Raw genomic sequence first — 69927 nt, 5'->3', positions numbered from 1 at the left:
CGGGATGCTGTTGCGTTCTTGCATGAGTCGCTGGCGGAGCTGGCCCAGTTTGACCAGACGAGCCATTAACCGCGGGCAAGCCAGATCCAGCGCCAAATGCTTTCCTAACCATCTTGTTCCCGAGATTCTCTATATCCATTGGTTCGATGGTGAGATGGTCTGCTTGGAATTCTCCCTCTTCGAGTAGATAGTTGGCGTCGTACGCATCTCGGGGGAAGCGGGCAGGGACATGTTGGTCGTTTTGCTCTTCCGCAGTCGGCGCCCGGACGTCCTTTCGGTCCAGAAGGCCTCTCACAGACATTTTTTTTTGGGTGGTTTTGGCGCGCTTCAATGCGACGCGGTCAAGAGACCAAACAATCTTTTCCATGCCGGGGCTGCGCCAATGTGCACTCACTCGTCGTGGCATGGTGTTCGCATTGTCTTCCTTGAAGTCAGAGACTGCATCCGGGTCACGAAGTAAGTGTCCCAGAATCTTCTTATCTGGGTAGACTGCCAGAAAAGTGTCCGCACGCAGAGAGGCAATCTGAAATAAGTAAAACAAGGTATTATCTTGGTCAATCGGTGGTGATCAAGTCGGATGCAACATAGTTTTGGTACGTCATCTTACCTTCCTCTTTGTAGATCTCACGTACTGTGTGTGTTTCCTCTGCGCGGCAACTTCGACGGGGGTGAGTTGTACCTTTGCCCTGGTCAACCCTTGATTGGTGATCCACTGGAAAAAACGAGATTTAATGCCCGGGATCGATGATTCGGCAACATCAACATGGGTGCGCTTCGCCCACGGGAGCCAATTCCGGACCGTAATGTCCACCGCGACCGTGTTCCACAAGACATTGTGCGCAAACGCAGCATCCCAATTAAATGTGAAACGGTGAAATCCATGCTTGGCTAAGTCAGCTTCCATTTCCCTCTTCACGTGTAAGGAGACTGCCGAGCTGGCGGCAAAGGGAGCAGCGTGGAAGGTGACTGGCACAAGACGACTTTTGAGCTGGTCAATCACAGTTTTACGGATGTGTTTGATTTCCTGCTCATTCGCCTCCGGGTGTTTATCGGTCGCTTCTTTCAAACGCTGACTGAACGCGTCCTTGCGGCGCTCCCTCCACGAGTCCCAAGAGGCGAGTTCCTCTGCCGATACCGTTGCTCGAAGTTCTTGTGGCTTAGCATGAGGTGATAGGCCCATCATAGCCCAAGTAAAGGTCTGAAGACTACGCAAGACTCTCTCACGGTGATGAGGCTTCTCGTCTGCTGCCTGCGTTATAATGTTGGATAAATTTTGAGCTGTTTGTCGCTGCTGAGTGCGATTTTTGGCGGTCGTTCGGCGACGGTTGCTGCCCTCTGCTAGGGTTGCCAGTGGGACCTCTGCAAAGATAACATTGAAGCAAGCAATCCAATGGGTGTCAGATTGTTGAGTACACATTATAGTCAGAGAAAATGAGTTGATCACCTCCAGCGCGTCTTTCAGTGTGATCACCATTGTTCGCCTCATCCGTGAAGAAAACTTCATCGATATTCATGGTGAATTATCCCGAGGCCCCTCACCTGACGCTGGCTCAGGGATCAAACTATGGGTGGGTAGAATAGTGAAGGGTGCCCGCTCGAGAAGCCTAGAAGGTGTTCAGAGTAGATGAACAATTCCAGGGGGTATGTAGATGGATACTACAAGACAAACGAACATACAAATCAATGGGGGCCAACTGTTACTATGAAACCGCACAGGTTTGTAATACCTGATCGTCTGCCACAAAGGCGGGCTCACTGAAAATGGACACAATGCGGCGAAAGACGATCTGATGGGGTATCTTGGAGGCCATAGTTGTACACAAGTATGTAATGTGTACTGTATCGCTGGAGTTAGCCTCTCTACATAATCTTCTTCCTCATGTGGTTGCGCACATATTATGTACTTTAAAGTTGTCAGTGTCAAATCGCGGTCTTGTTATTCGCAAAACCGCGCTATTTTGAAGTGTTACAAATGGAGCCTTTGCCTCCACAGTGTACTAATGAATGTGAACGCCTGAGGCCTCCATCTGTGTCCGAGAGATTCGCGACTAGGGTTCCAACATTTTAATTCATTTCCGCCATTTATACAAGAAAACTTGCCCGATGTAACTTGTTTTTGTAGAGCAGGGCATGGGAAATGAGCCACTGAGCGATCGAGGTCATAGCCAATCTCTGGTGCCACCAAGCATACTACATATTTATTTACATATTTACATAGATGGCTGTCTCCAAAGAGGTAGGGCGCTGATCGTACAAATGTCGACCCAGGCGCCCTTTGAGTGCCGTACCGACTTTTGTAACCCACACTCCTTTTGCAAGAAGTAAACACAAACGCAACGCAAAAGTACACCCCTGCTGCGAATTCCCACTTTGGACGATCATCCAGCACAAGAACAGAGGCATCACGGTCCTCAGATTTGAATGGTCTTGGAATACGTACTCCGTCAATTTTGGCACCGCTTAACCGTGCCATCCACCTCTTAGCCCGCATTGGTGTGGCGAACGGTAGAAATTGGCTTATTTTACCAAGTTGCAACCCCACATGATGCTAAGGCTTCCCTGTTGCTGATCTGTTTAGTTGTACTGAGCAAGAGAAACTCGACTTGGATGATCGTCCAAATGCAACAAGGGTCTTGAATGCCGGTCACGGGTATGGTGATTGCCACGGCGGGATCTCATACGGCACTCGGACCGCTATACCTGGCTTTCTTATGTGCAAGCTCCCTTCGAAGTATCAGTTACGTACATTCTCACCCGACTGATGGGCCCTGAATATGCATATACATATATCCGTGCCCAACATGGCACCGCGCCACGTTGACTGACCAAATCGTCGCCAATGATCTGGCGCCGGGATGATTGTTGACTGCCAGTCTAAAGTGTGTTGACCATCGCTTTCCCCCCAGAGTAAGTCTGCTGCACTTCGAAATCCTCAGATCCAATCACCTCACCTCTCGCCCTCGTTTTGGACCGCTAACCTTGGAGTTTCTTATTTTCACAGCTTGGCAACACACAGCATGAGGTATTCATGTTGATTATCAGCCGGTGGTCCCTGCCCCATCCCTTTTACCCATGGCTCACCGATTACCTTTGCTCTTGCAACATGTTTATGCATGTATATTTTCCTTTCAGACTTTCAATTTTGTGGATTTATCATCCCTTTGAGCTGAACTCTTTTCCTTTGCTTTGTGTGCTAGCTTGGTAGATAGAATGATGATTGGATCATCATCTCGGCTACTTTTGTACTTTCTTAGGCGCACAGCTTCCTTTCACACAAAGTTTCCTGCTTGCTGACCCCACGCCATCGTGACCATGGCGTTAAGAGAATCATCATCTGTGAGTAGATTATCTTCGCGGCGACTTGTAATCTGCATTGGCTGCTGCAATCTCTCCCTCACCACCACCCAGTCCACAGTCCACAGGTATATCAAAGGCTTCACCCTCTGTCCGTCTCGACTCCGCTCCCCCCCCTCATACAATCTTCCCTAGCCTTCAACCTATCCCTCACTCAAAATCCCCTTGGCAATCTCCCATTTTTTGTCTACTTGCCATCCGTCAACATATTCTTGCGACTCAATGGACACAGCTCCTTCTCCCGACCCGTCATTCCCACCAAACCCATCCCTCCCGCCAAAGGAAAGTGCTCCAGATGCCCAACCAGACACCGGGAATGTCCAAGGCACTTCTGGTACGTATCTATCATACTGGCCTACCCCCTCCGATACGCCGTGCTCATTGTTGGTTTTGTTCTTGTGCAGCTTTGGATACGCTCAAAGGACCAGCCCCTTCTCTTGAAGCCTACGCGAACTTCAATTCAAGCGCGCCACCTACGCTCCTCCGCAGTGAGAGAAGGCAAGCCGGCAAACAGGAGTATGTTACCAGCTGCTCCAAGCTCGAGGAAATACTGCAGCAGGCGTTGGGTCTTTTGGAATCTATTCCGGTCCCACCAGCGACAATCATTTCCGGCCTTCAAAATATGCATGAGGAGTGCCGAAAAAGAAAGCAAGGTGAATCAAATCTTCTACTGACTCATTCCAGCTCATTCCCCACTGATCGTCTAGTGCTTACTTCGCAACTTCTTCCAGACGTGAGAGAGGGGAAGCCAATCCCTCCTGAGGATTTAATAGACCTGACCAACGAGCCCGACGACAAAAACAACATGGAAAAATTTGTTCAAAGATCCTCTGTGTCTAAACCATCCCAAAAACAAAGGCGCAAGGAGGACAACAAATTATCGGACAAAGACAACCTTTCCAATCAAATTCCCACCAAACCTTCTGATCCTTACCCGGCATTAGGCGAGCACAGTCAGAATGACCTTCGTGCTGGAAAAGATGTAGTCCCGCCTACCCAACATTGTAAGTTTTTCAATCATTGCTCTGCGTCATGCTCCAAGGTTCTAACAGGTCCTTTTGTCTCCACACCTTTTTTTAGCACCTCCAGATACTCAAGATACCGCTGGAGTCCCTCCTAGTCCTAATCCTGCAGGCTCATCGACCTCCACCAGCCTCGCCTTGACTGCGCCACACGTCCCTAGCACTCGATCATCAGTCATCTTGGCTAGTCAGGAGGCGGACCCGGGCACGTTCATACCCAGCTCAGCTGCACCCGAAATTCCAATCAATCCAGCCGCCCCAACTTCAACTGCAGATCTTCCCCCAAGCTCAATTGCCCAGCCCATTTCTAACTCGACTGGGCCGGTCGGGGTTACGAATCAACCTAACCTACCACCACCCCCCCCCCCCCCATGATCATTCTGAAGTCTGCCTCATCCAAGGACCCAAATACCGATGTTGCTGCTCCTTTGGATCCAAACCCTAAGCAACCCATAACTCCACCGGCCCCCAATACTCCTAGTTTCATCTTAGATGACGACACGAGGGCCGAAGTCCATGCGATCTTGACCACTTTCCAGGGTAATCTCAACCGTCAAAAGTTCAAGCAAGCCCACCTTGCCGTCCACGCATTCATCGATTGCCGAGCCAAATCTATGCACAAGTGGACCCCACCACCTGAATTACCTCAGTTTGCCTTGGTTCAGTCGGAATCCTCTCACGCTGCATGGCTGAAGGATATTCAAAAATATTGTAAGTCTTTCTCACACTTTGTCTGATGGTCCTTTTTCTTCACAGTCCAATCAGCTCATGTCTTCTTTTTTGACCCTAGTGGAAACTATATTATTACCGGTACATGATGAGCCTTGGTATGCGCCTCTCTTGATCAGCACCTCGAAGCTCAAGTCACTCAAACTGGCAGAGTTGAAAATACAAGGCCATGTCGAATATCCCCTCGCCCTGTTACTCCTTGAAATCCAAAAACCATCAAAGTTTATCTTGTCTCGATGGTCCAACTGCATTGCATCTGCCATCCAGTTGACTGCACAGGAACTTGCAGTTAAACCGGCCTCATTAAGCAACTTGAACCACGACAACCTGGACTCCCATCTGCGCATTCTCGAGTATCTCAATAGCTGCAAGACTTCTGCATCAACTTCAAATTCAGAAGACGGAAAGCTGCGCAATGACATGACACTTAAGCCATTGTATCAGTTACACGACTCGATAATCAACATTTTCATCACCTACTCAATCATTTGAGGGTCTGCGGTCGCCGACGTTGAACCGGACGCAACTTCCCCTGAAAGTCAAGCATTGGTCTTGCAAAAGAAGGAGCTGGACAAACATCGCTCACGACACAACTATACTCCTTTCTGCCTTTACCTCGTGGCCGGCGTGCGTGGTCTCATCTTGGCTCCCAACAACAGGCAGTTTGCCTCCGGTGCATCAGCTTTAGGTTTCTTGAGCGCGGTGGAACACATTTTCACCAAAAATTTTCCTCGACCCAAGGGCTTGGAACCAGTTTGGAAAAGGCTTGGCGCGTACATTGACAAACTTTTTATGGATTCTTTCCTCACCCCCAACTGCCTCTTTAATTTCCGCCAGCCCCAAATAATGCCACTCGCCCAAGCTATCACTTCCGACTTCCTTGCGTGTGTTGAAACCCAATTCCCGGCGCGTAACTTTAAGCTTCCTCGGGCTCTCACTGCTAAATGAGCAGTTTATTTGTGTATTTTTCCAACATATTGCCCCTGTCGAGAGCGCTCCATTTTTACCTGCGCTATCCCTTTGCCAAAATTATTACTTGCTGCTACAAATTGCTTGTATATATCGTGTTGCTCACTTGTGCCTACTGATATCTGAAATGTGTTGACTTTGCCTGACTGATGGTCTATTAGAAATACTACCCTATTTTTAATTCTAAATTTTCAAGTGGACCTGGATTGGCTGGCAAAGTCCTGGCCAAGTCCTTCTGCCTGTCTAAAAGGCTAGGTTAGTCTGAATGGGCAAGACTTCATTAGTTTTGACTATCAATAATATTTCTTACATTTTTGATGTACAGGCTCCGCACAGATGTACATAGCCAATTGTTTGCAGCTCCACAGATAGAACTTGAAGTCATGGAGAATGGTGGAAAACTTGCTCCAAAGGATGAACATGAAAATTGGAAACCTAAAACATGGTTCTGAAGTACGCAAGGCCTAATAGCAATAAAATCAGATGAAAAAAACAGTTAAATCATTCTTTCAGAAAAGCATCAAAACCACAAATTATACTAACTATGGGAACTGAAATGAATGATACAAACTAAAGATTAACAAAAAAATAACTTATGGGTAATTCATGAAGGTGATCAAAGACTTGAAGTTATAAGGCTTGGTGGAAAACAGACTCGAAAGGATGAATTTGAGAAAAGAAACACAAAAAAAAATCATAAGAGTGTGTAAAAACTAAAAGGTAAAAATTAAAATCAACTCTTTTGCAAGATTTAATTCTGTGTTTCAGTGGAAAGTAAATCCATAGAAAGCAAGAATATAGTAAAAGCGTGGTTATGAATGAGAAAAAATTGAATCTTGGTGGATGAGCAGTCTGCAGTCAGAATGGGGAGATCACAGTGGAAGAATGTCATATTTACTGATAAATGATACACTCAACTGCCTTTGTGGACTTGAAAACAAGTGGTGAAGTACCTCTGCAAGGAGAAAGTAAATTCAAGGATGATAACACAGCTAAAAAAATACTTAACAATTAGGCCAGAAGCTAGAAAAATAGTTGATGTGATGTTGAATTTACATCTTTATGGGGATTGAAATGAACAGCCCTCCCATCATTCATTGACAGCTAGTGCTGTGATGTATTTCAAAGAGGAAGCTGGTGAGATGCCATAGCCGGAATCAAAATTAATAATATCCCCACAACACACAAGATTCTATACACAAAACAGGTGAAATTTTCAGTGACACAGCTGTCTTTTGAGGGGTTATGCAGGGTAAAGGTTATAAATATTCATACAAGCTCTTGTAAGTCAAAATTTAGGAGGATATAAAAAACATAGAGGAAGCATATTCACCAGTTGTTCCAGTTTTGTTTGTTGTGTATACAAGTAGTTTTACATAGATGTTTGAGCATGGCAATCAGCCCACATTGCCTTGCTTTTGGGGGTGGTGCCTGGGGCCCAGCCAACCTTTATTTTCCCTTAGATTCATTTTTACAACCCTTTTTTGGCAAAAAAGGGACATGGGTGGCACGGCCTTGTAGCCAATCTTCTTTTGTATGCATCCATCCATCCATAATTAATCCATCCCTCCATAGCACCGCTAGACATCCTTTCAAAAACCCTGCTGATCTTGCTCCAGCAGATGGGTTTTTTTTTGACCACTACCACATGTAATACATTCAACTGTTCATTAATTGTACCAAGACATGTACTTCAGAGCAGCAAGTGCAGCTCTCATGCATTTGAAACAGATGTAAAACTGTATGATAGATCCTAGAATCAGGAATGCATCATTTCACATTGCTTGTAGGTTCAAAACCATGAGAGATACTCATTATTGGCCTATCTAGGTTTGAAGGCCAGATGAAGGGCTTCAATTTGGCACCTGGACGGCCAATTTGGCTCACAGGATGCTATGATGTCACTGAAAGCAAATGTTGTGCAACTGCAAGCAGTTTACATGCAAGAGAACTGAGGAAGTTTGTGGTGCTATGGTGTGCAACTGACCCTTGTGCCTGACACACATCCACCGCTAAGACAACAACAACCATTGGGAAACAAACAGAACAACCAACACAACAACCGCGCAACACTCCGCAACCAAAAAACAACCAGAGAATGGAACTCCCTAAAGATGTCATCAGGTACCTTTTGTCCGTGGGTGGCTAGCAGGTACCTGCCGGCGGGTGCAGGTGTCTAGCCTGATGAGCTTCAGGTAACCCCCCAATACCCATCTACCTTGCCAAGTGGAATCCCTCATGGCAAGCTGTGTGGTGATTGATTCTGGAACACGTGTCAAATTTACCACAGAGCAATCAGTGCAGAGCATGGGTGGTGGGGAATGGTGCGGAACAGAGCAGAGCGGAGCGCACAACTGAAGGAGGCGGCGTGCGGAGCTCAACGGCAGGACTGGACTCAAACTGAGCAGGCCAATGCGGACTGGCTAGCAGAGGTGGTGATTGGGGGAAGCCGTTGTGGTGGACAAATTGGTACACGCGGAGGAATCAAGCTTTTTTGCCGCGCATGGCGCGCCGGGGGATGTCAGGACTCAAGATCTCAGCCCTCAAGATTTCCTCAGGTTCAACGGCGCGGCGTGGCGCACATCCTCAAGGCGTTTCAGGTCTTCTTTTCCTTCTTTCTTTTTGTTTCTGTTTTCATGGCCTTGTTCCCTGTTTATTTTCTCTTTCATCATATTTGTTATTTGCTTTTCTTTTTGCGCGCGTTGGACAGGTTTGGATGAGGAGGGTTGGTCTTGGTTTTTGTTTTGTTGTTGTTCTGTTCTGTCTTCTGTCCTGTCTTGTTTGTAGCGCGCTTGTGCGCGCTAGGTTGTGATGAGATGTCTGCTACATGTCACCAGCTCCAAGGTTTGAGTTCAGTTTGAACTCAGGCTTTGGAGCGGCATGGACCTACTCTGAACCGTAATTTTCAGCCCTCCATCAAAGTTTAAGTTATTGTCTTGGCGCCTTTCCGCCCGCATTTTCACACGTCTTCTGAGCTTATTCCCTCAACGCCGATCTCCTCCACTTCTCTGGTTTAGATCACAACCCCGCCGGCAGTATCCCCGGCTTCCTCTCAAAACAAAACCCGCCGACGCGCATCTCCAGCCGTCGTAAAATCAACCCCCCCACGCTTACACGACTCTCAGCGCTCCTTTTCGGCCAATCATCCCGGAGGGCATACGCAAAGCTACTCATTTCTTTTTCCATTCCCCTCCCCGAACTGCTGCCGGCCTATCACCGGCCAGAGTTCCTCACCGTGGCAGCCAAAAGGGTGGTGTGTGGGATGCTGACATCATAGGCTAGGGAGAGGAGTTTGACGGCGTTTGAAGGCAAGCGGTGGAGACAACAGGTGTTAGCGTGAGAGAGGAGCTTGGCGCATGACGTGCGTGTTTGTATAGCGCTTGGCGGATGATGAGTGTGTGTGTGTGTGAACGGAGTTAGCGGATGGCGTGCGTGGGAGGTGGGCGGAGGATATCTTTTAGTTCTCTTCCTTTTCTCTATAAAACCATGATGAGGGAGGGAGGATTCTGGATCATACCAACACCGCAAGAGCTATGCTACGCAAAGCGGTAAGCGTAGCTATTTGGGTCCCACTTCGCTGCGCTTTTACTAGCGGACTGGGCGCTACGCTTTTTGCTTTTTTTTTCAAGCAGAAAAGATCCACAAAAATAGCGAGCTATTTTCAGCGGTGAATAGCGGAATTCCGCTACGCTTATTGCTACAGTAGCGGAAAAAACGCTACTTTAGCGATTTTGCTGCGCTACTGTAGCAACATTCCAATATCGATCCCCAGCATCATAATTGATGGAGGATTGATGATTAATTTTCATCTAAGGCAGTTTCCACAGAAAGGCGGACTGGCCCGCTACGCTTTTTCAAGAAAAGCTGCCCCATTCGCTACGCTTTTGGCGCTACAAGGCGCTAATAGCGCCAAAAAGCGCCGATTTCGCCGCTACGCTCAGCTTTAGCAAAAGCGGAAAAAAATTCGCTGCGTTACGCGCTAATCATATTTAAAGTAGTGGTACTGGCGCTTTGCTACCGCTTTAAGTAGCGGCCTTCCGCTCGCGCTATCGCTAATTGTCATTTGAAAAAGCGGTACCCCCGCTTCGCTACACAAAAGCGCCGCTTTTTGTAGCGAAGCGTAGCTCTTGTGGTGTTGATCATACTCCCCACAGACTCTTTTTACGGTTTTACTTTAATTTGCGGATTGTTGTGCTTCTTTTACTTTGTGTATGTTGCGGACTTGCTTTATGTGTTACATTTGTGCTTGCTTTACGGCTGTTTTCTTGCAGTTTTGCGGAGGAGCTTTTATTTTACGGTTAACATTGGCGGAGCTTTATTATTTTACGTGCTTTACTTTATTTATCCCACTCAGAGCCCTACAAGTTACAACGCGGCGGAGCTGCGGAGCAGATTTTCTCCAGATCACCCTACTTTACCCAGGAATCATCTTGGAGCGGCAGAGTCCTGCCAATTCTACACAGGGACCACTTTTGTTCATCACAGCGGTATAAAAACAAACCCTCAGTCAGAGGGATTCCACTTGGCAAGCTGGTATACATACACCAACTCGCCAAGATGGATTCTTCTTGGCGAGTGGGTATACTACACATACACCAGCTTGTTGCAGAGAGGGATTCCTCTCGACGGGCTGGTATGATACACCAGCTCGCCAAGAGGGCTTCATCTTGGCGAGCTGGTATAGGCTGGTATACATATACCAACTCGCCAAGATAGATTCCTCTTGGCGAGCTGGTATACATATACCAACTCGCCAAGATAGATTCCTCTTGGCGAGTGGGTACACACACACCATCTTGTCGCCGAGAGGGATTCCTCTCGACGGGCTTGTATGTACAATGTACACCAGCTCGAAGAGAGGGATTCCTCTTGGGTGGCTGGTATACATACACCAGCTCGCCAAGAGGACTTCCTCTCGGCGGTCTGGAACACCTAAACCAGCTGGCCAAGAGGATTCCTCTTGGCGGGGTGGTATACATACACCAACTGGCCAAAAGGCTTCCTTGCTCACTTAGCCACAAAAAATCTCCACACCCGCGGGCACCTGCCGCAGGTACCCAGGTACCTGCTTCCTGCTTCCCAGGGGGGTGCAGGTGCGGGTGCGGATGCCAAGAATCAGCGGTTTTTTTGGGGAGGTACCCGCACCTGTGGCGGGTACCTGGGTATCAAGTGACTTCTTTAGAACTCCCAAAGAGGAGGTAGTCCACAGGACAAAGACAGAAGAGAACAAGAGCAGAGTAAAAGAAAGGGAAAGGGAACTGTAACCAAAGGAAAAGAACTGAAAGAATTTAATGAAGCTGAATCCTGAATTGACTGAGGTAAAATCTGAACCTTGTATTTCCCGGCCAAGTTTGAGATCACAATCCTGAGACGTCTTGAGTGTGGTCCGCTAGTCCTCCACCAAATACTTCACTCCGCCGCGTGTACCGGTTTGACCACCACAGTGGGCGGGTACTTCAGGTGTTTTTTGCGGTAATGCGGGTACCTGAAGGGAAGAAAATATGTATCTATGTAAATACACTCTCACCCTGGGTAAATTGGGGTCATGAGAAGCATACATGTTAGGTGGTCCTGTACGCCTGTCAGGTCATGGAAGTCCTTTCCTGTCAGCCACTGAGACAATTGTCCATGTGTCTACAATAATAATCAAAAGTCAAATAAAACTGCAGACATCTCAGTTTTGCTCCTGCCTGCGGCAACATCTGTTGTACATTGGGGTTACATGCGCAGTCACTGCGCCTACTGCCGCAGTCACACAGGACTGATTCATCATGATGTCGCGGCATCCGGGAGCAACACCCAAATGACCGCAGTTTAACCTAATGGTGAAGGACTGGTTTAATACACGACTCAAATATGAGAGATCCTGAGTTCAAGTACTTTTCATTAATTTCTTATTGCTCCTTTTGCTTGGAAGTACAACTATTATGGATTAAACCACAATATTTCACACTCTTCATGTATTTAAATAATAGTGTTTCACACTTATTAAGTATTTTCCCTACAGAGAGAGAGATAAACTTATCTCTCCATGTATTCAGCTTGACAAATAATAATGATGTAATAATGGAGTATATATCTCTATGGATTTACCACACATAGAGAGATTACATAATTATTAATATAACTCCTTCCCTGAATTTCCTGTTCCTTCTTCCCTACTTGGAGCTAAGGATCCCTCTAGGGCCTTCACTCAAAGAAAGATCAAGATCCTGTAATATAAAAAAAAAGGGGCCTTTCCTCTAGAGATATCTTTCCCCCAGATTATTACACACACAAAACTGCCAACATTTTTTTCAATTATAAGTGAGTGGGGTTTTATTATAATCTACTGACCTTTTTCCTTTACAGCTTCTATCCTCTTTGTGTATTTTTCCTAGGTACAGGTTGGTGTTATAGCACCTGTATCCTAGAAGACAAGGCACCCATTCCTTGTGTAAGAAACAGCACTTGGCTTGAGTGATTGCCGCGTCCTCTCATACATAAGGATGCTAGCCCCTCCGTTATTCAGCTTTGAGGTGTGGTTTCTTCCCACTGGCCCAAAAAGCTATAGTGTAGCCCATAATCCCACATGTTACATAAGAGACCAGAGATGACATGTCAGGTGTACATGACAAGCTGTACGGATCCTGACATGCAGTTCACACTTTCAACGTTTCACATGCACAGTCACTGTGTGGAGGGTTTCATAGAACTTTCCACCTCAACTTACATACATGACTGCCAGTCCTGTAAATGGTGTGTGACACAGGGTGCAGGATTTTTTTATGTAACATGCAGGACCATGCAACCTGTATGGCTGTCATGCCCCCAATTTGCCTGGAGTGTCTTGAGGGTTGTGTAACCTCTAGATGAATGGTGTGGGCTGGGGGGGAGGGCAGATTGCCCTCATTTATTGAGCGTAGGGCTTTCATTTTGGGATTGAAATATTATCAGCATGTCCAATTTTGGGTGGAAGCCAAGAGAGCTTGAGAGGGAAGAGGAGGAAAAAGACAATCAAATAACAGGACTGTCAAACAATTGGTATCAGCCTTTGACACAGAGAAGCTCTTTGATGGTTTGCGGGCTGAGTGAAGAGCTGGGCCACAAACAGACCCAATGTCCACTCAAAAAGACACATTCTGATAATAGCTGGTATGGCTAGCCGCTAGATAGCATCAGGCCATTCTAGCCAAAATTGGAAAAGATTGTTTTCAACCACTCTGGTAAGTGAAAGATTTCAGAAGACTGAAATTTTGATTTCTTCACATCAGAAACAACCTCTAACTAAACATATAAAGTAGCAGATAAAATCTAATAGAGAATTTACCTAAGAGCAGGTGAGTTGACCACCACCTAAGAATGATGTAGGTAGAAAGAAAGTATGAGAGAAAGAACAGAGTTCTGTCCTCTGAGTGATAAGAGCGGGCTAAAGCAATACTTAAATTTTTAGCTGCTGCTTGTAGACCAATGGTCCTTACTTGGATGGGGCTGTTTAGCTTCCTTATCCAGTTTATTTCATGTGAGTGAAACAGTGTATGAGAGCTGCAACATTGTCTAAATTCATGACAGGTTGTTTGCTCTCAGTTAGACCTCTTGTTTCTTTCTCTGGCATTTGCTTGGAACACAACCACTCACCAATTGGCTCTCCTACTCTAGGAGGGGAATTGGGTTGGTCCGTCTGGTCCTGTTTGACTAAGTCTGAGGAGTTAGGATGTGGCAGTTAGCACTTCATCTGAATCATGTTGTCAGATGGAATAGCCCACTGCTTACCTTTAGTGCTAGCCTTGGTTATTCAATCTGCAAGAGACTGTTGTTGGCCAGGATTTTCTTTATGCTTAATTTTCTTGCTCACTTGTGTTGGACCTGCATGCATCAGATTGATGTGTCAGTTTTATGACCTGCAGAATATTTTGGACTGCGGAAAATGCTAAGTTCCGCAGCTGTTTGATCTCCCGGCTGCTTTCTCAATTTATGAGATTGTTGCCATTTGCCTTGGCATGTATTCTCACAGTAAGATAGTATCCTAGTACCTTTGTGCACAGGGTCTTCTTTCAGATATTTCTTGATCTTGGCTTCAATTGTTTTGAATTTTTTATCTGTGTCAAATTCAATCACAGTTTTTGGAATAGGATCTGGTGTTGCTGGGTTGGGGGTAGGTTGATCTGGATTTTGCTTCCTCTTCATGGTGCTGCAGCTGCAGGGAGATGTTCTGAGGGTTTGAGAAGCAGTCTGTGGCAAGCTTAAACGGCCTTTCTGGTGGAGGATAGCCCTGCAGGGTCCCTGTATCACAGAGAGGCTTGCCCCCAAGGCACCAATTCTGGCGTGGGAGCTGATGTGCCTTGGGCCTGACCAACCCAAATTTTTCCTTTGAGCCACTATATCACATCCAATTTTTGCCCAAAAGGGACATGAGTGGTGCGGCCTTGTAGGCTATCTTCTTTTGCAGTTAACCATCCAACAATCAGCTTTGTATCCCCCCAGATGGCTGCTGGACATCCTTGCAAAATCCCTGCTGAGATTGCTCCACCCAACGATGTAACCATTATGATACATGTATTTGTAGTGGCATGTAAAATATCTTAATGTATCACTGTTACACTGTAATGGTATTGTAACGCGCTCCCGCTCCGTTACACGGGAATTTTTGTTTTGTGTAATGGTGTGCCAATGCGCTGAGGGACTCCTGTCCGTGCTAAGCGGCGGCAGTCGTGTGAGGGGAGGTTTGCTGTTTAGGCTGCCCTTGTGGCTGAGTGGTCCGTAGGAATGAGCGCTGAAAAATGGGGGGATCTGGGATAGCTGTTGGGGTGCGGTGGTTTTGAGAGGTTCGCCGGGGTTTTGGATCCTCGGCGGCAGTTGTTGTTGTTGTTGGAAGGATGAGGGGTGATCTTAAAAAGGGGAAAGAAAGGGGGATCTGGAAAACTCTGATGAAAGATGATCGGCGGGCGGAGCCCAAAGGTTGAAAGTCTGAAGATATGATCTATGAATTTTGATGGTCCGTATTCTGGGGATCAGAATGCCATGCCTCTCCCATCATCCAAGTTCAGCAAACTTGGCCGGGAGAGCCACATGTCACATGTATTTCATCACATCCTCCGCGCGCTCACACACACAACAAACAAGAGAAACAGGAAAAAGAGAACACAAAACAAAGAAACAAGGCAAAAACAGTGAGATGATGCAGAAGAACAAGAACCAGTAGAAAGGAAGAAAGAAAGGAGGAAAGAGGAGGCATAAACACTCAGGACAGACAAGAGAAACAAGCAGAAAAAAAAAGAAAGAAAAAGGAGAAGAAATGAAAACAGATGAATAAACCCACAGCATATGCTGTGTTAGGACCAAGAAAAGTGAAGAGGGTTGGAAACTGAGAAAGAAGGAGTATAGAAGAGAGGGGTGAAAGATGGGGGAAGTAGGAAGAGTGTAGATTTTTGAGAGTCTTGAGGATCTTGAGGAGGAGGGAATTCTTGAGTCTTGAGGAGTGAGGAGGACTTTGATTCTTGATGATCATCCTGCTGGCGGAGACGGTGGAAATGCTCCTGACTAGCTGGCCACGAGAGGGGCCACCACATCCACCCACCATTTGGAGTCTGTCCCCAGACTCCTTCAACGGATGCGCGCCAAGAGAGAGAGGGAAATCCTAAAGAAAAACGGAAAGGAGAAGGGTCCCCGCGGGTGGCTCACGACAGTGGCTGGAGTAGAGCTTACAACAAAGGTGGCAGTAGAGCCCGAGGTGCATACTGAGGAGGGGGACTTACTTTTGGTCAGTAATGCCCCCGCGCGGGAAGTACCGCTTGACCTGATCCGCCGCGAAACGGCGTTTGAGCTCCGTCCCATCGAGCTCGGCTAGGACGTAAGAGCCCCCTTGAACCTGCTTGACAATACAGTAGGGGCCGTTCCACTTGTGGGCGAAGAGCTGCCCCCACTGCACTTCTAGCGATTGATTGTAGGCGAAGACAAGGTCGCCAGACTCGAGCGGATGCCGAAATTTCCCAATGTTCTTTTCTTGCCAGTAGCGGACGGACTCTTCACGTGAATTCATCATTCTTTTGTACGCCAGGCGCCGAGAATCTTTGCTCCTCTCAAGCTGCTTGGACCGCGCTACCAAGAGATCTGTCGTGTCGCAGACTTCTTCCCAGTCGACGCCGAGGTAGGATTCGATGTCCAAATCGATTGGCAGGGCCGCACGCTGCCCGAAAACAAGCTCATACGGGGAATAACCCGTTGTGCGCTTAGTTGAGATACGATCAGCAAACAAGACTAGAGGCAGGAACTTCCAACAGTTCTTGCCCGATTCGCCCGCTAGCTTGACTAACGCCGCTTTCAGAGGGCCGTGCCCCCGTTCAACCATACCCTGCCCTTTGGGGTAATAGGGCGTAGAAACTCGATGCTGACCCGGCAAAGATCGCAGCATATCCGCTAGAGCCCCGCCGAATTCGGAGCCACCATCTGTTGAGTAAGAGCGCGCCAATCCGTAGCGCATAGTCCAGTTTTCCTGGAGGAAAGTTGCAACCGACTCGGAGGTGAGGTTGTTGAGGAACTTCGCTTCCACCCACCCGGAAAAGTCATCCCGAGCGACAATCAAATACTTGGCTCCTCCCGCTTTGATGTGGACGGCGTCCATCGATACTTGTCCGAACACAGCCTCTTCTCCAGTCGGGTAGCGCGGCTCCAGAGGCCGCCTTAAGTCCCTCTTCTGACAAGCCTCGCAGCTCTGACACCAACGCGCGACTGCCTGTTTAAGTGCCGGCCACCAAAATCGATCCGCAATCCGGCGATAGGTCTCCGCAACGCCACGGTGGCCAAGATCCTCGTGTAGTTTCTCTAAAATCTCCTCTTGCTTGTTAAACGAGGTAACAACAATCTGAGGCAGCGGACTAGCTCGTTTCATGAGCCGTTTCGCCTGCACAAAAAAACCTGAGGATTTGCGCTTGAGCGCCTGAAACTCCTTAGCACTCAAGCCGGGCGGGCGGACCAGCGTCGTGAGATACTGTTCTAGCATTCGCCCGAAGCCCTCCTGATACCCATCGTAAGACTGGTCGGAACTAGCTGAAAGCGCTTGCAGAGGTCTAACGTGCGGTGTGTCTTCGTCAAAGTCAGAAAGTGGTGGATCTGAGTCAGCGTCCCCTTGAGGGCGCCTGGAGAGACTGTCGGGCAATGTGAAAGCCTTGCCGGGCCGATGGACGATGTAAAAGGAAAAGAGCAGGATGAAGGCGACCCAACGGGTCATGGGCGCGTTCGGCAAACTTGGCGCGTTAATCATTTGAATGAGTGACTGCGCATCGACCTGGAGCTCGAAGTGCTGACCCCACAGGACCGTCTGAAGCTTTTTTAATACCCTAGCCACTCCGCAGAGCTCCAGCTTGGGCTGAGAATAGCGGGACTCCACGTCCGAAAAAAGAAGGGATTTGTACAAGGCAGGACGATCCCGTCCCTCCGAATCCGCCTGTGTGAGCACGGCTCCCGCAGCATGAGAACTCGAGTCCACGGCGAGCTTAATCAACCCCGCTTTGGGCCCGTAGTCGATCTTCGCCAACACGATATCCTTCCCCACTATTGTCTTCAACGTCTCAAAAGCCTCCTCGCAGTCCGCGGTCCAAAGGAAATCCGCGTCTTTACGCATCAGACGTCGAAGCGGTAGACAGATTTGAGACAAGGACGGGATGAAAAGGCGGACATACACTACCACCCCCAAGAACCCGCGCACCTCCGTCGCCTCTTTCGGAGTCGGCCACAAGAGTATCTTATTGACCTTACTCTTCGCCATCTTCCGACCCTCCTTACACACTACATGTCTGACTATCTCCAGCGCAGGGACGCAGGCGGCCAGTTTTGATGCGGACACCGTCAAGCCTGACTCTTCGATTTGGAAAAGAATTCGCTCTATTGTCTCGGCGTATTCCCAAATAAACCGTCGGATGCCAGAATGCCAAGAGAGCAACTTGTTGTTGTAGTCAGAAGCGGGGCCTTTTACGCCCCCGTCGTCGATGAAGATACCCGCGTGATCGGGGATCTCTTCCTGCAAAATCCACAACATCTGCGCCTGGTAGACGGCAACAGAGTTGGTGGCTCCTTGAGGGAGACGTGTGAGCAGGAATTGGCCGAGAGGGGTGTCAAAGGTCGTGAGAGGGCGAGAAATAGGATCCAGCGCGCGCTCGTCGTAGCCGCCCATGATGTTGCCAAGCCCGTAACATGCTCGACCAGAAAAAGACTCTACGAACTCTTTGGTAGCTGGGGGCACGCTGGCGTCCTTAACCGTAACCTTGTTCAGTGGTTGAAGATTGTGGACAATGCGTAGTTTGCCGTTGCTCTTGAGGACACAAAATACCGGGCTTGAGTAAGAAGATGTCAATTGCTCATATAGTCCAGTTTTGACTCGCTCTTGAATCAGCTTGGTGTACTCGTTGAGCTTTGCGGCTGGGATAGGGATCTTGCGCTTCTGCCAAGGCTCGTGCTCGATGACCGGAATGATGTACGGGAGCCCATAAGACTCCTTCAGCAACCCTCGCTCCCCTTCGGTGAAGGCAATGGCCATGTTGCGCTCCGCAAGGACATTCTTGATGAGGTTCAGCTCATCCGGGTACAACCAACCCTTGGGCCCGAAATTGACGACCAAAAGGCGCTCCGCCGTAACTCTCCCTTTGGGTACAAACTGTCCCGCCAACAAGCGAGGCAGTTCCTGGTACGGATCACGAGACAAAGGAGGACGCTGCAGCAGAGGATTTAGGTTCTGCGGCATGGGTTGATTCACCGGCTTGACTTTCCGGGCCACGGGCTTGTATTTGGCGGCAAAAGAGAGAAAGGAGCCCTCCTTCCACGCATCCACAAGAGCCAACTGCGCGCCGTGTTTAAGCCCATACTTGAGTTATAAACACCAAGTCCGATGCTCCGCGCCATTTTCAAACGCCGCCTTCTCTGAGAATGAAAAACCAAAAGGAGATTTGCGGCTCACGAGTGTGGCTAGAGTAGGGTTTTTACGACGTGCAGAGAGACCCTCGGAGGTGCAACTATGGGAGGAACTTACTTCTACATCTCCCGACCTCCGCAGAACACCAAACTCCAACAGGCCACCCTCGCATTCAAGCCCGTAAGTACCTAGTTTCACCTCATTGCGGAGGATCTTTAGTTTATCCTTGTCGCGGAGGCTCGGAAGTTTAACCTCATTGTGGAGGGCCACAACGGACAAAAATAGTTTATCCTCATTGCAGAGGCCGCCACAGGACATAAATAGTTTAGCCTCTTCACGGAGGGGGAGTAGTTTATTCTCTTTGCGGAGACCGTCAAGAGAAGAATTTAGTTTATTCTCATTGCGGAGACGAGAGTCGGAGGCTAGTTTGGTCTTGTTGCGGAGCCGAGACGAGAGAGGAAGGGAGTTGTTGGGACTGGGAAACAAACAAAGGTCCGGCGAGTTGCTCACGAGTGTGGCCAATGGTAATGTTTTTGATTTGACGGTAGAATCTACCCGGAGGGGACTTACTTTTGTACTTTGTGCCCCCGCAGAAAGCCCATGCTGAAAATCCACTCCCGCGCTAACAGCGCACGGCAGGAGGATCCTTCTTGAAGAGTTGAGAGAAGATGATTTTGAGAGAGACGGAAACAAAGACTGAAAGACCGACGAAGCGAATTTTTTTGATGGGTTTTGATTTTGCTGATGTTTTTGAGTTTTGATGTTTTGAGCAGATGAGATGGGAGACGGAGATTGAAGACAAGTGGAAAAGAAACTACCGCTGTGGGCCTCTAAGGGTTGAGTTGAATCCGCTGGCAGAGTGCAAGGCCCTAAATTAAAACTGCCGGCTAGTGGACCAACCCCCTTCATAAAAAAAAAGAGTCTTCTGCCCCCTCGGGCAACTCCAGAATGCGCCCGCAGTGAGTCAAGACCGCCTTTCGACCATGCGCCGGAAATTCCCGCTCCCACCTCCCCTTCTCAACTGGGCAGAGCAAGAGCTCAATGTTCTGGCCTTCAGGATCAGGAAGAATTATCCTCTCCCCTGCAGTGGGGGAAAACAATAGGGTTGCCTCGAAATCCATCAAGAAAGGGTGACCTAAGATGAAGGGGCTATCCTGGCGGGTAATCCAAAAGTGACAGGTGCCCACAATACTCTTACCCACCCAAACAGGGACGTCCTCAGCGACTCCAATCAGCTCGCAAGCCTGGTTGTTGATGCCGTAGACTGCGGAGCTGAAATTGACCCGAGGTGTGAGGTTAAACCGATTCGCCATGGCATCAGATATGATGTTGAGCTGCGACCCTGAGTCAATCAACGGAGACGCGGCGTTCTCCCCCGCTCCAATCAAGCAAGCCAGGTAACCGAGCGGGCAGGAGTAGAGACAGGGGTCCGGCGAGGATTCTCTGAACTCGCGGCCCTCCGCCAAAGTGCCCGAATGCACCTTCAACTCCTCTGGGCCTACCTCCACACGACGCCGCGAGACCCATTTTTTAACGCCATCCAATACCGCCGGAGAGACTGAGCAGATTTCCGCTACTGTCGTCGTGACTGGAAGCTCAAAGATCTTCTTGACGAAACCCTCCACCGCGTCTGGGTGGTCTTGTGAGACGTCCCGCTCAAAGCGGACCTTCGGCTGCGCTCCCGCACCCTTAGGCGGCGTGGCTGGCCTGACTGGAGAATCCTTTGGCGGAGAGGGCTGAGGATCGGGATCTTTCATAATCCGCTCAAAAAGTTCCTGCTCGTCCACTACATCGGGCTCCGTGGGACCGCCAGGAGCAACTGCTGGCTTGCGAAGCAGCCGTTTAGCCTGGGATGGCGGAGCCAAAGGAGCTTTGTAAGGCCTCGACTCCTCATGTCTCTTCCTGCCAGCCGCTTCCGGGTCGTACCCACCCAAGAACGATTGAGATGAAACCGCCGGGGGGTACCATTGCTCTAAAGACCCACAGCTGGCCTTAAACTCCACGGAGGCCAAGTGAGATGTCGGACAAGGCCCGGGAGACTGAGACCAAGAGCTTGACGCCTGATTGGATGGAAAGGAGGCCACTACGTGGCGGATTGGGCGAGTGCGATCGAAAGGAATGAGCGCCCCGTTGGGCAGGAAGAAGTTATTACCCTTCTTCTCGACTAGACCCGCCTCCTGTTCCTTCTGTAGTTCGGCGCAGCGGAGGGTTCCGTGATTCTCTCGATGGCAGTAATAACAAATCATCGGACCCCTTTCCGTTGATGAGCTCGACTTCCCGCCTCCTTGCTTCATGAACTGCTCGAATGCTTTGAACATTTTAGTGAGGTCTTCCATTGACGTTTCTGGTTTGGGGGACGAAGAAGCAGCCGAGGGCCGCTGATCAGAGAGCATATTCTTCATAGTTTCATTCGCCTCCTGAAAGGGGGCCGCTACAGGAGCAGAGGTCCTAGTATCCTTGAAGGAAAGGGATATCTGCCCCTTCATGACCGCGTCCACTGCGCTCCGGAGAATTTTGAACGCTGGGAGCCGTGCCCGCTTATCGACCGTCATCACAAGAGTATTGTCCTTAATCAGCTGTTCACGTATTCGGCCGTGAAAACCCGGGGAGAAGGCCTGATAAAACTGTTTCTTCAGTTCCTCCTCCAACTCGATATGCTGTTTGGTAACAAGGTAAGCCTGAATTGGGTCCCAAGCTTTACAAAAGTGGTGGTAATCCGAAACCGACGCAACCCCGCCTTTCTGTGCCCATGTTTCCACCAAACTGACGATATCACGCTCTGTAAACTGAGCCGTGTCAACATCCGCCCAGTAGCTTAGCATCGCCGACCGCAGCTTCGACCAATCCGGCGGGGTGTTCCCTTCAAGCGTCTCTAGAATATCCCAAATTTCTCCATTCTCGACGAAACGGACGACTTGCCGAGCTTTGTTGTAATCTGAAGCATTGTCTAACTCAGCCGCCAACTCGTAGTCGGCCAAAAATTGCTCAATGTTTGATCCTTCAAATTTGAGACCATCTTGAGGCTTGATTTTTTTCATTTTCCCGGGTCTCGCGACTCCCGCCACGTTGGCCATGTCAAACAAGAACTAAAGAGAAGGCGGCTCACAGAGTGGCGATGATGTTTTTTGACGAAAGAAGGTAGAACTTCGGAGGTGCAACTAATGTGGTGGGGACTTACTTCTACAACCCAAGTGCCCCGCCGCTGAACCCTAAGCAGAGACAGAAAGGAAAAAAAAAGCGGAAAGAAAGGAAAGCTCAAAGCCAAAAGACTCCTGACACGCGGACTAGACCGTCCTGGAGCGAGGCCAGTGACAAAGTGATCGGTTCTTGAAGGTTGCGGAGAAGGAAGAACCAAAACTAGGTTCAACTGGAATTCTTTGGGTTTGGATGGATGATAGTAGTGAAAAGAAAAGTAAGAAATTTATAACCGCCAAACGGCCTCAAAACCACAGTGCGAGACTGTAAATCTTGAGGTCGCTGGTTTGATCCCGGCTTGGGGGACCAAATGAGGGACTCCTGTCCGTGCTAAGCGGCGGCAGTTGTGTGAGGGGAGGTTTGCTGTTTAGGCTGCCCTCGTGGCTGGGTGGTCCGTAGGAATGAGCGCTGAAAAATGGGGGGATCTGGGATAGCTGTTGGGGTGTGGTGGTTTTGAGAGGTTTGCCGGGGTTTTGGATCCTCGGTGGCGGTTGCTGTTGTTGCTGGAAGGATGAGGGTTGATCTTAAAGAGGGGAAGGAAAGGGGGATCTGGAAAACTCTGATGAAAGATGATCGGCGGGCGGAGCCCAAAGGTTGAAAGTCTGAAGATATGATCTATGAATTTTGATGGTCTGTATTCTGGGGATCAGAATGCCATTCCTCTCCCATCATCCAAGTTCAGCGAACTTGGACTCCGGGAGAGCCACATGTCACATTTATTTCATCACATCCTCCGCGCGCTACACGCGCTCACACACACAACAAACAAGAGAAACAGGAAAAAGAGAACACAAAACAAAGAAACAAGGCAAAAACAGTGAGATGATGCAGGAGAACAAGAACCAGTAGAAAGGAAGAAAGAAAGGAGGAAAGAGGAGGCATAAACACTCAGGACAGACAAGAGAAACAAGCAGAAAAAAAAAGAAAGAAAAAGGAGAAGAAATGAAAACAGATGAATAAACCCACAGCATATGCTGTGTTAGGACCAAGAAAAGTGAAGAGGGTTGGAAACTGAGAAAGAAGGAGTATAGAAGAGAGGGGTGAAAGATGGGGGAAGTAGGAAGAGTGTAGATTTTTGAGAGTCTTGAGGATCTTGAGGAGGAGGGAATTCTTGAGTCTTGAGGAGTGAGGAGGACTTTGAGTCTTGATGATCATCCTGCTGGCGGAGGCGGTGGAAATGCTCCTGACTAGCTGGCCACGAGAGGGGCCACCACAGCGCTACATTTTTTTTTTTTTGAATTTATGTCTTGAGGGACCACAGCTCCAATACATAATAGGCTGTAATGGCACGTAACAGTAACAGAGGCCCAATGCGCTATGTTGAGCTTGGAAATGATGTATTGGCACATTTGATACATTGTATTGTTAGCACATCAGTGTGCCAATGCACTACACTACTTTTCAATGATTGTGTAACAGAACCCAATTAAAATACAATGTATATGCAGCTACAATACATGTATTTTAATGGCTACATCATTGCTCCAACTAGGGATGTAAACGGGTTGGGTTTGGGTCGGAATATGGTGCCCAAACCCAACCCAATGTGAGCACCGGGTCGGGTTGGGTTGGGACAAAACTGCAAATGTACTGCCCAAACCCAAAATTTCAGCCTCAGCCCCTTGATTGAGAATTTTCACTGTTTCATCTTTTCTTCCAACCACAACTCAGCCCCATAATATTTTGTATATAGTCTGTCCTCTTTGGCCCTACCTTTTGTTCCCCATCAGATCCTGTCCCAGCAATCCAGATCACTGGTCACCCTTCACTAGCCTAGCTTATGCCATTAAATCAGAGTGGACAAGCTTGATAAGTTTATGCCAAATATATCAGGTTGGAAAGACTTTACATTACCTTTACCTTGCTAATAGATTAGTAGAAAGTAAACCCTTAGACATACCTCAAGAATCCTCTTTAGCCGCACCTTTCCTTAAGAGTCCATACTCTTATTTTCTTTTTCTTGTTCCCCTGAGAGGCAGCCCTTCAAGCACCAAATCCCTCTCAAGCTCTATTCTTCCCTCAGAGTAGTTCCACACCGCCAAATGGGTTGAGGCAGTCCTCAGCACTCACGCCAAATTTCCCTGTTTACTCCCAAATCTTCGGAGGCTTGCCAGCCTGCCAACTCAGAAGGGAGGACTGACTAAGTTTGGTCTGTGGTGCTGCCACTGGTGACCCACAAACACCCGGGTGTTTCGGTGTCTACCCGGGTCAACTCGGATACGAGCCTCACCCCCGTCCCGACCCCCGGGCTACACCTTCAGTCGGGTTTGTCCAAAGGGGTCTATGATATATGCAGTCCCGGGACAGGGCCAAGCAGCAACTGAACCCAACACACACACTCACTTCGGCCTGCTAAGAGCAAGTAAGTCATTCCTTGTTGAGAAGGCGTATGTATTATAGACTGGATAGGAATCTGATGGCCATATCAATCTGACTGGATCAACCCGACTGATGAAAGATACAATTCGGACAGACTAGATGGCCCTCCGCGATTCGAGCAAACCGAAGCCGAACTATCTGGGTTCGCATGCCAAGGAGGAGGAGCAGTCGGTCTGGAAGAAGATCATCAGCCAGGAGATGAACGATCCCGAGTGTCGGAAAGCTAACACCGGCATCCTCGTCGGCTTCGCCGTCTTTTTCTCCTCGATCGCTTTCTTTAAAGTCGCCGGTGACCTCCTCGTCCCTGCCTTCTGAATATCCTGCCTCTCAAGTTTGTCCCCCTCCTTGTCCTACTTCTTTTCTTTCCGTCTTTCTGGGTATTGGGGTTTGTTTTGAAGCTAATATGCTTCCTTCTTTTTACTCTTTAGTGTTCTTTCCCCACGATGAAGTATGGGGGCTTTATCGGTATCGTATCGAAAAGTCGATGCAACATATCTGCCCTCCTGGCATCGCATCCCCAAAGCGATACGAATTATCGGTATCGCTTCGCAAAAGCGATGCAAGAATCCAAGAAATTTTGTATCGCATCACGATAACGATAATTATCGTCTGTATCGCGCCAAATTCACAATTCAAAAATACAATACAACACGCTATTGTATCAATGTGTATCGGCCGTCTTCCAGATGAACGGGCCATATCGATGATATGGGGCCCTGTCCGGTCGGATGTGTCTCCAAGTGCTGTGATGGGCCCTTTAACCACTCCGGTAACAGCAACAAGTTATTGGATTTGGGGGTATACAGTTGCGAACGTCAATAACCCGCACATTTTGTTGGGTCCGGACGGTCGGGAGGTCAAAATTTTGGGTCCGGAGGGCGGGGGATCAGGTTTTTCTGGGTGCAGATACTCCAAAATATGTACAACCATTTTTGTATGTATGCCACATCGAGAACCTTCAACAGAAGCCAGTTGAGATAGCCAAATCCTACAGTCTTACCATCTCCCAGGCCAACAAATAGATACATAATAAGTACATTCCTTCAGTTCTTGATGATATCCAAAATAAAGCTGACACACACACATTCATTTACAGATCTGAAAGTTACACCAAAATGTTGGCTAAGAAAGTTTCCAAGTATGACGTTCCACTTCCTCTCTCTCTGTGACATGCCTTTTGCCTCATCTCTTTACTCTTTCCTTCTTTTGTATACTATTAATCCTCTGAAGGTATTCTTATTTGTGCAGTTTTAAGATTCAACAGGTAATTCAGAAAAACAACTTGCTGTGGAATGATAGACATAAAAAGTGTGACTGCCTTTGAAATTCAGGTTGGAAATGCAGCAATCATAGAGGATAACTTGTGGCTTGGGAAGACTTTGTACAGGTGATTTAACTGTGGGGGATGGAGTGTTGAGACCTGGTGGTACAGCTTAGCCACCTGCGCCAGCTATTAATGCCAAAGTCAAAAATCAAATGTTCAATATTGGGCAAGGGACATGATCTGTGTCCTTGAAATCAGTCCTGGATGAACATTGATGAAGGCCTTAAGAGTATCCAATAGGATAAGTGGTAGTTTATAAATTTTCAAAAAAATGAAGATTATACTGGAAAAATGTGGGCAGGGGCTTGACCCTGAGAATATTGGACTGTTGAATCTTTGTAATGCAGATTTCAGTTTTTCTTCACTGCAGTCATTTAAGGTGTTCAAAGTTGACTTGCATAAAATCATAACACCATAAAATCATAAAATTTTAAGCAGAAAAAATATGTACCACCCAAACACCCAAAACAGAGCAATAGTTTGAAAATGGTACATAAAAAATTATCACCCAAAAATTCTACGATTTTATGATTTTATGATTCAAAAATTTTATGATTTCAACTTTGAACACCTTAATTTTGGTTTGCTTGCGCCTGGACACATTTTTGTTTAATGTGAGGAGAGGGCCCTGAGATTGCAGCGGCAAAGCCGCCATGAACTCTAGCAAAGGAACAAGCCATAATGAAGCAGCATAATTGCTTGCTCCTAAAGAAATCTAGGATTAGCCCAAGAAACGTATGTACTATCAGCAGTTGACCGCTATGTGACCAGAGAAAAAGGTGATAGCAACACTGGGTCGCTACGCTAACCATAGCGGTTAGCGTAGCGTAGCGCAGCGCGAATGCGCTATTTTTTAGCGTAGCGTTAGCGCAATTGCACGCATATGCGCTAACGCTACGCGCACGCGGTGCGCAGCTATTTTAGCTGATAGCGTAGCGTTAGCGCAGATGTGCGCAATTGCGCTAACGCTACGCATGCAAGGCGCAAAAGAGCGCGCGCTACGCTGCGCTACAGCGCCTTTAGCGGGAAAAAAGGGCTTTTTTTCCGCTAAAAGCGGTGTAGCGCAGCGCAGCGTAGCGTAGCGACTGTAGCGGCGCGCTAACGCTAACAAAGAATTGGCGCGCTGTTAGCGCCGCTGAAAATTAGCGCAGCGTAGCGGCGCTAACAGCGCGCTAACGCTATGCAAAATAGATGGGCGCTTTTTGCCGCTACGCTAACACGTAGCGCTGAAATAGCGTAGCGTAGCGTAGCGACCCAGTGTTGGCGATAGCGCAGCAAGAAAACCGCTGCGCTACTCGCTACGTGCAGCGATTGTCCGCTACCCTCCCAGGGTCATAAGCGAAAGCGCAGCGAAAGCGAAAATTTGCTACGCTACCCACTAAATTAGCGGATAGTGGAACAGTTTTATGGTTTATACATGTTTTTATGTATTTTAAAACCTTTTTCCTTTTTTTTTTGGCTCCCACATGGCATAGAGAAAAGCGGTGCTGACCGCTACGTGGTCCCTTCTTTAGCGCACTATTTTGAGATTTTTTTACGGGAAAATCAAAAAGCGTGTAGCGCAGCGACCCAAAAAATCGCTGCGCTAAACGCAGCGCAGCAAATACACCGTTGGTGCTATTCAGATTATCACTGATATTACCTAAAAAAAGGAAACTAAGGATCATCCTACATCAGGAGGACCCTTAGAGATGGAACCATTTATTTAGATTTAGCTAACCCACATTGATATACATACCTGAGGTTCTCCCCTCTATGAATTGGCATCTTTTTCAAAATCATCAGCATACATCCTAGTATTCAAATCTGTCCTCTTCAATTCCCTTTGACAAGAACCAGTTTCCCTGTTTGGCTTGTACGCGTTACCGCAAGATCCCTAGTCATCAGGCGCCTTCAATTTGAGGCTCCACCTTTTCCTTCTCCAAAACCAACCCAAGAAAGTAGCTCACTCAACTACCTGAGCTAGACCATCTCAGTTATTTATCAGTGAGTACTTTTCCCAAGATTTCTATTTTCTCCTCTGGGGATCTTTAGCAAACCACACCTGAGAATCAGGCCCCCACTACTCAGGCATTCAAACTACCCCTGCGCTGCAGGCCCTGAATTCTTACAGAGGGCACCCTAACCACCCCTATGTGAGCTCGCGCCCCGCAACCTCACCAAAGGAATCACGAGGATGTCACCAAACCACCTCGGACCAAGTTCCTGCGCCCTCCTAGTCCAGCAGGGAAGTACTAACACTTCCCCTGGACTAGGTGAGCACCCACACTTTCCCTTCTCCTGCCTCACCCTCTTCCTTTTCTCATCTTGTTGTAAATAGAAGGAAGTACTAACACTTCCCCTGGACTAAATTGCAATGCACCCCTAGTTAGGTTCCAGAAGTGCTCCCTCCAAGGCTAGCCCTTGCATTGTGCCCCCCTTGTGCCTTGCAGATGCCACAATCAGTGAAGCTTGGATTGTTGAGCTTACACCCTAGTCATACCTAGGCCCTCCTAGGCCCCTCTGTAGCTTCTGTTTGTTATTTCCTCCTCTGCTTCATATAGCATGATCACCTGGATTTTTGCAGCATGTGCCTCTGGAAGACCTAGTCTTGGCAACACGCCCACTGACATTTATTGTGTTTGGGGATTGATTTTTTCTCTTGTTGTATTGTTGTGGAATGGGGCTTTATGGTTTTTTTCTATTTTTCATTGAGATTTGAAAGAAATCCTATAATGAGGATAGTAAAATCCACTTGAAAAAAAAAATAAGGAAGAAAAAGGATTGGAAGTTATCTCTTTTGCTCTGTTAAAATATAGTTCTGCTCACTCCCAACAGCCAATACATGTGATGAAATTAAACACAAAACCCAAGAAGGATGGAATGAAACAGGTTGATCAGTTGGCTAGAATGTGAGTTTTGGATTTAGAAGGGTAACACATGAGTTTCAAAATAAAACTGGCCAGGGACTTGTTTAGTGTTGAGTCCATTTGGCAAAAAATTTACAAATGGCCGCAACAGGTTTTTTGAACACAAGCTGAGATGGTGTGTTGCTTTGCTTTGGGACTTGAATGTTTTTATGGGTTTCATAGAATTGTTCTGCTTTTTCTGTATCCCAGTACTGAACTTTGTCTTCAGATCTTGTTGCAAATTTTTGAATATATTCAATCTTGTTTTGTTCCATTTCTGGATGTTTGTATTTTAGCCATTCATCCAAGGTGCTGTTTCAATTCAATCAAACTATTCAGATTTTGGGGGACCAATTGATGCCTTGATGATTGAATTAATAGAGACTTACATATAGTGGAGATGTGGTATGATCATGCGCTCTACCCACTGGTCAAATGGGAGTGATTTGGTCCAGATTTTTGACTGAAGAGAAGAATTGTCGGATGATGCTAGGAGTAATAACAGTGGCTTATTTTGCTTTGGTTTTTCGAAAAATTGATAAAAGAAATAAGCTTCTTCTAGAGACTGTTGGAGGTCAATAAGCTCTTGATTTTCGATGAGTTTCTGTTTAACAAAGGGTCTGAGTGATCATAAATTAGCCACTTCCAATGGAGCTGAACCAAACCACCATAGCTGGTCATGGTTTTTGAGGAATTGGAACCGGTCACCTCCTTTTGAGGCAGAAAAGCACCCGCTTACAAACGGTGATAATAGTTGATTGCCTTCTCCCAATTTTTCTGGGTTAACCCTGTGAGGCGGGGACCGATAATCTGGAGGAGATTGAATTCTCTACGCATGAGGTTGTTTTCAGTTTGCTTGACACACATAAAAACAATATGGATTCTTTGAAAATCAACCAGGCTACTCACATCTTCGGCCTCCCGCCCTGAGGAACATCGTATGTCTTGAAGTGAATCCTTATGTTTGGGTCATGGGGTGTTTTGCTGTAGATGTAAGGTTATTATCCAAAAAAACGATTGGCCGGTGGGATTTAGTCGGATGGAAACAAGCCTGTTGGGGTGATCGCAGATTTTTTGAAGGAATTAGTTCAAACCCTGCTCACATGATGGGATTCTTGGGTCCATTCGGGCCATCGGGCCTGTTTCCGACGTCTCCGCCCGGGCGTAGTCCTCTGTTTGAATGAATATACATATATGTCAATAACATGCTTCTTTTGACCTTCGACCATGCCACTCACGCCACTTGATCCTTCTGCACTGATTTGAGGGGTTCGATCACATCTGGATTTTCTCTGCGTTGTTGGTTATGATTTATCAAATATGTATTAGCAGGAGAGGATAGGTGGGTATATGACAGCCTATTCGGCTGATCGGAGAATTTAACACAGAGGTTCTCACATCATGGAATCCTGATGACTGGTACTATCGCCTGTTCTTGCAAAAGTTGTGTCGGTATCGGCTGCTCTGTTTGTATCGAGTCACGTCAGGAGACATGGATCAAGTGTGGAAAAATCAGCTGATGATGCTCAATCAGTTGTGGTGTTTTCACTGATCATGATGCTCGCTTACTCTGCGCCTTGGCGGGACTCGTACTTGGAAGGTCTGCCGGAGGAAAAGGTACATGGTATATTTAGACTTGACGAGCTTCTCTTCAGATATTGATGTTAACTCTTTCAGCGGAATCAAGATGTCATCCGTGGCAGTGCGCTTCCACAGACTTGGACGCGGCAAAGATCGGCCATGTGAGCAAGAGAATAGGACCAAAAACGCTAGAAGTGCACCGGGATGACGAAACATTCTTCTCGTCTGCTTTTTGGCTTCGGGACGGGGATGGGAAAGAATTCAAGGTGCTCTGGGTGCTTGGATATAAATATTTATGTTGTTCGTGGGTTCAGCAAGTGGAGGCCGAGGACAACCAAAGGCTCAAGACATCCGGCACGCTCCAGGTGCAGGGGGTTTGTTTGCCACTCAGAGTCAAATACAGAGCGGCATCAAGAAGTGTTGGAGTAGAAAGCGTAGGTCTCAAAATCAGATTGGCCCACGCATGAAGGAATCATCCAGAATCAGAAGGAACTGGTTTCAGAGCTCTATGCAGAAGAGGAGAACCCAACCTGTTATGGTTATCACACACCCACCATCGCACCCCTGAGGTGAGGATGAAGCGCGGTCGAGTAAAGTGTATACCAAGTCAACTCCCTCGGTAATTGATGTAGGGACAGGCAGGGACCATCCGAATGACTCGGGCCCCTCGGCGCAATGCGACAAGAAGTTACCAGCTCGGCCGGGACGGAGGGAAATAAGAAGAGTTCATCGGGTCAATTGTGGAAATCAAGGCTGATTGTTGCAGTGAGCATGAACTCGGCTTGGGGCTGCCCATAGCACGAGGCACTGCCAATGGTAACACCGCATCGATTCGTCCTCCGTCCGTACGTCACTGGGATTGAGCCAGCGTCGGATCCATTGTGAGACAAACCTTCACGGACACAGTGGAGAAGTGATGATGCTCGCCGCCTGCCGTCGGACCCCCGATTGCCCGGAAGTTAGTCCGTCCTCCGGGCTCCCTTCAGAGTTGGCAGGCAGCCAGTCCCGGGACACGGCCAGCCAGCAACTTATCCCAACACACCCACTTCGGCCTGGTAACACAATGTAAGCCATTCCTTGTTGAGAAGGCGTCTGGATTATAGACTGGATAGCAGTCTGATGGCAGTATCCATCGGGCTGGACCAACCCAACTGATGATCGATACAATTCGGGCAGACTAGATGGCCCTCCGCGATTCGAGCAAGCCGAAGCCGAACTATATGGGTTCGCATGCCAAGGAGGAGGAGCAGTCGGTCTGGAAGAAGATCATCAGCCAGGAGATGAACGATCCCGAGTGTCGGAAAGCTAACACCGGCATCCTCGTCGGCTTCGCCGTCTTTTTCTCCTCGATCGCTTTCTTTAAAGTCGCCGGTGACCTCCTCGTCCCTGCCTTCTGAATATCCTGCCTCTCAAGTTTGTCCCCCTCCTTGTCCTACTTCTTTTCTTTCCGTCTTTCTGGGTATTGGGGTTTGTTTTGAAGCTGACGTGTTTCCTTCTTTTCTGGCGTTCTCTCCCCCTACATCTATGTTCTTCAGCGCAACCTGCAACGCAGAAACCAAAGAAGCGAAAATCATAATTGCAAAGAAAATATTGACGATCCAACCAGAATGATGACCAGATATAGAATCTTTAATTAACCTCCATATGTGTTCCAAACTAGCTTCGGTTGTACTTTGTGCGGTCTCACTTTGGTCTTGACATAACTGCTACCAGTTCCAGACCTGAGATCGAGAAAAACCTACCGTGGAGGAAACATGATATGGGGTTCTATTTACCCCCTCAGTCCTGGTATGGTACATGGGTGTTATGTATCGCTTGTGCCAACATGGAAGAGCACCTTGTTTCCAACTTGGGCACATGTAAGGTCCCAGGCATATGGGGTCTGTTATCTCTCAGTATCGATAGGCATCCATCGCAATGAAATTTCAAGCCATCTCTATCCAACGATTACACGAGATACAAAAACGATTTTCACAAATCGAAAATACGAACAACGGTGATAATGATTAACAAAATATATTTCTCGGAAAGATGGTTTAAGATTGATGCTGGGAAGGAGAGGGGACACGGAATTTGTGAGTGAAGGCTTGGTTTTGAGATTCGATGAACTCGTTGAGCAGAGATTCGATTTGGGAGACATAGTGCCGCTCGACAGCGGATATTCTCCGAAGCCGATCGAGATTTTGATGGGGTTTTGAAGGATCTGGTGGAGAAGTAGTGGACTCAAGAAGACGAGACTCGGCCTGGATTTCATCATCTAAGACGACTTGGGTGATGAGTTGAACGAGCCTCTTGAACCGATCGTCGAACTCCAAGCCGAGGGCCTTCATCTCCAACATATCGTTTTGGATTCCTCGGAAGTCGCGGAAGACTTTCCATTTGATCTGCAAGCTCTCAAAGTACACATCTCTGGTCAATCCGAAATATTTGACAAACGGATCCGAGTGGGATCGGGCCCAGTCGAAAAGATACAATGCCAGATGGGGGTTCTTGAACCGACTCGAGAAGGTTTTGAGGAGGTGTAGGAGGATCGGCGAGAAGAGTGGAGTGAAACAAACTGGCTGACTGGAGAGCATCGTCTCTGGATCCTGGTCGAAATTCATGTCCAGTTCGAATTCGGTGGGAATGGGTGGATGGGCATCAAGATTCTCGAAGACTTGCCCGAGTTTCGGTGTGGGATCCTGATCCGGAGGGGTTGTTGTTGGACTGCTGGATGGTGAGCTTTCCTCAACCAAGGATTCTGAGGGTGAGGGCGATCGGGATTGAGAAAAGACATGTTGATCGAGCCAGCCGAGCAATTCGAAGTCTGTCTCCATGCTGTCGATCTTCTGGATGAGCGAGTCGGAGAGTTCTTTGAGGATATCCTCGATGCGGAGATCCTCAGATGAGAGTTGATCGGGCCGGTGCCTTGAGAGGGATTTATTTGAGGAAGAGTGTTTTGATAGGATCGACTGAAATTCGGGACGATGCAGCAAGTCTCTTATCCCCGATCCTGCGCCGTTTTCTTGTTCTGGATCGGATTTGGTGGTCATCGAGAGTTCTTCTAATGGGATCGCCAGATCTTCGAGTAGTTCTAGTGCGATCAAACTTTCTCTGTGGCTCATTTGGCTCCTTTCGAGTTGGTTGCGGGTTCGCATGCTCCATGGCTTCATGGGTGTGAAGGATTGAGGCCCAGGATTGTCTGCCGAACCTTCTGCCAGCCTCCCTTGGATATCATCGTCGTCCTGCCGTCTGTTCGAGCTTTTGAATACCGGTAGGCCTGCCCTATCTCTCAATCGGGATCCCTTTTTCTTGGCGGAAGAGGAGGAGGGAGATGGTTTCGAGCTTGATGGGAATGGTCGTTGTGCGCTGTTGCTGATTTTACTCGGATCAGTTTCTACTCCGGCCCGTCATCAAGCCTGACAGCTCACCTAGATGGTTCTGTGTCCGTTGAGATCCAGCGGGTGCTAGCGGGTGAGCATGTTGTGAGATGGAGAGTGCCTCTGATCGTCAGTAGTTGGCGAGTGGTGCTGAGCTTGACCATTGGCCTGAGGTTTTCCTGGGTGCTTGCTTCGAAAAAATCAAGATCCACACTGGCGAAATCTCCCAGGGCAACACCCCCGGGGGGGCAGGCGGGAGCATATTGCATATATCCATATCTCATCACGGCCACCCTCAAAAAATCTTCGCCCCCGACCACCACCACCACAACAACTCGAAGAATATCCTTGGCCATCGACTTATCATAGTGTAAGCAAAACTAACTTGTGGTCGGAATGTTTGTTTCAATCAGGAATTCCTAATCCCAGCTGTTTTTTTTTGATGAATGCAGAACGATCGAAACATGCTACCCATCAAGTCAGCCTCCAAGAAGCGGAAACGGGTCAAAGTCGTGGACGGCGCCAGTCTGAAATCCAAGAAACCACTCGGGATCGAAGAATATCCCAACGTAGAACCCACGGCTGAAGAACTCGATCTTGAGGAAGCAGTCTTCGGATTCGCACCGGTATCAAGATCAAAACAGAAACTAGAACCTTCCAACCCAACCCACTCAGTCCGCCCTGATGATGAAAGCCCCAAGACCGAGCTTGCAGGCCTTGCAGATGATCAGGTGAAGCCACTAACGAGCATTCACCTTCGATTCTTTCGGCACCTCACTGACCTAAATCGATCTCCTGATAGTTATTCATCTTGGACGAGCCCAATCAACAATCCAATGGAGCTGAAAGTCTCAATGATCCCAATCAAAAATCAGAGACTATCGAGCGGAAAGAGTCAGCGCCCAAGACCGATCGTCGCCCTGAGAAGGTGCCTGCATGGAAGGACGAGTCCGCAAACCAGGTCTCAGTATCGATTAGCCATGGACCCAGCCGACTGAAGAAGCTAAGAACATTGGATGACCGAGACGATGATCAAAAGATCACTATTAGTGGAGAAGAATATGAGAAACGATTAAGGACCCAATTCGAGAAGATGAATCCAACACCAACTTGGTTGAGCGATCGCCGACAATCAAAAGGTAAACAGATCGACGGGGATGAGGATGAGGACCAGCCGGGTTTCGGATTAGATCTAATTCTTCAATCAACTGGCGATCTTAATCGTCCCAAGATCTCCAAAAAAACTCGCAAGGGGATCCTACCCAAAGGCCAGCTTCAAGTCGAGAGACTTCGAGACGCAAACCAAGCCGAGCCCGGAAAAACCAAATCCTCGCCGATCTCTTGTCTCCAGTTTCATCCCCATTCCGACGTCCTCTTCACCGCCTCGGCCGAGTCCAAGCGACTCTCATTCTTCAAGATCGACGGCACCCACAACCCGGCCCTCCACTTCGTTCATACACCCGATCTTCCAATCCAAGCCGCCGAATTCTGCCCTCCTTCAACTACCAACGTATCTTCAACCGTCCTGATCACCGGCCATCGGCCGTACTTCTACACATTTGATCTCCAAAGCTGTCAATGTATCAAGAGCCCCCAAGGACTCTTCCACAAATCTGTTTTCTCGCAATCGAGCAAAGGCACCTCACTCAGTCATTTCAAATTCTCGCCTCAGGGAAATCTCGTCGCATTTGTCGGGATGAATGGGCTTGTCGAGCTGGTCGACTGGTCGAACAACATTGGCTCGTCCCAAGTGATCCATAGCTTGAAATCCAACAACCCAATCAAGAGCTTGGCATGGTCACGCAACGGGACCGAGCTCCTGACGATCGGGAGTAATGCAGAGGTGTCGATCTGGGATCTGCGGATGAACAAGATCATGGGCAGTTGGTTCGACGACGGCGGATTCAATCCGACGAAGATCTCCACCACCGACCAAGACTGTCGTCGGCTCACCCAGGAGTCATATACGGCCATCGGCAGCCAAACTGGCATCGTCAATCTTTACGCCGATCAGATCCAGGATGGAGCCCCCTCCTCGTTCGTCGATTCCTTTCAGACCAGCCGGAAACCGTTCAAAACCATCGGCAACTTGACCACTTCGATCAACCGACTCAAGTTCAATCCCGACGCACAAGTGCTCGGGATCTCCAGTCAAGTCAAAAAGGATGGACTGAAACTGGTTTGTGCTTCTTTTTTTTCTTGGTCAACTCCAGTATCCTCGCATCCGGTGTTATTGACTGATCGCGGCACTCGTTTCTCTGGTTAGGTCCATGTCAAGTCTGGAACCGTCTTTTCCAATTGGCCTACTTCGAATACCCCCTTAGGTCATGTAACCGATTTCGACTTCAGTCACAATTCCAAATACTTGGTAACTGCTAACAATCGGGGCAAAGTACTGCTGTATTCACTCAAGTTTTGGGAATAATTTATTTGCTTTCTTCTTTCTCCTGCTTTCTTTTTTTTTATGTATGTTGTCGGATGATATCCTTTTTTTTTCTCCTCGCAACGATCATAAGGCGAGAATTCAGTCCCTCTTCTTTTCTTTTTGTCCTCAAACAACAATCATAAAACAATCATAATTATAAGGCCGCGGACCGTAACTATCCTTGAGACATCCAGTTGTCATATCACAAGCGTCCCTGCTAAAGGCTTTTGCTCGAACAAGCCCTGTTGAGCATTGACCAGCTAGCTTGACTAACCCCCTTTGTTTTTATAAGGAACTTGTTAAGTTAGGGTTTCGCGCCCCCTGCGGCGGGACTTATCGGGATCTATCGGGGTCCGGTGGCCGCATCGGGTACTTCGTTACTACTTCGAATTTTTGAGCTGCAAACACATAACCCCGATCGATATAAAGCGTGTTGTTCATGGTCCGACATGCCCGATAACGTCGAAAATTTGCCAGAGCGGATTGCGGACGGTCGAATCGAGTCAGTACCTCTTTCGTATATTTCTGCAATGGCCAAGCCATTCCATGCTAATTCTTGAATTGGACATGTGCCCTACCCCCAGCTCAACCGACACAGCAGCCAGATATTTAGGCCTAGTTGCTCGTATTCGACCTTTACTGATCCCCGCCTCGAGGTATCTGGCCTACACATCCGATGTTGGCGAAGCTTTCCGGCCGGTCGTGAATCCCAAAGTGGTCACAGGGGCGTACGGGATTTCGATTGCCTATGTGGTGAGTTGTCAGATCCTTAACACGAGCCCAATGGCAGCCCATTCAATCCGTGGCTGATTTCTGGATGGCGCGTCGAGGTGGGTGATGTGGCGTACGAAGGATGGAAGGGACATCTCCAAGCTCAGGGCGACCCGAATGACAATCTGGTGATCGGTCTGAAGGTTGCGCGACGCGCTGCGTTCCAGGGAACTGCAAGTAAGTTAAATCCCCCTAGCTTTCGGTTATTCCTGGAGCTAAAGATTAATTGGTCGATTCAGGCATGCTGTTTCCGGCTTTGGTCCGTAAATTTTGCTTTCTGTAAACACACCAAACGCGACTAGTTTATCTTGAACAGATTCCAATCCGCTTACGTTGACTCGAACCATAATATGTACCAATACTGTTTCTCATGTGGATCGGACGCACAGACCATGTACGCCTTGGGGTTTCTCTTCGTTCATTGAGAGAACTGTGCAGAGACTCAATCACCACCCTTTTTGTACGGTTTGTGGCCGATCGATCAGTCATTCCGCCGTTCGATATTCCAAGAGATTCATCTTTTCGAAAATGGCCAACCCACGAATGCATTCCATCGGTCCGACTGTCGGTAAGTTTGACACGCACACAACGCAAGTTCTTTTGGAGCCCACAGTTAGATTGAATTCGTCAATTTGTTCGTTTGTTTGTGTTTTTGTCAGTCGGCTTAGGTATCATACCCTTCTTGCCCTCATTATTCGACGAGCCAGTGGAACATCTTGTGGACAAGACTTTCGACCAAATCGAGAGGAAAATCTTGGGCGGAATCGTCCCTGAACGCTCGGATGTCGCCAAGCCCAAAGCAGAATGACCTACCCACTTCCTCTCACCTTCATAGGATGGCAACTGAATCTACCCAATTAAGAACACCAAATTCACAAGGTAGGGTAAAAGTTAATTAAAATTAATTCTTCGAGAGTCCATGTGTATCACTTCAACTCAACTTGCTTGAACCACAGATTTGTTGCTTGTATCTTTTGATCAATGTGGCTTAATATTTCATACACCTGTGCTGAGAAGTTATGTTTGCGCTTGCACGGATGCTGATTGCATTTTGATGCCCTTCACTGCAAGAGAAAGTCACTCAACCACCACCAGTGGAAAGCTTGTGATGGTACTTGAACCTTTCTCCAAAGAGGTTTCATACAATATGGTGGCAGTGCAAAAAGCACTATTCCAACATCAGATAATGGTGGTTATGCTAGAGTATCTTGCATGTCAACTGGTGGAAGTTGAGTGACTTTTTCTTGCAATGCATCAATGTCACTAGATACTTCCAAGTTTTGTCCCACTTGGCATTGAAAGCAGCTTGTTGGTGGCAAAAGTTGAATCAACCCTGATTTGAAGTAAGATGATACATGTGGAACTCATATGATCTACCAACCTTTTGGCCTGTCCTACATGTTGGGTAAAACTTTAAAGGAGTGATATTCCGGGAACTTTTCTGGAAAATATGTACTTTTTTCAGGTTTTCACTTAGTTTTTGACAATAAAAATCACAACTTGTATGCCCTTCACAGAAAGACAAAGTCCCTTTCTTCCCTGAGGCTTTGCCGGATAGACTTATGACTTAGGAATTTTCACATGAGAGAAATTTGGGTTTTCACCAGGGAAGCTTTGGGGGCACTCCCCAGACAGCTTAATTTGGTGTTAGTTTTTGTCTGAACTGGGGCGGAATTGCTTACAATGTGATGTTAAATTGTTTAATTACTGGGTAAGAACTATAGACCAATCTAATTTGGAGTGATATGTAACTATTCAACATGAACTATCATATAAATATGTTGAATTTATCTTGAAGTAAAGTTCATGTCAATCACAACTTGAGTTCTACATTTGAAAACCAGGTAGCTCTTGCACCTCCAATTTTTTACATTGGGGCAAACTGCCTTCATCAAATATATATCATGCCTGAAACACAATCGCCTAGATTTGGATAAAGAAAATATCAGAAGTGCAAAAATTTTTAGTATTTGCACAAGTGCAGGAGAAATTTATGCCATCTGGGTACATGAGGGTGACACAGTTTATAAATCACTCAGACACAAATGATCCTCTGGTCTGAAGAATGTGTGATTTGTGTCTGATTTGTCACCCTATTGCCATTTACTTGGCAGAAATTCCCCTCTGGTCTGAAAAGTGTGTGATTTGTCACCCCATTGTACGCGCGTACAATAGGGTGACAAATCACACACTTTTCAGACCAGAGGGGAATTTCTGCCAAGTAAATCAAGGTGACACAGTTTGGAAACAATTCAGCTGGACATGTCCCTCTGATCTGAAAAGTGTGTGATTTTTCACCCTAGTACAATAGAGTCAAAAATCACACACAAGTTACAAACTTTCCAGACCAGAGGGTAATTTCCAGCTGAATTATTTCCAAACTGTCACACCCTCATTTACTTGGGAAAAATTAACATCTGCTCTGAAAACTGTGTGATTTGTCACCCGATTGTACGCACGTACAATAGGGTGACAAATCAGGAACTTTTTATCCCAGAGGGGAATTTGTGACGAGTAAATGAGGGTAAAATTGAGGAAGATTTATCTGTAACTTCCCTGATGGACTATGATTTGTCACCCTACTGCTCGCGCGTACAATAGGGTGACAAATCCCACACCAATCACATTCTGTTTAGGCCACAGCAACAGGTACATGAGGGTGAAATGGTCCCAACACCATTCAGATTGACATCACTCTCTGGTACAAACAGTGTGTGAGTGGTGCTTTACCCTTTAGTTAAACTTAGTTACAGACACGTGGTCCAGTTGAGTTACTACTGAGTTACAGACGAGTTCCAGCTGAGTTATGGACACTTCATATATAGTTGTATATCATATCATGTTTGATTATACATATGATTTAGTAGACATTGCGCCAAGTTATTAAGAAAATTCAGGGTAAGGCACTCCCTGGGGAGTGCCCCCTAAGCTTCCCTGGTGTTTGGTGAGCTTTTTCTTTGAACCACCAGAAACCTTGATAACAACAAACCTTTTAAATTGCTGGACCGCTGGTAATTGGTAGGCCTGCATCTTCTCCTGATATAATCTCAGACAACCTGCCCTCCATCTTCATGCTTTGGTATTTTTTTAAGACTCTGATTTCTTCAGAAATCAACTGGATACCCCAAGAAAGGTCCAAGCGTGCTCACCCAAAACGCTGGGTTCTTATTATTGTTTTTTTTCTTAATTGATAAAATGTTTAAAAACATAGAGTTGTGATACTTGCAATTTACAAAATACCAAAATCAAGCAAATAGGTATGTGTTGTAGAAGAAATTGTTTTGAGAATGGGGGTTGACAATTATGTGAGATACATTATTACAGGGGATGCAGTGAAATGAGGGCTAAATTATCCTTTTCTCTCATGCAAGAATTCCTGATAAGTCATGACTCATAAGTCCCTCCGGCAAAGCCTCAGGCAAGGGAGGGACTTTTAAGTTTGCTTCACAGAGCCAATTGGATTCTGTGGGGGGAGAAGGGTCAAAATAGATCAACTTACAACCCTCACAGAGTCAATAGGACTCTGCAAAAGGAGAGTGGCCCAATGTGACCAACCTACTGTATGGACTTGGGGCAGGAGGCTACCAGTCCAATTGTACAAAACTCTGGGAAGAGAGCCTAGTCAACACCCTTGCAAGATGCTTATTATGGACTTGCCACCGGGACGGAAACTCCTAATTATTGCTCAATCAACACCATTTATTGGGTCCATGGGATCCTACAAAGGCCACTTTAATTGGACTTAGGTACCCACAGATCAAACATATAAGAGGCTGTATATGTGGCACTATGTGTGTACAGAGCACAGCCTTTGTATGAGCAATCCTATAATTTATCTAGCCATTTTGGCAGAAGCATTTGCTTTTGGGAGATGTCAATTGAGAAAGGACATCAAGTTCCATAAAAAATGGTCAACATGTTGCTTCAGGGCCTCCATACAAAGCTAAGTATGGTCGCGGGTCTTATTTCTGAGTTTTTCTGCCATTCAAATGAGATTGCAACAATCTTTTGAATTTATTTTGTAGATAGATTATAATAAACCAGAAATATTGCCTAGAGATGAATAAGAAAGACGTGTATTAAAACGGAATTGATCATTGCTTATCCGTGCTGCTGGATCTTCAAAACTGATTATAATAACAAAAATCTATAACTTTGATCTGCGAAGTTTGGACAGCTGGAAACTAACAAAAAGAAGCGGGAAAGAAAGACTAGTGGGAGATTAAGGCGGGTTTTGAATAAGTTATGTATGTTGCTAAGAACTTGATGGCTTTCATCCTGATGAGTAGCCATAACGAAAGCCTGAAATGCCACGTGGAGTCGAGGGAGGTTTGTAGATTTGATCGTCATGAGATTGGTCTACAGATAGGCTTGAATTAGTAGAATAGGCTGAAATCGTTCGAGTGGAGTTACTGAAAGACGTTGAGCTGTAAGACGCTTGAGAGGACGAGGGCTGAGTATAACGGGGAGAGCGGAATTCAAATGGGTATTGGATTCTTCTTTTTAGGAAATTGAGCGTGGCCATCATCGTATTTCCAGGCGTATCTTGTTCTTCCAGTTCTTCTTGCTCGTCATCACTATCGTCTAAATAACCCCCATTGTTCTTCAAGAAACCTGCGAGTATTTCGTTATCCGGATTTTGATATTCGCCGTCAGACACGACATATCTATGGGCTGACTTTCGGAGATTTGGCGAACACCAGGACGGCGATAAATTATAAACCTTCGTTTGCAAGTCCACATTCTCGTCACTCGAATTGAGCACTGGATGATGCACGACGCCTGGCTGACCAATTTTGGAAAGGATCTTTGTGCACCCTCCCGGACCCAATCGAGATATTGAAGAGATAATTCTCGAAGGGGGCGACAGACAGGGGGACAGGGCAGTACGAGAATGGCGAGGAATATAGGGAGATATTCTCTTCGCCCCGAGTTCCGATTCGGAAGCAGGAGTCCGCTCGAGTTGCACAGTGGGAATTCGTTGTCGTTCGTGTTTTAAACCAGGTGGAATTCGAAGTCTTTTGAGATGACTGATATTCAGATCCTGGGCGATTTGGGTTCTATCGGAGCGTCCTTCGATCTGAACATGGCTGGACATCCCGTGTTGGCTAGGTTGGATTCCATCACCAGTCACGCGGCATTCATGCGGTGCACGGGGATGGCGACAATGAGGTTGGTGGGGAGTGTGACGTAGGCCTCCTTGCAGTTGGTCATGATTAGTGGCTCTACGCATTTCGGGTTGAATTGGTGGGCGGAGATTCCGTGGGCAAAAACTTTGCTTGGATTAAGGTAACAAGATTGGGAAGAGCCGCGTCAAGACGAAATCGGAGACTTGGAACTCGGCGCAGATACTGTGTTTGAAAGGGATGCTGTCTGGCATTTGAAATAACCAATCATTTGAGACATTTACGAAGAGACCGTTATCTGGAGTCAGTCACGTTGCAAGGGAAAAAGAAGCTGAATTTGCAACTATCGGAACCTATCGAAACCCAAGATGACTAAGGCTTACCTGGTGAGCCAGATGAGGTCAGATGTTGCACGATGAACGGCCAGTTATAAAAGAAAATTTGGCGGACCAATTTCCAATGCAGGGTGATTGAAATAATTGACACGGTGGAAGCCTGGCCGCCAGGGTTTCGCAAAAGAAAATGTGGCGGGTTTTCAGTGGATAGGAAGAGTTGTTACGATAGCAGGGACTATTACAGGAAATGGAGGACTTCAGAGATTATGAGAGCTTGCAAGTTAGTGCTTGCCAGGGTTGAATAGGCTGGATGGATAAATGAAATTTTTGTAACGCAAATGCAGCGGCTGCAGCCTGGTTCTAGTGGGCTCCTTTCCGGCTTTGTTGCGAGTGAAATTTGTATCTATCTCCGGCTTGGAGCAAGGCCAGGAGCAGACCTGAGCAGACTGATGTCAATATTGACGTTCTAATCACGAGAGCGCTCCATGCAAACACCCACTCGGCCAGATGACATAGTTTGATGAATTTTATGTGATCATCGTCACGCTAGTTCGCTTCAATCACGGACAAGATTAGGATCGGAAAGCACATGGGCTCAGCCTTATTTCAATTTGCGACAGGTGTTTATGTATTTGCATATAGTGCGTCAAGAGCCATATCCGAAAGCCTACAATCGGAAATGTACTGGAGGATTCACGGAGATTTAACTTCCCTGGTTATTTTGGGTACATGACTGCAGAAATAACCTCCTCATGTGCCTACCCTAACTTAACTCCAACGCAAGGAGTGACGTTATTCCACGCTCAACCACCAACATTTGCTAATGAGTCGAGATTCAAACATCGGTAAGCATTGTTTGGAAAGGCTTCGCAGACGAAATCACATTTAGTAGGTCCCAGACACTAACAAACATCTCGCGGGTGGATTATACAGGCCCCTCCCTCAACCATCTCGTCTGCGTTTTGCCTCTTTACCTCCAACAAAACTTCAAATGACTTCGAGTAGTCATTCCCAAAATGTGATGATTATAGCGATCGGTGGACCGACTTGCTCTGGAAAAACAACGTATGTAATGGTGATCCACTTCAAGATCTTCTGGATGGAATAGATTAATAGCTAACCCCAGATCATCTTCTCTTTAATTGGGGCCCAACCATGCACACACACCCATTAACCACACGACAAACAACAACCCTGGGCTTGATTATTATGTTGAATAAAACTTTCGGACCTTCCCCCCACCGGTATGCTGTTGGACAACGCAACATGATTGGAAACATCGGATTTCGATAACCAATGAGACGGATGCTCAGCTTGGCCAAAAACTTGCAAAAGGTTCTGCCGAATTCAGAGATCTTACACCAGGATGATTTCGCGCCTAATTCTGAAGAGATTCCGATCCATCCCGTACATGGAGTCCCGGATTGGGATGATCCAAGAGGAGCGTCAGTAAAACTCTTTCGTCTGCCAAATAAATTTTGTATCCTAATCTGATGTGGAAAGGAAGGCCTTTTAATCGCATAACACACATTTTCATCAAAACAGTATCGACTGGATCCGGCTGAGGAAGACGATTGAGCAATTAAAAAACAATCCGGAAGAACCCTTACCAACGACACACGATAACTTGAACACCGCCGTCGATCCAATAGAGCTAAACACAGAGAAATACGCGGATTGGATCGAGCGCATCGCGGCCTTGAAACTTCCCAAACGATTCATTATCTTGGATGGTTTCTTGTTATACTGGGATCAACACTGTGTCGAGAATTACGATCTGAAGTTCTTTGTCAGAGAGTCTTATGAAGTCTTGAAGGAGCGGCGTAGAATCCGTCAAACGTATCACACTGCTGGTCAGATAACCCGTTTCCTTTCCTGACTTAAATTCCCTCTCATGAGGGGCGAATAGATCGTGCTAACAGACACATGTTGCGAATCCTTTTTTTTGTCTCACCAGATGGAATGACGTGGAAAGATCCCCCTGGTTATTGGGACCAAATCATCTGGCCAGCTTATCTACTAGCCCATCGTCACATGTTCAAAGAGGGTGCAGTTGAGACAGCAGCACTCGATCGAGACTCATGGGCGGGCAAAGATGTCGTCCTCCTTGAGCCCTCCAAAGGCGACCCCGGAGAGAAGACGATATCCCAGTTCCTAGAAACCACACTCAAGGCAATCTGCGACCACCTTCAAAACTCGCCGCCTTCCTCACAACCTGCATAACCATCTGGTTGTTGTTTTGCTTCCATAGACTCTTCTCTGTTTCAATTGAACACAATCGTTAACTTTACACATCATTATTTATTTCTCTCTCGTAGATCCATTCTAGATTATGTTCTCCTCTCACTTGCTTGTATTTTTTACTATCGTTTCTTTTTTTTTATCATGTGTTTATGATTTCCAGCAAACTCATGGAGAGAATCAGACTTGGATATAGAAAATCATGTAGTGCTTTGAAACTCAACTCTGCCACCTTTCAAATGTTGTCCAGTCCGATAGAGAAAGTACATATGGCCGTATGTATGTAGTATTTTAGATAAATAAATACAGGATTTATTTCAATTTAATTTGGGTATTTTACCACATGGGAGATCGCAAGGTCGAGTGCACACCTGGATAGTTTTGGTCAGGCAAGAGAAGTTGGCAACCGTACATTCCACCTTTGTCGATATATTGTCAATAGCAGTACTTTGGTAGGGCTTTGATGGGGCAAAAACCATCGAGCAAGCAACAGAGTTCGTCAGGGCTGAGTTTTTTCGAACTGTTAAGCACGCAGTGGAACTAGACCAATGGGTCAGGCCTGAGTAGCAGAAGTCGGCTGTTGAGGATAAGATTCCTCATCAGCAACCTCACAGCCTTACAGGAGGCCTCACGTGGCTGACGTCTGTTTCTGCCCTTAATTCACTAGGAGGACCATGCAGGCGGCTCTGCAGGAGAGTCTGGGGCTGATGGGTCTTTGGAGTTGCCCAACGAGCAGATGAACCGTGGAGCAGCGGTACCACTCGGGCCTCAGTTCTGTGCAAGTTCTTTATGCGATGCCAAAGCGTCTTCAACACTAAATTACGTTTGCAAAGGTTGGAACATCGAATAAGGCGCATTTTGTTCGTTGCAGAGGGCAAGTTTATTTACAAGCACTACAGCTTGAGGGATCAATTATGCTGGTTGAGGGAAAGAGGTGAAAGTTAGGCCATCATTTAAGTTTACGGACTTCCACGATAGGCAACGGATGGGCGAAGCAGGTTTACTTACCTTGACGAAACCGATGGCGGCAGCCCGTTCTCGGAAACATTGACGGCAGATGTTGAGGCCGTATTTACGGATCAGACCGGCAACGTGGTTGCAGACCTTGCTATTGGGCGTTTTGTGATTCGAAACAATTGTGAAGATTGTTCGGTGGCAAGATATTGTCACGGGGTTGTTGTCAGAATTTTCGCTTTTATTTTCACAGATCAAGGCGGCTAGTCGCAGAGAGTGGGGATGGGGAGAAATGCTAACCAGCAACGGGAGCCTTTGCCGTAGGTGCGGGGACGAGAGTTCCAGACGTTACCGTGAGACATGGTGAGATGAAGCGGCTGGAGATGAGCAGAGAGTGCTAGTGAGCGGCATGCAAAAGAATTCGACTTCAAGTACACAATGAGCTGAGCGACTTACTGTCTTTGAAAAAGAGTCGGATGCGAGTTACCTTGATCGATCAGATAGCGGTTGATGCTGGATACCAGGAAGGCTGAGTGGGGCTTCCGTTGCTGATGAGGTTGATGTTGCGGGTGAAGAGCCGGACCTTGTGGGCGCCGACCGGGGGGGTTTGCGTCAGACCCGGAATACCCGGTTGGGCACCCGGTTAGGGCTGCGAAACCTAACTGATGGTGAGACTCGCCCTGCGCCCCCCACCCGCCCAAACTGGCTGACCGCAAGCCAGCGATTCCCAGCCCGTCTGCTACTTAGACCATCCACGCCCAAGTCCCGGAACCCGATCAGCAAGAGTATGTTACGCTCCCCTCATTCACGGCAACTCCGCATCCAGCGATAGCACCAGCTAATCTTAATCTATCTGACGTTCAATAGGCTGCCCTCAAGATGAGTATTTCAAGAGACTCTCGACACAAGCGTTCGGCTACTGGGGCGTAAGTCGGGGCCTCTCTCATGTAGCGATCTAGCGTATTCCACTCATCAAACTTGCTCGGAAACGTGGATGTTGACATACGCGGTCAAATATTTACCTCCCCTCACTTTGACATGATCCTCCAGCAAGCGTGCCCAGTACCGCAAGAAAAGAAAATTCGAACTCGGTCGTCAACCCGCCATGACCAAATTGGGCGCCAAACGGATCCACACCGTCCGTGTTCGTGGTGGCAACTTGAAGTACCGCGCCTTGAGACTCGAGGCTGGCAACTTCTCGTGGGGATCCGAGCGAATCACCCGCAAGACTCGTGTCATTGGCGTTGTCTACAACTCCACCAACAACGAACTTGTCCGAACCAACACCCTTGTCAAGGGTGCTATCATCCAAATCGATGCCACTCCCTTCCGTCAGTGGTACGAGTCTCACTACGGCCAACCCGTCACCAAGCGAGGCAAGGTTGGTGATCGTTTTTCCCTTGAATTCACATGCCCTGCGCAGTATGGTGCTTGGTGAACCCTGACATGATCTCGGCTTGACTCCTCGTACTACTCCAGCTTGCCAAGGTTGAGGAAACTGCTGGAGAACCCGCCAAGGAAAAATCCAAGTCGGTCCTCCACAAACTTGAACAGCGACGCCTGACTGGTAAGGTCGACCAAATGCTAGAAACCCAGTTCCAGGCCGGTCGACTCTATGCTTCCATTGCTTCCCGCCCTGGTCAAAGCGGACGCTGTGATGGCTACATTCTCGAGGGTAAAGAACTTGAGTGTGAGTAGTGGAACGTTTCTGCAATTTATTTTCTTGCTACACCTCACTGATACATCCCTGTCGTCTACTGTTCATTTCTTGCTCGCCTCTCATCTCTCCACCTTGCATCAACTTTTCAATATCCTCGTTGTACTTGATCTCGTTCCATACCATTAGTCTACCTCCGACGATTGAAATCGTCAAAGCAAAAACACGCTGCATGAAAATTAAATTTTACATTTGCCTTTGTCCCACACCGCGAGATCGTTCTGCTCCTTTCTCCTCGATTGGCATCCTTCCTTCGACCCGCTTACTCTGCATGCCTGAAATGAATAAATCCTACTACCGTATGCACTCGCTTCCGAGTCTCCCCAAATATTTTATTTTGCGTGCTCGCCTCATCCGCTTGAACTCGAGTAGAAAAACTTACACATCTGGATAAGGCTGTACTCAGTGGGAGATCTTGATTGGCACATGCTGGGCAAATTGTCAACGCGGACTTGACGAGGTCGCTGCGCTCCCCCGAGGAGGGACTTGTGCCCAATGTCCCATATTTGGCTTGAGGCTGCCCAGCCAATTGTCCAAATTTCCCTTTGAACCCATGTATCACCTGGTACACCTCTGATTTCCTCACAGTCTCCGGTACCATTAGAATCACCTTCTCCTTCTACATGTTACTATGTATTCCATCAAACTTACATCCCCATCCCTTGGAAATAATTTGGATGTAAAAAAACTGGCTGGGAAGGTCTTGTGGGGCCAAAACCATGAGAACCTGGACCTGCAATTGGCCGCGGTTGGCCCTGCGGGTCCATCACATTGCTCAGGAACAGCCCTCACAAGAATGGCTGCTGGGCGGCCAGTTTTTGATGGATTCATTTGAAAAGTTATGTACAAGACAGCTGAGATTGTGGGCTACAACATGGTACATGAAGCTTTGACATTGACACTGAGAGAGAGGAGTAAGACAGATGTAACAACAAAAAACTTGATTTTCTGCATAAAAACCCGCCAGCCTCAGGCCAAGAATGGGACTTTAGTCCTAAGCCTCTCCTTTGGAGACGCTTTGTGCCTCCTTGGAGAGGCTTAGTTAAGCTTGGGTCAACGGCCCATCTGCTTCCTCATTTGACTACAATTGAGCTCATCACCTTAACTACCTGGCTATGACATGTAAAGCCAGTCACATTCACCAGGGGGATTCAAAGTTGGCTATGCACAACTTCCATGTACTTTTGCAAGTTGGTGTTCAAGGCTATTACTGAACACCAAATTTCAAAAAAAAAAAAAAACATTCAAGCTGGCTTGGGGGTGTAGTACAAGGTGGCTTGCATGCACTTGCGCAACTCAGTGTTCAGGAATGAACTTGAACATGGACTAGCAAAAGTGAATGCAAGTTGCACCTGGCCAACTTTGAAACCCCCTACAATGTGCAGAAACAGTTCATGACTGCACTACAGGTTGCACAGTCATGTTGCAAATCATGACAGACATGCTCATGCCATGGACTGTCAGACAGGTTGACATGTAGCTTCCATGAGAGTGACAGCACTGTGAACCCCTCTGCACAGTCACTGTTTACATGACATGTACCCCATGGTGCTTACATGTTATCTGCATGAAAAAGAGACCTGTGAAATTACAGGTCCTCCATGTCATGTAATGTTGACAGGACAGTGTAACCTGTCCTGCAGACATGATTGGTTTTTGCACATGGTCATTAGACTAGTGCATAGACAACCACTACACCTGGGAAGTTCCTTCAAAAAGGATATCCCAAGGCTTCCTTGAGGATTCCCCGTAGTGCCCCTGCCCAAGGTTGGACCAGAGGCTGCTGGTCCGCACATTCACGTGCTCTCCACCAAATGGATCACAAGGGCACTTTTTGATAATCCTGAGGATTCCACAAGAGCCTTTTCCTGTCTGTGGAATCCCCAACTATTCCTTGTGATACCAGCGGCAGTGTTGGGCTCATGGATGGATCACCAAGCCCGAAGTGGTTGACTCTCCAAGGAATCATTGTGATACCAACGGGCGGGTCAAGCCCACGGATGGACCACCACACATTGAATGGTTGACTTGACATGGCTCACTTTTGAGGGTGCTCAAGCTCAGGTAGCGTTGTACAGCGTGGATTGAATCTGTTGGTGTTGGAAAAATGGAAATGTCACTTACATGTTATGTCAGGTGTTGCAGGTTTTTTATAGAACTTTCTCTCAAGTGCGCACAGCTAGCTGGTTGTGAACTCAAAAACTGCAAATCAACCAGCAACATACTCATGGGATCAAGAAATCATCAAACCTCAAAACCATTGGATCAAGCTCAGTCACTCATCACTCAAACATTGAGCCACATAGAGAGTCTCAGGTCAGGTGGAGGAGGATAGGTACCTGATCATCACCATTTCTGAATGTTGGCACAAGTTCACTTATGGTTCAAGTTCTGTTTTTATTGTTTTCTTGTTTTTTCTTAGTTCATCTATCTCAATGTGTCTCGCATCTCAAGTAGTCTGTTAAATCAAACCTTTCTATCAACCTAGGTAAATATTATCATCAATCTTTGATTTCTCACATTCTCATTATATTAAAACTTTGTGTTGTTACGATTTTACTACTACTGGTTTTTCAAGAGTTTGCAATTAAGAAGACATCATTGAACTACAGCCGGGTATAGAAAATCTAGCAGAATGTGGTACCTCCACATGCTGCATTGCACATCCATTGGCAAAATCAGAAAGAAATACAAAAATTAAGAAAGCAGGAAAACTGAGGAATGGAAAGATCTAAAGAACAAAAACAAGAAGAGAAAAACAAAATAAACAATCATTCTGGGAGATTCAGATCACTCACTGAACAAAGGGGGTAGCTGGAGTGGTGTTTTAACAGTTTGCATGGCCAATTGATGGGGCAGGGTTGTATGTTACCTGTGATCATATTCATCTTGCCCTCAACAGCCCCAATGATTGTGCTGCAGGCCCAAGTGATGTGTGTTATGTGAATGGAACAGGGTGCAATGGCTTATGGGAGGGTCAGTGTGGAGATCATGTATGTACATTGTGGCCAAGGTGCAGGAGGATTTTGACACGTGCGGGGCCCATGCAATTGTGCAATTGTGTCTCCAAGGTTGACCAGATCTTGACTCCAGGAGCCCTGGGAACCAGTTCATCTCCGCTGCTAGGATACTTGCCGCTGCTGACCTCCAAGCCACTACTAGCATTTTGGGTGGCCCTTGTCATTTCCAACTCCTTCTGCGACCCTAGCTTTGCCACCACTTAATTGGCTGAAGTCTATAAGATTTGATCAAAGCATGGTTGGAAAAAAAGTGATTCAAATGTGTCAGTTGAGATCAGGATAGACGGGGGATGGGCATGGGCAGGACTGAACTGCTGTAATCTGTTGTACTCAAGTTGCTGCTGTACCTGAGAGAGAGCCTGAGAGTTCCCAGCGGGTGTCACTGAAACAACCCTAACCTGCTTTGGCAGGAAACAATTCACTGCATACAAGCATCTATAAAAGCATACTGATCCGGTCTCAACAGCTTCCTTCTCAGTTCCATTGGAGTGATGAGGAAATCACAGCATTACAGACTAGTTATCATTGGCTCCACCAGAATTCCCAGAACAGATTTGAATTCCACATCTGTCTCTCCATTATGAATGACAAGGAGATCACAGGCGGGTGGTGAGTACTGGGTATCCTTTTGCCCATTTCCAAAGGGGTGCACAGCTAATTCCATGTGTATTTCACCAAGCCAGTGTAAAATGTTGTATCCAAAATCCCACTTGCCAGGAAGTACCCCCGGTGTGTTATACGGAAATGTGAAAAATCAAAATTTCTTTCTAATAAATATAATTACCAATACTAGGCCTTGAGATCCCACCAAATGGATCCCAGGAATGGATTTTAAGGTCAATTTCACCCTTAGTCACCACTGGAGGCATCACCCCTGGAGCCCCACTGGATTGGAAGTTACACCTCTTTGGACCCTACTTACACTTGTCACACGTTCAACACACCCAGTAACTAGCCTGTCACCAGCCTCAGTCAAGGATCATGGAATTATGCTTATACACATCACAGGATACAAACATACATCTCCCCATTAGGCTACAGTCATTACATAGTATCAAGTATTCCCTCACTTGCATACTATGACATCATTTTACACTGCGTCTGCAGCCTCAGACTTCATTTATGCACTCACTGCACCTGTATGACACTTCATGTAGCCTACTGTCACTACTTTCACTTTCATGCAGCACCACTTCAGCCTTCTGACATCATTTATGTACCCCTGACATATTATCACATCATTTGTGTAAGAATACAGGCCTAGGGGAGCAACACTCTGCTCACAAAGTGAGGAGAGTGCCGCGAACCGCATCAGCTGCAGAAATTGGTAAGCAAAGCAAACCTCTTTCTGCAGCCCCAGCTACCCGCGAGACTGAGATAACTCAGTGCATCCAATTGATGAAAGCAGGACCAGTCGCCGCAGACAGCAAGATCGAAAAAGCAGGACTAACCTGTTGATTGTTGTTACTGGAAAGATTTACGGAAAACACCAAAGGTGAGTAAATTCTTAATGACTAGGCAAAGCTAACAAGCACGCCCCTTCTCACTGTAGGCAAAGTCAACAAGAGCAATACCCCAGCGCAAACCAACTCAACCCCAAAAGGAGCCAGGTCCAAACAACAGACAGAAGTCAAAAAGGAGAAGGGACTAATAGAGAGCCTGTAAAAATGTAGATAACCTCGGCATCCCCGCCCTAATCCTTTGTCTGAACCAGGCCTAAGAAGGAGTAAATCTCCGGCCAAGTAAGCACGACTTACCAAGGAAGATGAGAACAGCGAGCAGGAGCTAACAGTGTGCTGAAAGCAGATCAATAGCAAAACCTTAGCGTCAAACAGCAAATCACGCTGTTATCAATCTCTCAACCTTTCTCAATCTCAAACCTAAACCAGGCGTTGGCTAAGCGACCTGCTTCCAGGTAAACATTGCGGCCTCTTCACCCTTTTTATTTCTTTCATTACCATTCTCTAGTAGACACAAGTAGTAAAGATTGTAAGAGAAGAGTAGAGTTTAATGAAATAAAAAACTTCCAGTTCTTCCATTTTTCTCAATTTGTACCTACTGCCACCAGCTAAAACACCTCACACCCCCTGTCTAGCCCAGCTGAAAATCTAACCCAGGAGACCCCACAGAGGGGGGGCTAAAATATCTCACATTTGTCTATACAAGGAGCTCCTCCTCCCCCCAGTTCCCTTCCCCTCAGTTCAGTACTCACCAGTTATTTATATACGACTTTCACACTTAACCTTACCACCATACAGCCCTTATATTTGCAAATAACCACTGAACTCACTCTCAATTCTCACATACCTTACAAACCCTCATATTGGAATTCAAACTGTTATACTGTGTCAATCAAACAAACTCATCTCAAAGACTAGCACAGTGGTATTCGACGTGTCTTTTGGGCCCCTCAAATACTGATTCGTTGAATATTTGAGTATTCGGAGATATTCAACAGAAAAACTTTCAAAATACATTAAAAACACCAAAAAATTACACTTTTTGTGTTTTTGACTTTTTTTGGCCCATTTCTGGGCCATAAATTTTTGAGGAGGTCATCTGGCAAAAATATCATGGTGCCAAAGACGCTTACAATATTGCCGGAGGCATATCTCATAATGGCGGATGCACTATTCAGAGTGCCGGACACACTTTTGATAGTGGCGGACGCACTTTTGATAGTGGCGGACGCACTTTTGATAGTGGCGGAAACACTTTTGATAGTGACGGACAAACTTTTGATAGTGGTGGACGCACTTTTTATAGTGACGGACGCACTTTTGATAGAGGCGGACGCACTTTTGATAGTGGCGGACGCAGCGTAGCGCGCGCTCTTTTGCGCCCTGCGTGCTTAGCATTAGCGCAATTGTGCGTATCTGTGCTAACGCTACGCTAAAATCTAAAATGTATCTGTGCTAACTCTATGCTAAAAGCTAAAATAGCTTTGCACCCTGTGCGCGTAGCGTCAGCGCAGATGTGCGCATAGTGCAGCGCAGATGTGCACAATTGTGATAACACTACGCTAAAAAAGAGCGCATTTGCGCTGCGCTACACTACACTAAAAGCTATGGTTAGCGTAGCGGACCCACTTTTGGGCCTTTTCAAACTCATCTGGGGCCTTTGGGCCCCAGAAAAGCTTGCATTGGCTCTCTACGCGCCCCTTTGAGCCATTATTCGAATTTATTCAAATAGTCAAGCTTAAATTTGCCCAGGCATTATTAGACTCAAATCAAATACGAATCAAATACTCAAATTGATTTGATTCAATGTGCTAGTCTTTGACTCATCTTGAGCCCACCACTCCTATCAATTCATTAAAACTTGCCAAGCTTACCTTGGTGGGTCTTGTTGTCTAATAGCCAGAAGGGCAGAGTTTGCACCTCCATCATACCCTTCACCATTCAGCAAAAGGGGCTCATTACCACTTTTGAATCTTACACCATTGTGTAGCCATTGGCTATGCACAGGAACTTGGTCAGTCTGCATTCTGTGGTGGACAGCCACCCCCTCTGCAAATCAAATGCCTCCAAAGGAGGGATTTGAGACTAGTGGCAAATTTTGGGGTGGATTGCCATCCTTTTTTGAAACCGCTGTAATAGGGGGGTTCACAATGGAATTTTGAAAAAAAAAAAAATAGAGCTGGCCTTCAGGAACAAATTTTTAGAAAATGTGGGAGGGAGTTGTTCTGATTGCCAAGTAACACCCAAATGTGGACGCACCAGGGGAGACTTTTGTTGAGTTGTCTGTTAGTCTGCTACCATGATGTATCACCACAGTATGGAGGGCTGTTGGATTGACCCATGAGCACTACCAACCAACCACCCAGCTGGCAGTCACAAGCGTCTGTAGCCTAGTTGGTAAAGGCAGCACTCTAGTATGTGTCTCAGCATAGCTGAGGTCGTGAGTTGAAATCTCACCAGACACATCTTCATTTTACAGTCTCTACAGGTTATGAGCCCAGAGCTACCTGAGCGCTACTCGCTTACAATAGAGACTTGATGAATTTGTGAATGCTTACTTGTAAGACCACGCAAACCCCTATAAGCCTACATCTAGATCGCGGGTTCAATCCCTATGCTGATCATCTTTCCTGGGTCTCATTCCCACTCTCTCTTGGGGTCAATCCCCACTTCCCATCATGTAGCAAGGGGGGGTGTTGAGTTGTCTGTTAGTCTGCTACCATGATGTATCACCACAGTATGGAGGGCTGTCGGATTGACCCACGAGCACTACAAACCAACCACCCAGCTGGCACCCACAAGCGTCTGTAGCCTAGTGGGTAAAGGCAGCACTTTAGTATGTGTCTCAGCATAGCTGAGGTTGTGAGTTCGAATCTCACCAGACACATCTTCATTTTACAGTCTCTACAATTTTGGCACACTTTCCCAAGAGTGCCAGAGTCTAATTTTATGTTGTTCTGGGTCTGATGTGAGTCAGATGTGGATTAGTATGTGATTGATAAATTCTTCTGAAGTCAATGGGAAGTGTGTCAGAAGTGATGTACTGGAATTATCACAGGAACTTGTGCAATGTTGTATAGAACCATTTAATTTTTTAAGGATAAATTAATTACAATCTGTCATGAAATAATAGTTAATCAATGCCCAATTATTACTCATTTATGGTGAATTTCTGTTGATCAATTTTCTATGTCAAAGGGGTTCCAAACAACGTAAATGTGACTTGTGGGGGCTTTCATGGCTTTCTGATGAGTTTTTACTTGTAATGGAGCTGTGAAAGGCCCCTCCAGTGATCTGTCACCCTAATGTACGCACGTACACAAAGGTGACATTGGCAAAGTGGAAACAACCTCACATGCATGTGCATGGAGACATTGGAAAATAAACAAACACAAAAACAACTCACAAGCTTATATATGTTAAGAAGCCAGGATGTCTATCTGAAATCTGGGACCACACACCTCTAAGCTTGACTTGACTCATATTTTCATCCTACTTTCATCCTTTTGTGGCTCAATTCTAGATGATACCGACCTTCTTTAGGGAAATATGCCAATTCAGATGGGCCTTTCACATCATTCTAACAGGGGTGTACTGTACATGTTTCTGATCTGCGGGAGGCCCAACCTGCAATTTTTAACAAACTTACACATGTGCACATGACAGTTACATTAGCAAAGTGAAAACAATGACCACCTTCATGTGCACATAAATAATATGAATTGAACCCCAATAATTCATCTCAATTACCAAGCAGTTCAAATTGAATTATGATTTGATTGTGGCCATTGTGTCTTAGTGGTTTCAACTGGGTTCCAGTTGTGTTCCAGTTTACTCCTGCATGACTTCTGGACGGTTTATGTATGAATCCAGGATCAGTTTTAGATTGTTTGTGGATTAGTTCCAGAAATTTTCATTAATTCCTACACTGCTTTCATCAAAGGCATCCAGCACAGTTACGAAAAAGGGTACAGTATGGCACTCTCTGGAGAGTGCTTCAAAATCTCCCCTGGTGACAGCTTGACAAATTTTTGAAAAGCGCTACCAGCAAAATTGGCTGGGTTGAGGTTGTCCCAGTTAAACTGGGATGCACTCAACCAAGTTAAACTTGGTTTATCTCAACTGATGAAATGTAAATCCAAGGTACCCCCCTTGGGCTTATATTTCAGTGGTTGAGATCAACCCATTTTAAATTGGTTGAGTGCATCCCAGTTGAAGTGCATCCCAGTTGAACAAGGATGACTTGAACCCCGCCAAATATGCTGGCAGTGCTTAAGTTGTTCATGAAGGCATTAAAATGGGCTAATTTTTGTTAAAATTTGTGAGCCCCCTGATATATATCAAAAAATTGATGACCTACATCCATTGCCCCTCTGGGAATCACAACCAGTGGACATGCCAAATTGAATACATATTTATGTCTAGAACATTCTTACACCCAAATGGCCGGTGTTTCTCAACCCAGCCACCTAAAATTGGCTCTAAAGTTTTTTTTTCTATCGTGAACCCCCCCCTATTGGGGGCGCGATACATAATTATGGGGTTATGAGCCCATAATTATGCTTCCTTGTTGAGCACTAAACCCATATATGGAGACAGACGGTGCATTGAAGTGCTTGCAGGAGGTTTGGGTGGGCCTGGACCCTGAGCTGGGATGCTTTACCAAAGTCCTAGCCCTCCAAAACCAGCCAGAAAATGATTTCTTTCCTGTTTTTGGGCCCCAACATTTGGGACCAGCCCTAAACCTTGTACAGTAGAATGCTGCGCGCAACTGAAATTTTGGGAACATAATTTCCGGAGTCAATCAATCAAGCCCCTTTTTTGAAAAAAATGTGTGGGGGGCTTGGATTGCAAATCAGTCCGCAGGGCCAGGATGGACCCCTTTGCCTCATCGGACATCTTACGTACACATCTACAAGGATTCTCGATGCCCATGAACGGGGACGCCTCTGACATTTGAGTGATCTGGGAGTTTTCGCTGGCTTGGAGCTGTTATGTACCCTTGCTGTTATTTGGCACTTGTCAAATGTTGGCTGACCGCTGTGAAACATTTGTGGGAACAGCTGTGGGAACAAAAACTTCAATTTCCAACCAGTTCGAAATCGCAGGTTCCGGCAAACTCAGTTTCGCTTGTGCCTTGCCCTACCCTCAACAAGAGCTCTTGCGGTACATCTTTTGGTACATCCTGTCCGTCTCGTGCACGCGTACCCTTATCTCTGTTTGCTCGTATTTGTTGTGACCCAGTAATCTGGCATTGGTACCCCTCCTGTCTAACGCACGACTCGGAGTCTCAGTCTCATGCCGTTGCATACCCAGGAAGCGCTCCCTACTAATGAGCCGTTAATCTCACCTACCTTGTCGGAGAAAGATACAGTTACCTCCCCGGCCCAATATGATGAAGAGGCCCCTGAAGGAAAACGGAACCAAGGCCAGGCGTCACAGGCGACCGAAGTATCAAGCTCCAAGTTTGTTCAGAGAAGTCCTCTCCTTTTTTCCATCAGTTCGAAGGTGGTACTGAGACTGATTCTTTCTTGGGTAGGCTAACGCAAGTTTCGTCCTGGGCATGCATCATCGTTGTCGGCCAACTAGTAATATTGGCGATTGCCTTGACGTTCTTTATCCTTATTCACTTCACTCACACCCCTATGCAACAAAATTTAGCTGAATGGGGCAAGGGCTCCCCTCGCGGTCTGGCATTTTGCGTGACTATTTTGGCTACTTTGCTCTCCTCTCTCTCAACATTGTGAGACATTTCCTTGAATCAAGATCAGCATGACAGTGGTGCCTTGACGGTTTTGGCGCGGGTCATGGTGAGCCGCGCCAGAAACTTTCATTGGCCCTGCACAGACGGCGGCAGCGGCTAACATAGCTTTAATAATCTTCCAGTCTTTTTTCCAAAGGCCTTATCTTATACCTCACCTCACACTCCAACCGCCCAGCGCCCCTGATCAATTTCTTGACGGTCTCGAGTCTGTCCCGGGGAGCTCCGCTGGTATCGCGGCATCACATCAGCTGGACAATTCTATCGCTGCTAGCATTAGTCTTGATGAACTCTTTGACTGCAAGGTGCGCATAATCCGTTGATCATTGTTCAATGGAACAGAGGGCTAACCCTGCGAATGGTGACGAAGTTTCACGACAATCCTTACACCAACCCCTTTGATTGTCAATGTGCCTATCAAAGGTTTCGAATTCAACATGTTCAGCGAAAAATATGTACATCTCATGGCCAATAGACAAGAAGGCAACTCTTTCCCGAGACCGAACTCGGAGCAAAGAAGAATCAGCAGACAAGGTGCTGCTGTCATTGGCCCACTCGAGTTGGCGGCTGCGTATACTTCTGCTAGCAGGCAGCTCGGTTATCCTGGAGTAATAAATTTTTTGGGAACCTCATTCAACTCCACTACTGGTATGCGAAGCTACATGACATCAGATGCTTGATCATGAACTAACTAGGCTTTTGAATGCCCTCACAGCCGGAGTGGTTTCAGCTGTTGCTGCACGCAAGGAAGACGCTTTGGATGCAGATTCAGACCGTCCACTCACCCTTAACTTTCGCGACTTGAAATCTCCCTTCAAATTCGTGGATCCGAGTTTCAAGCCTTCCAAAAAATTCACGTTCAATTTCACCACCATTCAGCAGGGATTCACGGCTGACGTTCGGTGCCAGGCGCTTCCCCAAAATCCCACTGCTCAACAACCAGGGTTGAGTGTTCTATTCGACAGTAATGTCACCCTTCCCGACCAAACTTTGAACAGCCTTTGGAGATACTTTGTCCAATGTCCTAGTCAAGGTAAGTGTCCCCGGCTCATCCCTCTACGCGCGCGAACCTGATCCTATGAGTACAACTAAAATCTGCGTCCCCTCTTAGGTTTGCCCTCGGCGCCCTCGAATAAATCAATTCTGATAAATCCAGTCGGAAGTATGATCCTCAGTCACACATGCTTCAACACAAATTTTGAAGGATCTTCAGTTCTTGGTTCCCAATGTCAGTCTTGAGTATAACTTGTATCGGTAGATTCGGGGCAAACGCGGTCAGCTAATGCAACATTCTAAACCAGTATTAATTTTGGGAGGCTATGGTCCGATGTACTCATTCATTACGCCGCGTGCATGTGAATTCACGCCGTACTCTACGCTTGTTGAAGTGCAATATTCCAATATTGCGAATGTCAGTCGCATCATCTCGAGAGAACCTATCACACCAGCAACAGCGGCTGTTGCATCAAGGATGTACGGCGCGGTATTAGATGCCACGGAGCAATACGTGGTCTCTTTCCGGAACAAATTCGGTGACGACATCTGTGCTCTTTATGGAATCTCATCCCAGCTGGAGTCTACGAATGACCCTTTACTGAACACCATCCTGGTCCGCCGTACCTCTTTTTTGAAATATATGGAGCTTGTTTACTGACCTGAAACTGTGTTCGAATTGAATGCAGGAAGCTTACCTTCGCGGGCTCGTTGAAACTCGCGCTTCGGTGAGCTGGCTGATTTATAGCAACCTCATCTTTAATCAAACTTTCATTTATGTCCGACCAATTGATCTATTTCCAGACCACGAAAACGCCACCCATAGCCTCTGCGCCAGGTCACTTACTTGCCGGTCAGTGATTAGTAGCGTTAATAACATACAAATGCATCTCCCTAAATCTTTGAACATGTTAGCTTCACTGCAGGATCTTTCACCTGAATGGCTCAGGTCTTTCGATGGCATATGGTCCTATGAGACCCTTGGCTGGCACAATGCCTACGAGAGCATAAAAAGTACAGTCATTGGGATTGTGCCGATTTTATTGATTACGACCACTACCATCTTCTTGGTGCTTTTCTCCTGGTTGTCTCTCAAAGGCACTCGGCACCTGAGAGATGAACCTTTTGATCCCAACAACTTAGTGACGTTGTTGCAAGCGGGGCGCGATGGCTCAGTGGTTGACATTCTTGGTCACCGGAAAAATTTGGACTCGGCTTTAGGACGCGATGTCAGAATACAACTTCACAGGCACGCAACCCAATGGCAGCTGCGCCCGGTGAAAGCTGTGTAGCTGTTTCGAAGTGAAAGGCCGACCGATTCTGCCTAAAGACTTGTTTTTTTTGACAAGCCATATCTCATAATTTGTTATCTACACATCTCAAGACAATTCTTCAATCCATTTCCTATATGATGTTCCATGTTACTTGTGATTGTTGAAAGAGAAAGGACTCTGATTAAACCACTGGATTTGCCGGGTTCGGATGTAGCACAACGAACTTAACAAAGTCCCTCGCTGCTGCGGGCGTGTGCAAACTTAACTAAGTCCCTCCCGAGGGAGGCCGAAGGCCTCCCTCTGGGAGGGACTTATGCCTTATCGGTGAAATTTGCCTGAGAGGAATGACAATAACCTTACCTTTTCATGCTAAGGCCCCTCCACGGTGCTGCCTTGGTGTAATCACCCTCTACATTTACACTTAGACCCTTGAGATGCCTGGCTATCTCCTGCCACCTTCGTGTGCATTTTTCTTCTTCCCAAACCCAAGATATGAGGCGTGTAGTAAAAAAAACTTCATGCTGGCAAAAACAGTCAAGGTATAACTGTTTTTCAAATGAGCTCCCTTGGAACCTTGAGTGAACAGGCCCAAATGCATTTTCTCACGCAGTTGGTTGGCAAGGCTGGACATCAGTCCTGGATACCTGTCATTTTTTTCTCTTGAGAAAAGCATATGAATTTACACTAAAATGATGTTTTACAGACCTCAGGCTTGGCTTTTGCAACCCACCAACTTCAATGTGTTATTATGAGCCAGGAATGATGAAATTTGATGATCTTAGAGCATCAAAAATTAGCCAAGATGCAGGGCTTTCTTAATATCCAAAAATATTGGTGAAATCTTTGGTGGTAAGGGAGCTAATGCAACATTTGTTGAAAAGGGTGTTTTTGGCCATTCCTCTCAGGCCTAAATCACCAATACCGCATAAGTCCCTCCGGTGGAGGCGCTTCGCGCCTCCACCCTCGGACTTAGCGAAGTTTGGGGCGTGTGACTCGCAAAGCGAGCCTCCGACAGCCCTCGGCAGGAGGGACTTTGAGCATCTCGACTGCGGGCCCTAAGTCGGGGGACTATACCAAATTTAGTCCCCCAAACCCAGTTTAGTCCCTCCACCGGACGCCCTAAGAGCATCCGCATTCGGCACTAAGTCAGCCCGGATTAGGGCACTTAGTCCACCCCCGCATCCGCATTGGCTCGGATCAACTCAGGATCAACTTGACCCGGAGCTCCATTTGGAGCTAGTGGGGTCTAGATGTAGACCCCACTAATCCTTGGACTAAACACAACATGCACATGCATCATGCTCAAAAGCATGAACTCTATGTGTTTAGGTGCCAAACACATAACATACAGGCATCCTGTGTCCCAACGCCATGTATTCTGCATGGGCTGTGGAAGATGTGATTGTAGCTAGCCTTCTTGCAATCCAGTATATTGGGCAGCCATGAAAGAGTATGAGAATACCGTAGTTAGATTGTGAAAATTCTCCCCCCCAGTTTGCATCGGCGAAGCACGTCAGCCTGGGGCTTTTTGTATCAGGTAGTAGGGATAGGACCTGATCCTGTGTAGCCGCCACGTAGTTGACCAAGTGTTTGATACATTTCCAATGTTCCTTGCCCGGACACTTCGAGAAACGTGACAGAAAATTTACACCAAAGGTAATGTCCGGTCTTGATCCTGCCAATAGATAACTCAGAAATCCTATAATGGAAAGATACTTCACGGGATCAATGCCAGTGTTCAGAGTAACCGTGAGAGGCAAAGGAGTTTTTGCATGACTGATGCCATCCCAGTGCAACGAGAGTAGTTTTGATATCAGTTTTGGTTGACTCAGAGAGAAATTATCGGCCCCGCGTGTCACTTTGAGTCCAACAATATCCAACAGCGACAACAACCATTTGATTTCAAGGCAGTCAGATAGAGCTGATTTGAGTTCGCAAAGAATCCTGTCCGTGGATCCGGTGACTATCCCGTCATCAACATGGATCCAGATCACAGAAGGCCCATTGGACTTGCTGAGGACATAGATACTACTATTGAATTGTGAGCTGATGTACCCTAGTCGTCAAAGCGTGCTAGATAAATGTTGCCACCAACAGCAAGCAGCCTGTATTGTTCCGTATAGCGCTTTGTGCAATAGGCAGGCGTGTCCAGTTGGTGCGTTTAGTCCTTCAAGAGCCGCCACCCAAACTTCTTCGTTGATAGGAGAGTTAAGATATGCAGCCACGAATTCAAAAGTGTGTACTGGCCATCCGTTGAGTGCAGCAACCAAAAGAATCAATCTCATTGACACAAACGTAGCGGTTGGCGCAAAAGTTCCGTTAAAATGCTCTCCTTCTATCTGCGCAAATCCTTTTGCAACATACCAAGCTTTAAACCGTAGTACTTCGCCAGTCGCTGACAGTTTTCTAACAAATACCCATTTAGCCCGTAGAATTTTGATGCCGGGGGGTACAGGCTTGAGGGACCATACGGCAATCCAGTCTAGATTAGACAGTTCTTCGTCAACCACAGATTTCCATTTTGACGCGTTGACGTCTTTCATTGCTTGTTTGTATGTTGTGGGTACCAAAGCGTCCATTATTTCCGGTAAAAAATTGATTGCAATATCCACCAGTATGTCTTGAGATTGAACTAGAAGTTCATTGTTATGAGCTGCGCTTGCGCGCCTGGCTTACTCCAGAGGGCATGTTACTTATTGTATGTACATTTCACAGGTCCCTAGCATTAGAGGGACCTGGGGGAAGATCATCCTGCTTCCCCATCTAGCAATCTACGTTATAGCTAGACACTCCAGACCGCCTCCTTCTCCCGACAGAAGGACCTTACATATTGCTAGATCACTAAACAGGAGACAAGGCCGACCCCAGAAAGAACCAGAAAGAATCGAATCGAAAAGAAAGAACCGGAAAGAAAGAACCAAACCAAGAAGACCGACAGACTCTGATCCAAGAAAACCACACAGACCACAACCCGACTCAAACCGAATTAGACTACCACCAGCACCAGATGGCCGAGGACGCAGCGGCACTACGCGCCCGAGTGGACGAGCTTGCAGCCGCCATCCAGGAAGAACAAGGCCTTTGTCAACGAGCTGAGGCCGAACTCGCGGCAGCTCAAGCGGGCGCGGTCACCCCAGCCGTTGTACCCGTCGTCCCGGGACAGCCTCCGAACGCACCCCAGGTCCCAGAGGATACCCCTGCAAAAGGACCCAAGGTGGGCCTCCCCAACAAGTACGACGGTACAAGAGGGCCGAAGGCCGAGGTCTACGTGACTCAGATCGGTCTCTATGTACTATCCAACCCCCAAATGTTCCCCGACAATCGCAGCAAAGTGATCTTCTCAATCTCGTACTTGACCGGTCAGGCTAGTGAATGGGCTCAACCCTTCACAACGAAGCTCTTCGCCGGACAGCCAGTCTCCTACCTCGATTTCGCCACTTCCTTCCAGATGATGTACTACGACACCGAGCGGAAATCCAGGGCCAAGAAAGCACTCCGACAACTGAAACAGACGAAGTCGGTGGCGCACTACACCTTCCAGTTCAATCAACATGCATCAAACACGGGCTGGGAGACGACTACCCTCATGAGCCAGTACCAACAAGGTCTCAAGAAGGACATACGACTGGCCCTAGTACTAGCGAGGGCTCAATTCACAGCGCTCACCGACCTCTGTAACCTAGCCCTGAAGATCGACAATGAGATCAACGGCGCGGATCCAAACGCGGTAGACCCCACCCCATTGGTCAACCCTACTGCCATGGATATCTCGGCAATACGGAGGACACTCTCAAGCTCTGACAAAGCCAGCATGATGAAGGCCGGGCTCTGCTTCTACTGCGGCGAGAAGGGGCACATCGCGAGAGGATCTCCGAAGAAAGGGAAGGGCAAGGGCAGGGTGGACGCGCGGATCGCCAAACTAGAAGACCAAGTACGACAGCTCGCCACAGGCGAGGGGACGAGCGGAAGCACAGGGAGGGCGGAAGAGTCAAAAAATGGCGATGCTCGGGAGTATTGGTTGTGCCTCCCCCGAGCAACAGGGATACTGTGTTAGATAAAGTTGGATCCTGTACCATTGTAACTAGAAATGCAATGGATTCTAGGCTGTTCGTCAGCCTCACTTTCCAACCTCTACACACTCCCCGAGCCACAACCCCCCTTTCCGCCACCTTCCTTATAGATTCTGGTGCTACTCACAATGTGATAAGTGAGAAGTTTGCAGCCAAAGCGGGCCTGAGACTGGCGGATTGAGCCGCCGTGAGGACCACATCCGGCTTCGACGGCTCCAAGAGCCGGTCATCCCAGGAGGTGGACTTAGCGCTTGATCATGACCCAGACCCCTCCACTTTTATCGTCACCACCCTCAAGGACACCTACGACGGGATCCTTGGGATGCCGTGGATCAGGAATCACGGCCATCGAATCGACTGGTACAACCGCCGACTGAGGCCCAACCCCATAGGGATCGCCGCTGCCAAAACAGCGTTGTCAACTCCAAAAAAAACCTTGCAGGACGGGGAGGAGCCCGTAGCAAGGCAAGCAAGGAGAATTGACGAGGGGGTGCGTGCTTTATGCCAATCAACACCCCCGCAATGTGAGTCCCACCAACCGTCTAATTTTGTTGCCCAAGTAAGAGCAACTGGCAAGCGGATACATCTTTTAGGACTTTCCACACAGGTACCGACGACAACCCCTCTTCACAAGCAAACAATGGACGACAAAATTCCAACTGGATTCACCTCAAAAGAGACACCAAAGGGTACCATCGCGGCTGCTCCAGCGGCTTTGTCTATGCCAAAATCAACCTCCACCAACAGGGAGGTACGCGAGGTTAAATGACGAGGGGGTGCGCGCTTTATGCGGAACAACGCCCCCGCGATGTGAGTCCCCAACCATACCCCCATCCCCCCTGCATCCTGCAGATTTAAGGGCATCTGGCAAGCGGACACATCTTCTGAATTTGGCAGAACAGGCACCCGGATCAATTTACGCGGCGAAGGCATCCTGGTCCACATCGGCAAGGCTGGCAGCTGATGCAAAAGGAGCTGAACCGGCGAAACCACTGGAAGAAATGGTGCCGACGAGGTACCACTCCTACCTCCACATTTTTTGTAAGACAGAAGCCCAGCGGCTACCACCCCGGCGCAAGTACAACTTTCGGGTGGATCTGGTCCCAGGAGCAGTACCGCAAGCCAGTCAAGTGATCCCGCTATCCCCCGCGGAGAACAACACGTTGGACAAGCTCATCAGAGAGGGCCTGGACAACAGGACAATACAGCGAATGACATCCCCGTGGGCGGCCCCGGTCCTGTTCACTGGGAAGAAAGACGGTAAACTACGACCATGCTTCGACTATCGTAAACTGAACGCGCTTACGGTAAAAAATAAGTACCCACTCCCCTTGACGATGGATTTAGTGGACAGCCTACTTGAATCTGACAAGTTCACCAAGCTCGATCTGCGAAACGCCTACGGCAACCTTAGGGTAGCAGAGGGTGATGAAGAAAAGTTAGCCTTTGTGTGCCGCGCCGGCCAGTTCGCCCCACTGACAATGCCGTTTGGACCAACGGGGGCGCCAGGCTTCTTCCAGTTTTTCATGCAGGATATCCTGCTTGGCAGGATAGGGAAGGATATGGCGGTGTACCTTGACGATACCATGGTGTACATGCAACGCGGGACCGATCACAGAGAAGCTGTCAGTGGAATTTTGGAGACGCTCAGCAAGCACCAACTTTGGCTCAAACCAGAGAAGTGCGAGTTTTTGCGGGATGAGGTCCAATACCTGGGATTGCTCATATCGTGCAACCGAGTGCGGATGGACCCGGCAAAGGTCAATGTGGTTACGGATTGGCCGGCCCCCACTAACGTCACCAAATTACAACGTTTCGTGGGATTTCCTAACTTCTACCGGCGCTTTATCGACCAATTCTCTAGGACCACAAGACTGCTACATGACCTTACAAAAGCGGACACACGTTTCATTTGGGACGCCCGGTGCAATGCAGCGTTCAAATCACTCAAAACTGCGTTTACAACGGCCCCTATTCTGAAGATCGCGGACCCCTACCAACCGTTCCTTCTGGAGTGCAATTGTTCAGACTTTGCGCTGGGAGCGGTTCTGTCTCAAGTATGCGAGAAAGATAACAAATTACACCCTGTAGCTTACCTGTTGAGATCTCTCATACAAGCGGAATGGAATTACAAGATATTCGACAAGGAGCTACTGGCTATCATAGCGGCCTGCAAGGAATGGCGCCACTACCTAGAGGGCAACCCCAATCGCTTAAAGGCAATAGTTTATACAGACCACAGAAATATCAAAAGTTTCATGACCAGCAAGAGTCTATCCTGTCGGCAAGTGCGTTGGGCAGAGACTCTGGGCAACTTTGATTTCGAAATCGTATTCCGCCCCGGGAGACAAGCAGCCAAGCCCAATGCATTGTTGAGGCGCCCAGACCTGGCACCTAGCAAGGAGGACAAACTATCATTTGGCCAGTTACTAAGACCGGAGAACATCACATCAGAAACTTTCGCCGCAGTCTCCGAACTTGAATGGGCCGAGGTGGATGAATGGTTTGTGGACAAGACAGTTGACTTGGACGACGCCAAAAGATATTTCGAAGTGGATGTGCTTGGCACCAGGGAGGAGGACCACCCAGACTCGTCAGAGGCGGAAATGGTTCCAACGGACACCGAATTGATAAGTCTCATCTGCAAGGCCACAGAAAATGATCTGGGACTGACAGCGTTTTTAAAAAGGATACAGACGGAAGGGGCCAGTTCGGACGGATACGCACACGTGGACGGGGTGTTGTACCAAAACGGTGTGATCGAGGTACCAGCGGACGAGTCAATTAAAAGGGCAATCACACACAGCCGCCACGACTGCAGACTGGCAGGGCACCCGGGTAGAGCCAAGATGTTGGCGCTAATCCAGCGTTGTTTCAGCTGGCCGTCAATGAAGCGATTCGTGAACAGATACGTCAACGGCTGCAACTCTTGTCAAAGAGTCAAATCCTTGACGCCAAAACCCATGGGAACCCTTGAACCACTGCCCATACCAGCAGGTCCGTGGACCGACATCTCCTACGACCTAATCACCGACTTACCAGAATCGAAGGGGGCCAACAGCATCCTGACGGTAGTGGACCGTCTAACTAAGATGGCCCACTTCATATCGTGCAAGAGGACAACGGCGGCCGGGGAGCTAGCAGACTTGATGCTACGCCACGTGTGGAAGCTTCATGGCACGCCGAAAACAATAGTCTCCAATAGGGGAAGCATCTTCATATTGCAGATCACCAGAGAACTCAGCAAATCCTCAGGCATCCGACTATGCCCCTCCACGGCATACCACCCTAGGACTGACGGCCAGTCGGAGATAGTCAATAAGGCCGTCAAACAATATCTCCAACACTTCATCAATTACCATCAAGACGATTGGGAGCCACTGCTTGCTATGGCGGAATTCGCGCACAACAACCACAAACACTCGTTGACGGGCATGTCACCTTTCAAAGCAAATTATGGTTTCAACGCGACAATAGGCGGAGTGCCTTCGTCAGCTCAGTGCCTCCCAGCAGTCGAGAAGCGCCCAGAGGGACTGATCAATACACAAGAAGAGCTGAAGGCAAGCCTGGAAGGGGCGCAAGCAGCCATGAAGAAACAATTCAATAGGCGCGTGCGCGAAACACCGTCTTGGGGCGTTGGCGACACGGTTTGGCTTAGCAGCAAGAACATCTCCACGACATGACCCAGCCCGAAATTATCTCATAGATGGCTAGGGCCGTATTTCATTTCTAATAAAGTCTCTCCATCGGTGTATACGCTGACGCTACCACTCTCCATGAAAGGAGTGCACCCAAATTTCCATGTTTCAGTACTCAGAAAGGCCAATCAAGACACCATAAAAGGGAGGACAGCGGCGGAACCCGGACCAATCAAAGTGGAAGGCGAAGAAGAGTGGGAGGTGGAAGAAATATTGGACTGTAGGCAGCGACGGCAGAAGACGGAGTACCTGGTGGGATGGAAGGGCTACGGACCGGATGCAAATTCATGGGAACCCAGCGCAAATCTCACACACTGTCAACAACTACTCCAAGAGTTCAACAAAAATTTTCCCAACGCGGCGGATCAACACCGGAGGTCACGGCAATTCAGGTGAGGGTTGGCTTTTTCCCTATGGGGTTTTTTGATGCCGCCCGGGGACTAGGGCACAGAGCCGGGGGCTTGGGCGTTAAGGGCGGAGTAATGTTATGAGCTGCGCTTGCGCGCCTGGCTTACTCCAGAGGGCATGTTACTTATTGTATGTACATGTCACAGGTCCCTAGCATTAGAGGGACCTGGGGGAAGATCATCCTGCTTCCCCATCTAGCAATCTACGTTATAGCTAGACACTCCAGACCGCCTCCTTCTTCCGACAGAAGGACCTTACATTCATCCTCAAAATTTCCTAGTTGTAACGCAAAACCGTTGGCCATAGAGAAAGAAGGCGATAGGTCGATGTTGCTAGGAAAATTTGGAAAAGTCGCAACGGCAGAGTGGCAGTAGGAACCCAACTCAGGAACCCAAAAACCCCACCCCTTAGAATCAGGTAGATAAAATACCGCATAACCTCATAGAGCCCGTTCATCTAGTTTGCGTTGTTTTTCAGCCTGTACATGGATGAAAGCCACGGACCCAAAGGGACACATACGGTCGAGGTTTGGCTGAAGACCAAAGAAACGTTTGTAAGGAGTGATTTCACCGCTTGCTGCATTCGGTATGCGGTTTCAGGTATAACATGCCCATACAAAAGCCAAACCCCAAAATTCTTTGGGAAGTGTACTGTCAAGAAGGATGGTTCTACCCATATCTTGGAGGGTCTGGTTGAATCTCTTGATTGTGCCGTTTTGATAATGGTGATAGGCTACCACTCCTTCTGCGGTAATGCCTTTGGCAGACAGAAAATCTCCAAGGGCCTTGCTGTTGAACTTGCCCCCGTTATCAGAGCGTAAGATTTTTAGCGGTTTTTCCGTCCGGCGCTCCAGACGAAGTATAGTATCTTTCAGTACCGTGGCGGCCTCGCTCTTTTTTGTCAAGACTTTGAATTCAGCGTATCCAGATCCAATATCACAAATAGTGAGTACGTAGAGTCCTCCACCAACCGCCGGTACCTCAAACGGGCCCACAAGATCCACGTTCCAGGCGTCCATAGGGCGGAACTCGCGTCGGTCAGAAGTAAGGGTGTTTTTGTTTACACTTTTTGAGATCATGCATGCTGGGCATTGAACGTCTCCTTTTGGCAGAGATTTTGGCAAACCCAGCGCTACCCCAAGAGCCATCATTCTACGAATGGTTTGTAGGCTTGCGTGTCCAAAACGCCGGTGCACGTGCAGTAACAGAGCTTCATCTTCAGTGAGCTTTGGTAACTCAAAGGGCCGCAAAGTAGCAACCAGCACCAAGAATTCAAATGGCACAGCGTTACAATACGAGTATCATTCGCAGTAAGGACGGATACAGCGGTGGGTTTATGGGCAAAGTGGGCGGAAGGTGTAGACAGACCACACAAGGAGGACACAGGGGAGTAGTTACAGCGTGAGAAACGACAGACAGCGGTGAGGTGGGATTCAAGGGATAATGGGGTAGGGATGGAACAGTGATGACAGAAGTGGGATGGGGAACAGGGGACAAGGACACAAGTGGCTGAGTGACAGCCGCAGAGAGAGAAGGCGCCGGAGAAGGTTGAGTTGTCCAAATAGGCGCAGGAAGCTCCCATTTCCGGTTAGCGGGGTTGAGGACTGAGCTGGTCCAGAATTGGGTGCCATGCAAAATGTGAAATGAGTTGGATTCAAAGGAGAAAGAAAAACCTGCCAAACGGAGTGCTGCTGGAGAAATGAGCGTGTGAGCTGCATGCGGGCAGTAAAGCACATCATTGAGGACTGTAAGCGTTGAATTTGCCCCAGGAAAAGTGAGTGTTCCCTTTGCTGTGATAAAACGGGAGGGTCCGTTAGTTGCAACGCGAAGGGGAATAGGAGATTTCAGCGTTTGCACATTCAACAGGGCTTTTATGTCACCAGTCAGGTGGTGGGTAGCACTTGTATCAAACAGGGCAGGGGAAGCAGCGTACAAGGAGGGGGAAACAGCGGAAAAATTCAAGTCGCTGAACATTGGTTGGCCATCAATCCC

General features: G+C 47.5%; 12 protein-coding genes across 12 annotated transcripts; 9 read left to right on the top strand and 3 right to left on the bottom strand.

The window, feature by feature from the left end:
* Window positions 1-24630: 24630 nt before the first annotated feature.
* On the top strand, window positions 24631-24846 carry PtA15_17A326 (uncharacterized protein; the record flags this gene model as incomplete). Its single annotated transcript, XM_053164431.1, has 1 exon — window positions 24631-24846. One exon carries the CDS (start codon window positions 24631-24633, stop codon window positions 24844-24846), a length of 216 nt encoding a protein of 71 aa, XP_053028399.1.
* Window positions 24847-31505: 6659 nt separating this feature from the next.
* PtA15_17A325 (uncharacterized protein) lies at window positions 31506-31721 on the top strand (the record flags this gene model as incomplete). The annotated part of the gene is made up of 1 exon (XM_053164430.1): window positions 31506-31721. The coding sequence occupies one exon, from the start codon at window positions 31506-31508 to the stop codon at window positions 31719-31721; it is 216 nt and encodes a 71-aa protein (XP_053028398.1).
* Window positions 31722-32360: 639 nt separating this feature from the next.
* Window positions 32361-33476, bottom strand: PtA15_17A324 (uncharacterized protein; the record flags this gene model as incomplete). Its single annotated transcript, XM_053164429.1, has 1 exon — window positions 32361-33476. One exon carries the CDS (start codon window positions 33474-33476, stop codon window positions 32361-32363), a length of 1116 nt encoding a protein of 371 aa, XP_053028397.1.
* Window positions 33477-33793: 317 nt separating this feature from the next.
* On the top strand, window positions 33794-36108 carry PtA15_17A323 (uncharacterized protein; the record flags this gene model as incomplete). Its single annotated transcript, XM_053164428.1, has 5 exons — window positions 33794-33812; window positions 33914-34053; window positions 34136-34414; window positions 34486-35862; window positions 35950-36108. The coding sequence occupies 5 exons, from the start codon at window positions 33794-33796 to the stop codon at window positions 36106-36108; spliced, it is 1974 nt and encodes a 657-aa protein (XP_053028396.1).
* A 449-nt stretch (window positions 36109-36557) lies between these two features.
* PtA15_17A322 (uncharacterized protein) lies at window positions 36558-37162 on the top strand (the record flags this gene model as incomplete). The annotated part of the gene is made up of 4 exons (XM_053164427.1): window positions 36558-36610; window positions 36693-36861; window positions 36939-37056; window positions 37119-37162. The coding sequence occupies 4 exons, from the start codon at window positions 36558-36560 to the stop codon at window positions 37160-37162; spliced, it is 384 nt and encodes a 127-aa protein (XP_053028395.1).
* A 67-nt stretch (window positions 37163-37229) lies between these two features.
* Window positions 37230-37687, top strand: PtA15_17A321 (uncharacterized protein; the record flags this gene model as incomplete). The annotated part of the gene is made up of 3 exons (XM_053164426.1): window positions 37230-37273; window positions 37365-37447; window positions 37539-37687. The coding sequence occupies 3 exons, from the start codon at window positions 37230-37232 to the stop codon at window positions 37685-37687; spliced, it is 276 nt and encodes a 91-aa protein (XP_053028394.1).
* Window positions 37688-41152: 3465 nt separating this feature from the next.
* On the bottom strand, window positions 41153-42112 carry PtA15_17A320 (uncharacterized protein; the record flags this gene model as incomplete). The annotated part of the gene is made up of 1 exon (XM_053164425.1): window positions 41153-42112. One exon carries the CDS (start codon window positions 42110-42112, stop codon window positions 41153-41155), a length of 960 nt encoding a protein of 319 aa, XP_053028393.1.
* A 957-nt stretch (window positions 42113-43069) lies between these two features.
* Window positions 43070-43448, top strand: PtA15_17A319 (uncharacterized protein; the record flags this gene model as incomplete). The annotated part of the gene is made up of 2 exons (XM_053164423.1): window positions 43070-43185; window positions 43274-43448. 2 exons carry the CDS (start codon window positions 43070-43072, stop codon window positions 43446-43448), a joined length of 291 nt encoding a protein of 96 aa, XP_053028392.1.
* Window positions 43449-43636: 188 nt separating this feature from the next.
* Window positions 43637-44563, top strand: PtA15_17A318 (uncharacterized protein; the record flags this gene model as incomplete). The annotated part of the gene is made up of 3 exons (XM_053164422.1): window positions 43637-43785; window positions 43886-44193; window positions 44298-44563. The coding sequence occupies 3 exons, from the start codon at window positions 43637-43639 to the stop codon at window positions 44561-44563; spliced, it is 723 nt and encodes a 240-aa protein (XP_053028391.1).
* Window positions 44564-45134: 571 nt separating this feature from the next.
* PtA15_17A317 (uncharacterized protein) lies at window positions 45135-45897 on the bottom strand (the record flags this gene model as incomplete). The annotated part of the gene is made up of 4 exons (XM_053164421.1): window positions 45135-45158; window positions 45223-45366; window positions 45590-45689; window positions 45836-45897. 4 exons carry the CDS (start codon window positions 45895-45897, stop codon window positions 45135-45137), a joined length of 330 nt encoding a protein of 109 aa, XP_053028390.1.
* Window positions 45898-46414: 517 nt separating this feature from the next.
* Window positions 46415-47428, top strand: PtA15_17A316 (uncharacterized protein; the record flags this gene model as incomplete). The annotated part of the gene is made up of 4 exons (XM_053164420.1): window positions 46415-46461; window positions 46586-46916; window positions 47015-47225; window positions 47382-47428. 4 exons carry the CDS (start codon window positions 46415-46417, stop codon window positions 47426-47428), a joined length of 636 nt encoding a protein of 211 aa, XP_053028389.1.
* A 9602-nt stretch (window positions 47429-57030) lies between these two features.
* On the top strand, window positions 57031-59778 carry PtA15_17A315 (uncharacterized protein; the record flags this gene model as incomplete). The annotated part of the gene is made up of 10 exons (XM_053164419.1): window positions 57031-57197; window positions 57272-57475; window positions 57619-57798; window positions 57864-58141; window positions 58209-58526; window positions 58605-58721; window positions 58795-59102; window positions 59176-59214; window positions 59291-59339; window positions 59402-59778. The coding sequence occupies 10 exons, from the start codon at window positions 57031-57033 to the stop codon at window positions 59776-59778; spliced, it is 2037 nt and encodes a 678-aa protein (XP_053028388.1).
* Between the last annotated feature and the right edge of the window lie 10149 nt (window positions 59779-69927).

Source organism: Puccinia triticina, chromosome 17A (assembly GCF_026914185.1).
Source record: "Puccinia triticina chromosome 17A, complete sequence".
Classification (NCBI taxonomy): Eukaryota; Fungi; Basidiomycota; class Pucciniomycetes; order Pucciniales; family Pucciniaceae; genus Puccinia; species Puccinia triticina.
The sequence above is the reverse complement of the archived record's forward strand: the minus strand, read 5'-3'. Positions and strand labels throughout refer to the sequence as shown.